Genomic DNA, 72,089 nt, shown 5'->3' with positions numbered 1-72,089 from the left:
ATCTTCTTCAGTTTGGCGTTCAGAGTCGCATCTCCAACTTGGCGTTCAGAGTCACTAGCCCTTCTCATTTATGGCGTTCAGAGCCTTCATCCTCTTTAGTTTGGCGTTCAGAGTCACTATCCCCCCTCAGTTTTGGCGGTCAAAGCTTTTATCTTCTTCAATTTGGCATTCAAAGCCACATTTTTAGTTTAGCATTCAAAGTCACCATCTCTTCACAGTTTGGCGTTCAGAGCCTTCATTTTCTTTAGTATGGCATACAGAGCCACCATTCATTCTCAATTTAGGCGTTCAGAGCCATCATCTCTTTTCAGTTTAACGTTCAGAGTCACCGTTCCTTCACAATTTGGTGCTCAGAGCCATCATCCTATCATGATTGGGCATAAGTTGCCACATTTTTGGCATTTAAGGCTACATTCCTAGCGGTCACAGTCGTCATTCACAACTTGGCATTTAGAGTAGTCATCATTTTTAGTTTGACATTCAGAGTCGTATCTTCATTTTGGCATTCAGAGCCATTGTCCTGCTTGACATTCAGTGTCGCGATCTTCCTTTAGTTTTGGGGTTCGGAGCATACTCATTTCGACGTTTTGAGTCATTTTTCTTCTTTTGGAGTTTAGAGTTGTTCTTCATCAGCCTTGCAATTCAGAGTCATAGCTCCTAAAACTCATATTCACTGGCATTGCGCATATTGCCTTGACCATTTTACATTCGTTCTCATTTTCCTCACCTCGTTTTCTTGTGCTTATCATTTGTTCATCATGCTCTTCTAGGCTTCCCCTTCCACTGCACATGATATAGTCCTTTGAGTTCATGGCACATGTTTCGGTCATGTTGTTCGACACCATACACTTAGTGTTCCCATGTAGTTCACATAGGGCAGTCCTCTTTGGGTGCATTCTTTTTTGTACTCCTAGGTGGTTCAACCGTTACTTATCTTTGACATTGATCTTTGAGTCACCTTTGGAGACATCTCAGAGGGAGCTTGGATCCATAGCATAGCTTTAAAGGAACTTTGAGACCTACCCTCCTCTTGGGATTTTAGAGCCCTTTTTGTTTCTCTGTTGGTTTGGGTGAGTTTGTGTTCTACTTATGTACCTTTAGGGGTCTTTCTTTTCTTCGGTAGAGTTCACTTTGTTATACTCATCATTCACACTCTCATTTCATTTCGATGTTCACATTCTTTATACTTGTGAACTCTATCGAAGAGGGGCATATTTATGGACCCCTTTTGCAAATGCTATTAGTTTTTTTTATTGCTTTTATTAATAGCATTAAAATGATATTTTCTCACCACTCGGAGGAGCTGGCAGCGCCTTGGACAAGTGGGGGACTGGCCTCTATGAAGCTTCATGCATAAGACGCGTAGCCTTGGATATGACTGGCCATGGGTGGTGGTTGAAGCTTCAAAAGATGATGGTTGGAGTAGGGGAACAGATGGAAGCATGAAAGAGAAGAAAGATGCGGGATAGAAGGAGTAGCCATGAGAGAAGACAAAGGAATGAGGAGTTGGGTAGAGAAAGGAATACTCAAGTAAGTTTGTCATGAACTCCTAGTTCTATTTCATATCACTTTTCTCTTACTTTCTGTGTTGTGTTTGAGCATCATTTGCTGGTTTTTGTTTGTGAGCTAGATGTCGGTTACCTATCTCTCATTTCCTTGGTTTAGTGTGAGAGTAATCTGACTCCATTTCAACTACATTACGCCTTGGAGATCGTGTTTATGTGCTTATGTATAAATCTAGTCTTAGTTACTCTTTCCCCACCATTTATAAACCCATGGATAAAACAAGGAAAATGGGTTATGCATATTTTGTGAATGTTTTATTCTCCGCTCCTATTTTCTTTTGTTCTTTCTCTACATTCCCTTGTTTCTGGTTTTTCTGGAGAAGTTTGTGATGTCACTATTAGGAGGTTTGCTCTTGTCGAGCATTAAGGTTGATCATGTTCTGGATATTTGTAAGAAAGTTACAGCGCATCACTCTTTTTGTGTTTTTTTTGTTTTTGTTTTTTTTCCGAGTATCTTAGTTTGTAAATGTGGGAAGCCTTCATGCATTTGTGAAGCTCTAGTGACTTTAATGGGTTGGAATCCATTAAGTTTGAGGTAAGACAGTTGGTTTCCTTCCATACTTATGTTTCTAGACACAACTAATGGAGAATCTCCTTTATTACGGAATACGACTCTTAGCATGAAGTTGGAAAACTAAACGAATCCATTGAGTGCGTTTGGGAAATCCTTGGTAATGAGGATGGTGAAGGTGAACAAGTGGATTATGGGTTAGATGACATAGACATGGCTGGCATTGGTGTTTGGAAAGGCTGTGAGGTGATGATTTCTTTGACTTTAATACAAAAAAAAAGAGTCCCGAGTGATGATAGAGGACATGCCATGACCTAGGCTGCAGAAGCCTATTGTGATCATGAAGCTTTGAGTGATGGGAAATGCATTAAAGGAAATGGTCTCAAGGGTTTTCTAATGGACTTTGCCACGGAAATGCATTTATTAGATATTATGGCTTTTTTGGTTCTCTAATGGGAATGGAAGCTAATTGATATCCTTTGAATTTGATGACCACAATGAAGTTGCTATTGGACCCCACTTGAAAGAGATCGCCAAATTTTCCACTCTTGGTTTACACTTGGAAATGGCCATAGAAAAAATGATTATTGTTAGGAAAACACCACCACATATTGCCCACGTATCTTTATTTATTTATTCATTTATTTATTTCATTTATTATTCTTTATCATCACGCGCCAAAGTCTTATTTTTGCAAATTCTCTTTAAAATGATTTTCAAAATTCCGATTTTTCAAATAATCTTATTTTCATTTCAATTTTTAATTTAATTTTTAAAAACTCCAATTTTTAAATTTAATTTCCAAAAAAAAAAAAAAAATTCAATTCTCAAACAATTTTTCAAAATTTCAATTTTCAAAATTTCCATTTTTAAATTTAATTCTTCAAAATTCAATTCCCGAAATAATTTTCTAAGGTTCTAATTTTAAATTTAATTTTCCAAGATTCAAAATTTTAAATTTAACTTTCCAAAAATTCAAACATTCCAAAATTTAATTTTTTTTTTAAATTCTATCTCCAAATAAATTTTTGAAACTCCAATTTATTTCAAATCTAATTTTCAAAAAATTTTATTCTCAAATAATTCTTCAAAATTCCCTTTCTTAAATTTAATTTTCAAATTTCCATTTTCAAATAATTTTTCGAAATTTTGATCCTCAAATCTAACTTTTAAAACCTCTATTTTTAAATAATTCTTCAAAATTCCAATTTCTAAATTTAATTTCCAATTTCCAAAATTCCAATTTTCACATTTATTTATTTAATCATTATATTTTAGTTATTATTATTATTCTATTTATTTATTTATTTATTTTTAAATTTTCATATTTAAATAATTCTTCAAAATTCTGATTTCTAAATTTAATTCTCAATTTCCAAAATTTCAATTTTCAATTTTATTTATTTAATCATTGTATTTTCGTTATTATTATTCTATTTATTTATTTATTTTTAAAATTCCATTTTTAAACAATTCTTCAAAATTCCTATTTCCAAATTTAATTCCCAATTTCCAAAATTCTAATTTTCACATTTATTTATTTAATCATTGTATTTTCGTTATATTATTATTCTATTTATTTATTTATTTTTAAAATCTCATCTTTAAATAATTCTTCAAAATTCTGATTTCTAAATTTAATTCCCAATTTCCAAAATTTTAATTTTCAAATTTATTTATTTAGTCATTATATTTCCGTTATTATTATTATTCTATTTATTTATTTATTTTTAAAATTCCATCTTTAAATAATTTTTCAAAATTCTAATTTTCGAATTTATTTTTCAATTTCCAAAATTTCAATTTTCACATTTGTTTATTATTATTATTATTATTATTATTATTATTATTTTATTCTATTTTTAAAATTCCATCTTCAAATAATTTCCAAGATTCCAATTTTCATAAACTTAATTTTCAAATTTCCAATTCTCAATTAATTTTCAAAACTCCAATTTCTTTCAAATTTAATTTCCAAAATTCCAATTCATAATTTAATTTTCAAAACTCCAATTCTCAAATAATTTTCAAAATTCCAATTTCTTTCAAATTTAATTCCCAAAATTCCAATTCTTAAATTTAAGTTTCAAAACTCCAATTTTCAAATAATTTTCGAGATCTCAATTTTCAAATAAATTTCAAAACTCTTGTTTTCTTTCAAATAATTTTAATTTTACTTCAGTTTTCAAATATTTTTTTAATTCTACCACTTTTCAGTATTCATTAGGATTTTAAGTCGCTAAAAATCTCGTTTTTAAATAAACTTGCTGTCTTTCCTTTTAGGTAACCCCTTTTCTCAAATGTTCTTTGATTTTAAAATAATTTTTTCGTTTTCCTTGATTTTTAATAAGCATGAATGAATTTTCGTAACTCTAGAAATAATGGAATTTATGAGATTGGTTCATGCAAAATCAATTAGGCTTTGGTGGGGGCCCCACATATGAGTTTTCTCTTTGGATTGTCAGTTGTTATGTTTAATGAATATCGCTTGATCTTTGTCTTGCTCTTTGATATGCATGTGATGATTTTATACTTGAGCTAATCTTGTTTCCATGATAGCGCACTATTAATTGTTGCTAAGGTACGATCTCATTAGTAGAGACCCGTTTTTAGGGACTTAGAGACGTGTTCACTAGTAGAGACTCGTTTTTAAGGACTTAGAGGGGTATTACGGTCTTTATTGTACTTTTTCGATAAGTAACTTGACCCCCGAGCCCTAATTTGGTTTTTCACAGACCACTTTTTTCAAAATAATGAGTCACATTTAGAGTTTTCTTTCTTATTTCGTTTACCCTTTAAAAATAAAACAAAAATTAGTAGCGATTCCAAGCCTTTTCTAAAAATCATATTTTTCATCAAATAAAAAAGCGAGTTCGCCATCGAGTGAAAGCGCATGAACAGAAATGCGAGGTCCACAATAATATAATATGGATACTCTACCTTAAAATATTATGTTAATAGAATATGTATATCCAAGGATATCATATCCCATTGTTACATCCTGTTATATGCATATCTTATCCAATGAGACATAATATCTTAAGATATACATATCCAATCCTATCATATCCTGTCAACCAAACTTAATCTTGATATATAATTTTGCATTATTAAGGATGTTGCGACTAATCCCTAATTAATTAAAAATATATGGATCACTAGACATTTAACATTATTCCAAAAAATTGTTCATATATTAATAAAGCATGTATAATAAGTGATATTAACAATTATGAACATAATTCAAAATTTATGTACTAAAAACTATTTTATTCGAATATGCATAATAAGAACAATAAATTATGCATACAAAAATAATATAATTTCAGAACATAATAATTCAAAAAAAAAATTAATTCCATAAAATAATATTTATAAGAAAAGCCAAAATTATGAATTTTTAACAACATCAAAATTTATGAATTATTTGGAATCAATTTTTTTTTTTGGATATTTTAATAAAAAATATCATAATTTTACAGATTGCTTAGGCAAGCATCTGATATCAACTGTTAAGAGTGAAAAAGGATCTAGATATGCATTAAAAGTTAAAACAAATAGCATACAAGGTCCTTTGACGTTGCTATGCAATCCGGAAATAGAGCTTGCTGTTTTGTGGAGCAGGGTGCTTCTAAAACCTTTCCAATCTCAAAAAAAGGATGGTGTAATATGATTGAAAGAGAATGAATAGCTTAGGGACCAATCATCTATATATAGGCTTTGTCCATTGTATCAAAATTCAATATGATTGAAAGAGAACAAATAGCTTAGGGACCAATCATGCTCTATATATAGACTTTATCCATTCTATCAAAATTCAGTCCCTTAGCTGCAGGCGGCTTCAGATTTTGAAAGATCTTGTTACCTCATACCTGTGAAGTAAACTCTCCTTTGACTGTTTGACAGATGTTCTAACTAGCTGAGTGGCAGAAGGTGAAAGTCGGTGGTTCACTGTTGCTATTTGTTAGTGCTCTACAGAGACTTCATAATTAAAAGCTAAGATTCCATGGCATGGTTGTTAGTGCCGCAATAATTCATAGTTTAGCTTCCGTGACAAGAGATAAGACATAAAAGTCAGTGTTGAAATCTATATATTATCACATAGTTTTACTGTTCCTGGATAAACGTGTCTCGCCTTGAAACCTCAGACAAGAAAGATTTCAGATTTGTTCGGAAAATCATTAGAAAAAGGCCAAAAAGGCAAAAATAATACAGACCATAGACTTGCTTTTAGATTACATATCTTGTCCTCTTCTAAAGACACTGGAGTTGGACTGGACATATAGATTAGTCAGTTTATTTACAGGTACGCAACTGTAAAAAGTGAATTCTATCACTCACAATGCTAGCTTCTACGTCCAATTTTATCATCGCCGTACCCAAATGTGGCTACCTTAGCTGTATTCACAACCGATCTTCTCATCAACCAAGCAGACAAAACAATCCCAATTAGACAAGCAACTACGACGCCCCAAGCCAAAGCCACTTTGGCCTTAAAACACATAGAGCCACCACCTTCAGTTATCCGAGTCCCGACATCATCTGTCCCACCACCAGACTCAGACCCACCAGCGTCTATGTATGAGAAGAACTGGTAAACTTCAAAGCGAACAACACAATTCCCAGCAACCACAGTTCCTCCGTCTTTACCGCCACAGTGCTTGTGGAGCCTCTCTACGCCTTCCGCCACACAAGCCTCGCACTCCTCTGGTGACATGAACCGGACACACTCAGCAAGCCCGTAGACTTTGCTATGATTGCCATATGTGAGCTCCCCACTCGAAAACTGGTGGTGTGTAGCAAGGTTGATTTCAGCTCTTAGCCTCAGGAACAATGTTTCCAAGGCCAGTTCAAACTGAACTTGGTCCAGTACATGAATTTGGCTTGAGCAGGAGATGTTGGTGCTAGTCACAAAATCCTCAGGAGAAAATCGGTGGTGGTACTGAAGGTAGCAACCATCAAACCAAGCTGTTCCTGAATTGGAATAGGGGCATAGGGTTGAAACGGTGCGTACAGCATTTTGGGCACAGATGGTGCATCTGGTTGGAGAGAGATCAAGCCTGCACTGCATGATGAGGCCATGGAAACCCATCATATTGGTTGAGTCTATGAACCGGGTTTTTGCTACTTGAGAGGTGAGGTTGCTAAAAAGGCTTTGGAGGGGTGGCCTTTGTAAAGACGGTGAGCTGCAATTGAGCGCGAGAAGAGATGGGGGAGATGAAGCTGCGGAGAGGCAGAAGAGAGAGAAAATGAGGAGTTGAGAAGACAGAAGAGAAGCCATGGCAAGGCAAGTCAATTGGCGGTGGCCTTTCGAGTGTTATGATGTGTCTCGTCCTATGTTATGTAGTGGAAGGTCCCCAAATGCAACCCCAGGAGAGAGATAAGACTTCCCCCTGGTTAGACAAAGCATAAATTGGGAACCGCTTTTGAAATAAAATTATGTGTTTTTTCAGTCTAGCCAGGGGTTAGACTGTCACTGCCATACTTCATACAAAGGTCAAGCATTTTGGCCCACGAGGCCCACTGGTCCAAAAACACTAACTCTTTTAAATGTCCGTACCTAAACTGGTATTTGGTAATAATTTTTGGGAAAACATACAAATTTTGAAGCGATAAAAATAATAAAAAACACTTTTTAAAATCATTATAAAAAAAATTCTTACAAACCCATATTTGATAAATATATACATAAACCCATATATTGATAAATATATACCTTTTTGCTATTATTTTAATTTTTAAATCTTTTTGAGTTTATAAACACATTCATGTTGCTAAATTTTTTTAATAATATTTTAAAAATTCAAATAAATTTTTACCTATTTTAAAATGAGCCTTAAATTATAAGGAATAAATATAAAATAAATGAATAATAATTTTTTTATAATGTAATGATAAATTTCATACATAATAAAAATATAATTTTTTTATTAAAAGATGATAATATTTAACAAAATATTATAAAAGATAAAAATTAACATTTTAATAAATTTATAAATTTTATTTATTTATTAAAAATAAATAACAATATTTTCATGAATGATAAAAATTAATAATATTTTCTTTCAAATATATACTTTAAGAAAGAAGTTTTCAATGAATAACCACCATAATATATTAACAAAAGACAAGAGAAACGAGTTTACAAATTTAAAAAGATATTACATGGGGTTAAAGTAGGCACCATGTGCTTAATATATCCGGATTAATGCTTATTTATCACAGCATGAATTTTAAAAGTATCATTTTTAAGCATCCACTTTACATTAATAAAGTCAAATTATAATGATAATATAATTGTTGTACGCTTCTATATAGATGATTTAATTTTTATAGGAAATTGTCAAAAGGTGTTTGAAGATTTTAAAAAGGTAAGGACACAATAATTTGAGATGATAGATTTGTTTTTAATATTGGATTTAATAAAAAGATGACGATATCTTCATCTTACAAAAAAAAGTATGTTATATAGACATTCTAAAGATATTCAAGGTGGAATCACAGTCATCAATTCATACAGAGTAACTAGAGACAAAAAAAAAAAAAAAAGATATTAAAAATTAGTAAATCTCACATATTTCAAGAGCATTGTAGGGAGTCTTTGAGTCTATTTGATCATGTGATTAAAAAATAATTTTTTGTTTTTATAAACAGAAAATTATTTTTAAAAATTTATAATACTTTTTAATCATTATTCTTTGTTTCCAATTTTTAAAAATAAAATGAAATGGAAAATAGTTTTTGAAGAATAAGTAATAATAAAAGGAAAATGCTAAGAATTTTTTTTAAAAAAAACCATAAAAATAAATAATATTGTTTCATTAGTTTTTAAAAGTAAAACATAGAGAAATTTTTTAAAAACCATACAAATAAATAATATTAAACATGATATTATTCTTCTTTTCTCTTCATAATCTAATGCTGATATATATATATATAAATAAATAAATCATCAAATATGATTTCCTTTAAATTAGATGTGTTTTTTTTTTATCTTTTTAATTTCAAATCATATTATACTTAATATATAAACTTTATTAATTTTTAAAAATAATACAAAACTTAGAAATTGATTTAATTAATATTAAAAAGTCATAAAACTCAACCACATTAGACCGTCATTGATCAAAATTTATTTTAAATGATTGGGTTAGTTTCTTTTTTACATATATCATATTTTTCTTCTTTATATAAATCATATTTTTATAAAAAAAATTTACAAGGGAAATAAACTTTAAATCAAGTAAGACTTAATACGATTGGATTTATTACTAGGTTTAGTAATTTTAAAAAATTACTTAAAACTCACAAATTGATCCAATTAATACAAAAAAATTGGTCTATAACAACTATATTGTTTCTCTTTTACATAGAATCATATTTTTTTCAATTTTTTTTTCACTAAGCAATAAACTCTAAATTAAAAAAAAAAAACCTGAATTTCTTGGATTCATTAACAAATTTAATAATTTTTAAAAATAATTTAAAACTCAAATAATGAACCCATTAATGCAAAAAAAAAAAAAAAGGATAAAATTTGATTCACAATGACTATTATGATCTTTTCTACACATAATTATATTTTTATAAATTTTCTCACCATAAAATTGAATTTAAAATCAAGTGACACTTTGTATTATTTATTAAATTTGTTAATGAATCCAAGACATTAGTGTGGACCAGCATTTTTCACGTTCATCCCCACTTGATTTCGAGACTCTTTTTTTATTTATTTGGTGAAAAATATGATTTAAAAAAAAAACTTTGAGTCTCAACTTATTTTTGTTTTATTTTTTTAAGGGAAAATAAAATAAGAAAGAAAACCCTAAATGTAACTCCTTATTTGAAAAAGACAGTATGTGGAAAACCAAAGTTGAGTCTGGGGGTTAGATTACCTATTGGGAAGGTACGATGGTGAGTCGTAGCACCCCTCTAAGTCTATATACGTACGACCTCTACTAAACGAATTAAAGAAATTGTGGTAATTAATTAATTAATTAATTATGGATTCCAAGAAAAATAACCAATGTACAACATGGTGAAAATCAATATACATAAAAATAATAATGAAATCTAATTACCATAATACACAAAATAAATAATAAGAGAATTATGCAAAACGATTTTTTGAACTAAATAAAAAAATATTAAAAAAATAGTTTTCTAGAAATTTCAAAGGATTTTATTAAAAATGATTTTGAAATAATGATTTTAATTTATTTATTTACAAAAAAGAGTCAATTTATTTTCTTCAAGTAAGTTGATTTAATTTTATTTGTATTCAATTTATAAAAAAAAAAGGTCATCTACACTTATTGTATCAAAAGAATTTATTACAAAATTTCAATTTGAGCAAAAAAATTATTTTTACTTGCTTTTACTAGAAAAGAATGAATTTTTATAATTTTATTTACGAAAGTATTTCAATTTGTTTTCATTTAAGAAAAGTGACTTATACAAATTATTTTAAAAAATATAACTTTATTTGCAAAATAATTTTTAATTAAAAATTAATTTTTGGGACAACTTTATTTACAAAATAATTTTTGAACAATTTTTATTAAACAAAGAAATTTTTGGACAATTATTAGTAAAAACAAATTTTCAAATTCTATTAAAAACAATTTTTTTTTGGATTTTTCTAAAAACATTTTTCTGAATTTTTATTAACAAAAAAACTTTCTTATATTAAGAAGAATATTTTAAAATTATTATTTTATTAAAGCATATTTACTGAATTATTCCTCTTATTTAAACAAAATTTCTGATTTGTTCAATAGTCAATTCTGTACACAACAAATAAACATATACAAACAAATATTTACAAAAACAAATAAAATTAAAATTAAATAAAAGTAGATAATAAAACATACTCAAACAAGCTTACAACAAATTCAATGACTTCATACAACTTTTCGATTTCAACTTTCTTCCATGAAATTTCATGCACCACGTGTCATAAATTCGTAATTAACGAATGGATTTGCAGAATGGATCCATGCAAAAATAAAAATAACCCAAAGTGTAAATATAAAAAAATATGTAGAGTCCAAAATAATTATTCAAACCCAAATTCAAACTTCAAATGTGTCCAATAGATTTTGTCAATTAAAAATGAACCCAAATTAACAAACATAACCCAATATAAATATCCTCATGTCAATAGTCATAGTGCCAATTTCCCAATTAATTACCAAAATACAAGCACAATCAACCAAATCTAAAATTGGATAAATTAAAATAAATTCTACTAGGCCTAAATTTTATATCCTATAATCCAAGCCTAATTTAATATACACTACAATTATCCTATGTCCAAATTAAATAGTTCAAATTGGTTAAGTTCATATCAAATATTTAAGTCATCTAACAAAGTTCACCCACATTGTGGGCCCAAAATTCATATCAATTAACAAGTCCATATTAATAATACACATGACCAAAGGAAATAATGTCTCAAGTCCAATCCAATAATCTCAAATAAATAACCAATAAGCAGTAGATCCAAGTCCAAATAAGATAAATAATATGCAATTGACATAATTCAAATATCCAAAATTAATTATCAAATGCAATATATCCACAAACCCAATTTATATATATATAAACAATACATTGTAGAGATCAATAATTTATTATAATAAGAAAATAAAAATATATAAATAATAAATATGGAAATGAAAAGCTACCCAAATTCAAAGAAGAGAAGAGGAGAGTAGTAGTGGAGGTGTGGAGGGGGGTTGCCGGAAGTGGCACCGACAGTTGGCCGATAATCGGCCGACAAGTGGAGCAGTATAGTGGGTTTGGGTGGAGAGAAAGAAAAATAAGAAAAATAAAATAAAAGGAAAGAAAGAAAATGGAGAAAAATGAGGGAAGAGGAGATGAAGCGTGCTGAAGATGGTGGTTGTGTTGGAAAGGAGGAAGAAAATTAAAAAAGAAAAATGGGGCGTGAGGGTGAGAGTCATTAGTGGTAGTGGAGTGTAGGTGTTGCAGTATTTGAGAATGGAGAAAATGAAGAATGAGGAAAGAAAAAATGGGGGTAGGCCACCCAAAAAAATGGGAAACAAAAAACTAAAAAAAGAAGAGAGAGGAGATGGTGCGTGCTGAAGATGGTGGTTGTGTTGGAAGGGATGAAGAAAAGAAAAAAGAAAAAATGAGGCGTGAGGGTGAGAGTCGTTAGTGTTAGGAAGTGTCCCAAATTCCTAATTAGTATAGATTCCTTTTTTGTAAAGAATATTATATAGAATATTTCTAAGTTGATATATTATTGTAATATTAGACTTCCTTATAGAATAAGGAAGGTTGTTGGAAATATCTCTATAAATATTCTAGGTCATGAGGGGAAAAAGTTATGAGATGGAGATGGGCCTGTAGAGACTATACAAGGTGGATAGAGATGTGAGGAAGAACGGGAGGTACCCAGTAGAGCGAGATGGCTCGTAGTAAGGTATGGATACAAGGAGTGAGGAAACATGAGATGTTTCGGGAACCCAATAATTGTATCTGATTCTATCCTCTGTAATATTTTCTATTGTATAGTGGAATCATTATCTCTCATCCGTGGACGTAGGCATGGTTGGCCGAACCACGTTAAAACCTCGTGTACCGTATGTGTAATTGTTTTATCTTTGTGTTCTTGAACTAACATTGTTGGCATCAAAGCTTTCGTTGGCACTACAGTTAGTGGTAGTGGAGTGTAGGTGTTGCAGTCTTTGGGAATGGAGAAAATGAAGAACGAGGAAAGAAAAAATGGGGGTAGGCCACCCAAAAAAATGGGAAGCAAAAAACTAAAAAAAGAAGAGAGAGGAGATGGTGTGTGCTGAAGATGGTGGTTGTGTTGGAAGGGATGAAGAAAATAAAAAAAGAAAAATGGGGCGTGAGGGTGAGAGTCGTTAGTGGTAGTGGAGTGTAGGTGTTGCAGTCTTTGGGAATGGAAAAAATGAAGAATGAGGAAAGAAAAAATGGGGGTAGGCCACCCAAAAAAATGGGAAGCAAAAAACTTAAAAAAGAAGAGAGAGGAGATGGTGTGTGCTGAAGATGGTGGTTGTGTTGGAAGAAAATAAAAAAAGAAAAATGAAGCAGGAGGGTGAGAGTCGTTAGTGGTAGTGGAGTGTGGGTGTTGCAGTATTTGGGAATGGAGAAAATGAAGAATGAGGAAAGAAAAAATGGGGGTAAGCCACCCAAAAAAATGGGAAGCAAAAAACTAAAAATAAAAAATAAAAAATAAAAAAAGAAGAGAAAAATGAGAAGAGAGAAAAGAGGGAGGGGGGAGGGGGGGGGAAGGGGTGAGAGAGAGAGTGTGTGTGGGTGGGTAGTGGGGAAGGTAGGAAGAGAAAATAAAGAAAAAAAAAATAATAATAAAACAAAACAATATACAAAATAATAAAAACTAAGAATTAAAAAGATAGTGGATAAAAAATATCAGGAGATTTAAAATCTAAAGACAAAATTGAGCTCAAAATTAATGTAAAAATAAAATTGAGACAAATTTTGAGATTTACAATTAGGTTTTGTTTAATTTAGAGTTTATTATTATTTATTAATAAGTTTAACAATTCTTACAAATAATTTGAAACTTTAAAATTAGATATAATTAGTATAAAAAATAATATAAAAAATTAATATATTATGAGTCTGCTTTTCATATACACACAACTATATATATAATATTTTTATCATGTAAATAAATTCTAAATCAAGTGAAATATAATTAATAGCTTTTAATTAATTTAAATTTTTTAAAGAATAATTTAGAATTACAAAAAATCAATCTAATTAATTACATATTAAATCAACACAATTCATACTATTGTATTTATAATTAATTACTAAATGTGTGCATATAATGAAAAACTTAACTTATTTACATGTTAAAAAAGTTAAAATTTATTAGTTTTTCATTGTAAATAAAATATTAGTAAAAATTATTATTATTATTATTTATTTGAAAAAATCAATTATACTTTCATGAAGGTTGTTAATATCCATACTTTTTTTAACATATAATTAAATAGTAATTTAAAAAAATATATTTATGAATTTATTATAATATTACTATTTATGTTTTACTAAAAAAAATATTTTATTTAATTTATTTATAATTACAAAAATATTTTCATCTTTAATAAGACTTTAATTAAATTGAATTAATATTGTATAAATTGAATTTATAATGTTTTTACAAAATCAAAATAGAAATTATTTTTAAAAATAACCTATCCAAAAAACTTTTTTTTTTTTGTTTTTAAAAATAGTTTACCAAACACTCTTATTTTCATAAAATACAAAATATAAACACTAAGAATTAAAAAGATAGTGGATAAAAAATATAAGGAGATTTAAAATCTAAAGACAAAATTGAGCTCAAAATTAATGTAAAAATAAAATTGAGACAAATTTTGAGATTTACAATTAGGTTTTGTTTAATTTAGAGTTTATTATTATTTAATAATAAGTTTAACAATTCTTACAAATAATTTGAAACTTTAAAATTAGATAATTAGTACAAAAAATAATATAAAAAATTGATATATTATGAGTCTGCTTTTCATATACACACAACTATATATATAATATTTTTATCATGTAAATAAATTCTAAATCAAGTGAAATATAATTAATAGCTTTTAATTAATTTAAAATTTTTAAAGAATAATTTAGAATTAAAAAAAAATCAATCTAATTAATTACATATTAAATCAACACAATTCATACTATTGTATTTATAATTAATTACTAAATGTGTGCATATAATGAAAAACTTAACTTATTTACATGTTAAAAAAGTTAAAATTTATTAGTTTTTCATTGTAAATAAAATATTAGTAAAAATTATTATTATTATTATTTATTTGAAAAAATCAATTATACTTTCATGAAGGTTGTTAATATCCATACTTTTTTAACATATAATTAAATAGTAATTTAAAAAATATATATTTATGAATTTATTATAATATTACTATTTATGTTTTACTAAAAAAAAATATTTTATTTAATTTATTTATAATTACAAAAATATTTTCATCTTTAATAAGACTTTAATTAAATTGAATTAATATTGTATAAATTGAATTTATAATGTTTTTACAAAATCAAAATAGAAATTATTTTTAAAAATAACCTATCCAAAAAACATTTTTTTTTGTTTTTAAAAATAGTTTACCAAACACTCTTATTTTCATAAAATACAAAATAATTTTTTTTTTTTAGTTCTTTAACTTAAAAACAAGTATGGTAAAATATACCCAAGCCGGTCCTTAGTTATTTAACTTATACTAAACTAGATATTGTTTATGGAATGAGAATTGTTAGTTATGGAAAAACCATATCATTCACACTCGGTACACTCACAAGCAACTTGTAATCATATAATTTTTTACTCATATTCAAACAACTTTAGTTTAATGAGTTTACACAAATAGTGACTAAGAAGGTGACATTGAGAATATAAAGAGTACTGTTATGCAGGTTTTTTTTTTTTTTTTTTTAATCATCTTGGAATATAAACATTTTTATAGTCATAAAAAAAAACACACAAGTTTTAGCATTATCAATTGTAAAAATGAAAACATGATAGTTAATCCGAAATGTATCAAGTAGCTTGTCTTTGCAATATAGTTAGTAAATTGAAGTATGAACAAAAAGATTTTACAAATATTTTGTGTGATAATAAATTTGTTATTACATTGACAAAGAATTTGATATTTTAGAATAAAAGCAAAACATATAAGCATAAAGTTTTATTATATCAGGAAACTTGTCAAAATGATGAGATCAAATTAGAAGAATTTTAGGAATTTGAGAAATATTGAAAATTTTTATTTACTTAGTTTTTTTATATTAATTAGGACCGCTAGTTTAATTATAACTTGGAGTCATAGTATAAATATAATTAATTAATTATAAATGTAAGCATGTTATGACGTTGAAAAGAGAAAGAATAAAATACAATATAATATTATTTAAGCAAAAATATTATTAATGTCTAAACGTGTGGATTGCAAAATGTAGGTAGGGATCAAATTCATAGAGAAAATGGAGGTAGCGATCAACATCCTTCGCAAAAGAGAGATTATTTATTTGGGGAATCTAATATATTATTTATGTTAAATTTGTTAGACGTAATTGCAAGTGGAATTCACGGAGTGTATTGGCTTTTAGTTTTTAATTTTAATTTTGCCTAGTGTGAATAATATTTTTTATATTTAGGTAAATGTGAATAAATTACAAATTTTAGATGAATATATGAACGCAGCGTTATGAATATTATTTGATTTTTTAATGTTAATTTTAATATTTATATTATTTTATTTTATAATTGTTTTATATAATTTTATGTGTATATAATATTTTTAACATAAATGTTTAACAAAAAAATTTATTATTTAAAATTAAAGAGAATTAATATTAATTAAAATTAATGAAAGTAATTTGATAATTTAAAAACAATTTTATATTAAATTTAGGGCTATAACAGATTTATGACTAACCTAAACTTAACCCGAATGATATGAAACAATTAACTTGAATTGAACTCAACCAAATCTCTAACTTGAGGTACTCAATGAAAATATAATTTAATTAATTAGATTGATCATGTTACATAATTCTTAAAAAAAAAAATTGATATAATGTGATTTAATATATATATATAAAGAATAATATAAAGTATAAAAATATTAAATCGGTTTGGTTATACTTAAATTGTTTGAACTTTAGCGCAAATTCAAATTGAGTTTGAATTTAAAAAACTTAACAAGATATTGAAAAATGATTATTCAAACCCACCAAAATGTCGGATTGGATCAAACTAATCCTTCCAAGTTTCACTTCTAATTAAATTTATTGATAACCTTAATAAGTAAAAATTACTTAATTTATTAAATATATTAAAACAAGTTATATTATAATTAAAAATTAAAAATTAGTTAAATGAAGACAGTTTGGATATGGATAAAACCTTTTTGTCCTCTCCAAAATTCTGCTCTACAGTACAGGGAGCATTTTGGTTTAAAAAAAAACTTGAAGGTTTTGCAGAAATATAAAAAAAAGAGCAAAAATGACGGAAACAACCGAGCCCGTATCGGCGTATCCGAACGGCACTGGGTGGGCTGGCGGGTTGGGACACGGTGTCACTCACCGCCGATATAGGATCTCCAAACATTCACCACCACTGCCAGTCTGCAGCTACAACTGCAACTTTTGGGTTCTCAGATCTTCATTTACTTAGGTAAGCCTCCATACATGCCTTCATCAATGCCGTTCCCGCATGGAATTGGTTGATTTCCCATCTGACTTTTGTGTTTTTGGGTACCCTTGGCTTGATTTCATCTATTGGCATTGTTAATTTGTGTTGGAAATCAAATCGACTGCGGCTGTGTCTAGGGTATTTTTCTTTCTATGTAGAGTGAATGCTGGTTAATGTTGCATGTATCAGAGATTTTTCTTGCAAAATAAAGGATCAAATTAATGATCTAAGGTCATGGCCTAAATTCCTGAATTATATGTGGAGAACTTAGTGTGTAAGAAGACAATTGCTTTTTTAACACCGAGTGACCTCTGAATTTTGATTTTTAGGTGTGTGTCTGTCTGATCTGCGTCTACATAAGCTAAGTATATATGCAGCATTCAGATTTAGTTTAGTTTGTCTTTTTTATTTTATTTATTAATTAGTTTGTTGTTTCCTGTTCCTAAAAAATTTCATTGATATGTTTTCCTTCTCCTCTGGAATTATGATATAGATGAACTGGTTTGCAACTGGGTTTGGGAAGCTATGCTATGATGGCTCTCTTCAGGCACAGTGCTGAATTGTTACCAGAGAGAAAGGATAATGTTGTTATAGAGTTTAAATCTCTCAATAGAAATGAGCACAGGATTCGTCGTGGGAGGAAATTTGGTCGCATAACTAAACAAAGATTCTCAGTTTGGCTGACTGTGCTTGCAGTGCTCTTTCTGATCTATTTGATATTTTTTAGCATAAAAATGCTCTTTCATGGTGAGATTCAGAGATCTTTCTTGTCTTTATCAGTATTCTAAGTCAAAAGTTGCATATACTCTCTATCTATCTCATTAATCAAATTTTATTTTCATCTATGGTGCCAATATTAACAACTGTCTTGCTACTCCTCTGAGTTTGAATTTGGCATAGAAAGACTTGTTGCTCACTTGATAACCTGAACAAATTTTCTCTTTCTAATTACCATTCTTAAACTCAGAGTTTGAGGTAATGTTTTTGATGCACATAACTGAGGGGGCCTTGGATGTGGTTTACCATTATAATGATTATAATAGGCCCCCAAATTCTTTAATTTTTTCATGGGAGCCTTTTGAAACAAATATTGACTTTGGCTTCATAAGAAACTAGGTCTTGTGGGGACTTAGATTACCTTGAAAGCATACCTCCCTCTAGGCTTGTGTTAAAGTGTTATTTATTTTTGTTGATTTGCCTTGGTTACTCTTGTGCAAATTTATGCATGATATCATCATTTTCAGGTAAAATGGAAGGTGGCATTTCAACTTCGATACAAGTACAAGAAGAAATTATGGGAGTAGATGAATTAGATGTTTTAAGGCAAGCAAAAAGCAAGCACCGTAAGAAATGTAAGTGTAGTTTTATTCTATTACTGTCCTATGGTTTGTGACCTTTCACACTCTCATTTTAAACATTTTAATTTTGAATTCTTTAACATTGATAAGCAGTTTATTTCTCTTACATGTGACTGTTAGAAGATTTGGAACAGTTTGTCAGCCCCAGATAACAGTTTTGAATTGTTAAATACTTCAAGAAAAACCAATAACTTTGGACAAACTTATTTTAGTAGCATAAGTTTTTTCATTGAGAAAATGGTGTGCCCTTCCATTTGACAGTGTGAATTAGACCCATCAGAGAAACAAAATATGACATTTTACCTTTTTGGTCTTCATAGAAATTTCCAAGAATTTACCATGCTGTTGCATTGCCTAAAAGCAACATATTGGTTGCACCATGCACTGACCATTACTATAGTTTCTATCTAACTTCTAACTCTTAAGCAAAATGGAAGAGCCCTGATTTGGGTCCAGAATTTTTTCCTTTTTTTTTTTTATAGTTATATCATTAGATATGATGGTGGAGGTATTGCATGTGTATACACAATATTGTATAAATATAATTAGAATTTGTGTAAAGATGCAATGCAATGAAATAGAAGAAAATAAAAAATAAAAAGCTTAAATTTTGAGTTTAATTTTATCATATTTATTTTTAAATGAACAAACCTTTAATAAGTGTATAAAGAAATTGAACCGTATTCATATATTGATTTAATTAGTGCTACAATACAATCTTGATGCAATAAAAAAGTTAAGGTTTCTGTTTTTCAGAAAATGGTAGGGTTTGGAAAACTTGAGAGATATAGGATTTCTATTTTGAAGAACATGAGCGGCAGGTATTCTCATTCTAATTGAAATATTTTTCTGTTAGAACTCTAGAAACAGGGAGATGTAGAAAGGAGAAGTTGGGAGAAACAATGCATGATGCAATATTTTTCTGGAAAAAGGGGTGTAATTTTTTTCTTGTAGAACTTGCGGGAAATAGAGATGAAATTACAGTTTCGTTTTCTGAAAACAAGAGGAAGTAGACTTGGTTTTGTTTTACCAGATGAAGGAAGTTGAGATACAAGGAATTGGAGAAGTAGGGCTAGAGTCGGTTAATTTTTTTGTTATGGAAAATGACATTTTTGTTTATACTTCATTTGTAGTTTTAAATTGCATAGAATAGGTATTTTACAGATTTGGTGTACAAAACAGTTAGGAGAGACAGGAAGCATAAAAATGACTCAACACTTTATGTGTGCTAATTTGAAATGAATCATCACATTAAAGTGTAATTTTTTTTTTAATGCAATCTGCTAACTTAGAATTAATAACTTGCTAGGATGTTGCTCTTTTTGTGTTAATGCATTGGTTTCTTTAAACAGTGAATATATATTGACTGGATTATAGTTGATTAATTTTAAGCTCAGATTACTTATATCATCTCATTAGTTAATTCTTAAACCTCATCCAAATATTTTGCAAATGAGTTCCTCTGTTTGAACATCCTTTTGCCTTTTTGTTCTCTATATATCTTTCAGATCCTCCCTGTGAGGTTGGGCTTTCAGATTCTGTTGATCATCTTGTTGATGCCAAGGATTTTGTGAACTTCACACAATTTTCACTAGATTATATTGACAAAGAAGAGAAACCTTTTGACAAGAGTCTATCCAGATTTGGAGGACAACAGAGCCTTGAAGAAAGGGAGAAGTCCTTCTATGCAAGGAATCAAACACTTCATTGTGGCTTTGTGAAAGGACCAGAAGGCTCTCCAAGCACTGGATTTGATCTGGATGCAAATGATAAAACATACATGAATACATGTAAAGTTGTGGTATCTTCTTGCATTTTTGGGAACTCTGACTTTTTGAGAAGGCCGACTAGCAAACGGGTAAATGGGCTCTTACATCAACACACATATTTTCATGTTCATAGACATGATAATCTACAGCTTTAGTAAAAAGTTTTTTTATACTGTCAGTTGTAATTCCTGGATGCTGCTTCTTCCATTTGCTATTTTATTGAGAAAAGAACTATTACTTTCTTTTTAAATTTTTACATACTTCTCTACATTATATAGGAGATAGAAGGATGAAAAGAGTTAATTATGATTAGTCATAAGAGAGATCTCCAGGATCCAGTTGTTTAAGGATGAAAAGAGTTAAATATGAGTAGTCATAAGAGAGATCTTCTCCAGGATCCAGTTGTCAGTATATTTAACCGTCTAGATAAAGGTTAAGCAGTTGAAAAGCAATAGGCTGGATATAAAAGAGGAGACAACTCATGCAATATATATAGAAATGGAAATTTTTACCTATCAAAAAATATATATAAATATATAGAAATGGAAATTCCATCTCACTTGAGATTCACATTAGTGAAAGATTTCTTTCCATATACAATGAGTATATATGGAATTTGATTTATAATTTGCTTGAGGTCTCTGATCATGCTAAGTGTTAGGGGTGCAACTTGGTCAAACCTGAATCCAACCTAACCTTCAGCCAAATTTTTGCGAAGGACAAGTTTAGGTTGAGCTTAGGCCAAAAGAACCCAATTTAATATTTTTCTATTTATTATTTATATCATATATAACTTAATATCTAATTTATATATTTTTAAATATTTCTGAAGAAAAAAAGGCTGACTTGTTGTTTTATTATGTATTATTACACTCTGCTAGAAAATTAAATAAGTTCATTTTTCCATCTTGTTATTGACTTGCAGAATGTTATTTCATTATCATTTAAAGTTTTCTATAATATAACAATGAGGAAAAAAATAAAATAGAAGGGAATATTTATAGGACTGGGTCAATCCAACCCATCCAACCTGAGCCCAATGGAAAGATGAATTTGAGTTAAGCATTTGAGGTTAGAAGCTAGACTGGATCAAGCGCCAAGTTGAGTTCTCTTAAGTTAGTGTTGGGCTTGGGCTAGCTGCCCACCATCAATACCCACTGAGTTGCAGGCTAATTCTATTCCCAATGTTACGAGCTTTAAGTATAATTATACAATATATTTGGTATGGTTTCTTGTATATAAAAAATTGGTATTTTTGTATAAACAAACATATTTTCTAGAATCTTGAAACTATGTGCTAAGAATTGCTTTGTCTTAGAATCTACTCTTTTGATCCACTTGTAAAGTTAGGATTCTTGTTTCTACTCAATTTAGTTGTGTATAATTTTTATGTAAGTTTTCCATTTCATGAGTCCTTCAAACTGTCTAACTCTTTATACATTTAAAAAAAAAATATTAATCGGCAAACAATGCTTTATTTCTTTGTAATAAGAATATGCAAGTGGATTAATAATCATGTTGGTTTTGAGACTGCAGTATGTATTGCTTTAATATGTGCACGTTAGATTTAGGATATTATACATGGTTCTTATCCTTTAAATGACATCTATTTCTTGTTTGTTGCAGATAAGTGAATATTCTAAGAAAAACGTTTGTTTTGTCATGTTTGTGGACGAGCAAACACTGTCAAAATTGTCATCGGAGGGAAATTTTCCAAATGATGGAGGGTACATTGGTTTATGGAAAATAGTTGTTGTGAGGAACTTACCTTACAAGGACATGCGGAGAACTGGAAAAGTGCCAAAATTTTTGTCGCACCGCCTTTTCCCTTCTTCCATGTAATTCTCACACCATGTTCAAAGATATCTGGTGTATAGGCCCTATATCTTGGACCTTCTAACATTGACAAGCAACTTCTTAAATATTTCTGCTTATTTCAGAGTTTGTTTTCAGGTATTCTATTTGGCTTGACAGCAAAATGAGGCTCAATACTGATCCAATGCTGATTCTTGAGTACTTTTTGTGGCGGATGAGGTCAGAGTATGCTATTTCAAACCATTATGATCGCCACTGTGTCTGGGAGGAGGTACTTCAAAATAAGCGTCTAAATAAGTACAATCACTCGGCCATCGATGAGCAGTTTAATTTTTACCAGTCTGATGGTCTCACGAAGTTTGACCCTTCAGACCCAAATAATCCTATTCCAAGTTGTGCGTGTCATTGATGTCCTTTCTTTTATCACTTTATTTTTTACCTTGTGTTTTTATTTTATCTGATGTATATGTTCCACTGAATGCCACATGTTAATTCTGTTGTGTTCTTTGCAGATGTACCTGAAGGCTCCTTTATTGTGCGGGCCCATACACCAATGTCAAATTTATTTTCATGCCTTTGGTTCAATGAAGTTGACCGATTTACTTCACGTGATCAACTAAGCTTTGCATATACTTACTTGAAACTGAGGAGGATGAATCCAGATAGACCTTTTTTCCTAAATATGTTCAAGGTAATGTACATGTTCCAAGGAATCTCTGTATAACTTTGGTGACCACTTTATAGGTGTGAGTATTTGTTTCTTGCAATAGGCAACCTCTGGATAAGCACTACTGGAGATTTGTCTTTTTTTTTTTCCTGGCTTTTTGTTTCCATAACATAATATGTTTGAATCGTGTTGCTAATTAAGCTCAGTTCCTGTTTATGATGTCGTTCCTGCATATTTGCCCTAACATGGTTTCAAGCTGCTTAAACAAGGACTCCTAATTACCAAAACTGATATCTTGTACAATGCCTTTTTTTATTCCTTTCTTTCTTTTTCTTTTTCTTTTTCTTTTTCCTTTTAAGAGAGAAAAGAAGTTCATAGATCTGTTTTTTTCCCTTTATGATCATCAAGCTTCTCTTAAAAAAGTGAGTGGTGCCTGCTTCTTTTCAGTAAACTCTATGCAAATTGCATGTTGAATTACCTAGTAAATTGCATGATGATTATTTGTTTTTTTTTTAATCATTTTTCATTTCTGTGTTGAAGTTACTCGCAAATAGGCCCTCAGAGTATTGATGGAAGTAGAAAATTATTACTTTAATGTTGCTAAACCTATTTTTTGAAATGTATAAATATATGGGACCTAGCTTGGTATATGGGTTAGAAATTCTTCTGCTGGACTTGCAACAATGTGAAAGGCTGTTGTTCAGCCCCACAAACTAATATCACTATTGTGGCATTAAAAGTAGAAGACATTGTTTTCTATTTTACGGATTTTTTATTTTAGGCCTTCCACATAGACATGTATGGATTTTGGGCACTTATACTGGGGCAGCTCATTTATTTTTGAGGTTGCAGTCTTATGCTGACATCCAGTCCAAACTATTAGTATCATCGATATACAGAATAAATAAATGGTGTATACATAAATTCAAGTGGTTTATTAAACTTTTTTTGTGGATTGTTAATTTTATGCAGGATTGTGAGCGCAGAGCGCTAGCAAAGCTATTTCGGCACAAGGCGGTGCCTTCACCTCCACCTGCTCCTTGATCCATTGAAATTCTTTTGGCGTAAGCCTGGTAAGTGCTTTGTTATTTTTCAAATGCCTTGGGAAGTAATGTGTGATGAGTTTATTTCTATTAGGCTATGTTTGGTTCCCATAAAATTTGGGAGAAAATGTGAGGGAAATATAAAATAGAGAGGAAAAATAGAAAGAAAGAAAAAGTGAAGGAAAATAAAAAATAAATTTAAAGTCAATAAATTATTTTTATATGTTAGTTGAAACTCATTTAACTTATTTTAACTCTTCAATAAAAAGATTAAATAATTTGAAAATACATAAGTTTCTAATTAATTTTAATTATATTTGACTTTTTTTATTTTTTTATTTTTTAATTTTTCATAGGACAATTAAACATGAAACAATCATTTTCCTTAACATTGTTTTCTTTCTTAGTACTTTCTGGGAACCAAATATAACTTTAGTGTCCAATCATTCCCATGTAATTGAACCATATTTGATTCCAGCTTTGAAAATAGCAGGCTTCCTTTGCTAGTCTTGCAGTCTGATTCTAGTTGTGATATGTAACTGTATATTCCACCTAGATCTATTTGGCCAGATATTAACCTAAGCTAAAACCATACTGGTCACCATCACAACTCAGAATGGAATTGAACAAATTTTAATTAGCATTCACTCGTGTTAATCCCATTGAGGGTCTCTTTGTTGGGACTCTTTGATGTGCAAGTACGGCCCCTTGTATTCACATTTGGGTTCTGTATCAGTTGATCGTAGATTGTTTGGGCAGCAGCTTCTGAATTATAATGTATTCAATGTGTGTTTTTGTGCAGTAAAATTAAGGGATGGCGTGATTCTGGGCATCCTATCCAAGAACTCATACGTGTGCTCACCTGGTTACTCATGTATCTATGGTGTATTTTCTTCTTGTTTTCCAATTTTGCCTAATGAGAGGTTACCTGTTATAGCTTTCTTGGTTATCATTCAGAAACTGATCATGTGTAAAAAACCAAAACGGTGATTAGATACTTGTACAGAAGTGGAAGTAGTTATAAAGTTCAACTACACAACTGTGGATTTTTTGTATGCCTGAATATGTGCATAATCTTCCCTGACATTGATAAGCTGGCCATGATGGTGTTTATGTAGCTGGTTTTTTTTCATCAAGCAGAGAACAAGAACCAATGTCCTACATGGAAGGGCTCAGCTTCAAAATATTTCCAGGAGAGTAGTAGAGACAACATGGATGATATTACAAGAGACAAAATCTGATCATCATTTCGGGCCAACTCAAATTTGATTAAATGCATACCAAAATTCACACAAAAAAAAAAAAAAAAAAAAAAATTCCTTTGCAAGCTTTTAACTAAAGTCATTCCATCCGCTATTTGGCCTAGTTTTGGGCACAAGCAAATTTTCCGTGTGATGGATAAAAAGGACAAAGAAGAAAAATCGAGTTAGCTGCAAGGTAGCCCACAAGAAATTGAATGCCGAAGGTGGGCTTAATCTTTGACCACATGATCAAAGAATGTGAAAGTTGTTGCTGTTTGTGAGTGACCATGCGAGAGACATTGTTGTTCATGAAATGCATGTGACTCTACTCATTATAAATAGTAGCTCAATGCCCCTCAACAAAATCAGACCAAGAACAATGTGTTATGGTTGTCAATGTCGAATGTGAGAATTGGAGGAAACTAAATAGATTGCTAATCCCATTATTCTGGTTTAAGCAATAAGCACTTCCTATTTAGTTTCCTCCAATATCTCATCTCTGGCTTTCACTGTTGTATCCTGATTGTCACTTGTCATCAGTGCAATCCTGTTCAGTTTTCTCCAATATCCCGTTTCCGACCTTGAAATGCTCGTTTTCTCTCTCAGCAATGAAATTTTGTTATGGTTGGCGCTTTTCACTTTCATAAGCTGATATTGTCTTCCATTATCAACTCTCTTTTCTGGTTATTTTTATTTATTTATTTATTATTTATTTGTTATAATATTATTTCAAATGAATAATTTATAATAGTGATATTCATTTAGGAAAAAATAAAATAAAATTCTGAGATGGTTTACAATTGTTTATAATATCTATTATCTACACATTTATCATTATTTAACAAGTCGTTAGCAGAACATTTAAAACCTTATTTAATATATATCTACAAAGAGAATTAGCTATTAATGTTATTGGATCGAAGTAGAGATAATGGGCTGGAGATGATGGTGGGCTTTGTATATTTGAATATGAAAGGCGGCCCATGATGTTACACTCTTGAGCAGCAAGCAGTTTGTTTGGTGTCCGAGAAAATCAAAGCATGGAGGCTTGTGTAGCTAGATGTTCGGATGGCGTGTTCTTCAGATGCCTTAATCGTTTCAATTTTAGGCGTTCTTTCAAGCCAATGGCGTCCATCCATGCAGCCTCAGGTTCTTTATCTCCTTCATCCCTTTCAGAGAAAATCTTAGGGAATTCACTTCAAATTTTTAAGACTCTAATTTCATGTCTTTTTGATAGCCGAAAAGCAATGTTACGCTTCTTTCCTTTTTCTTTTTGTTTTGCCTGATTGGAATTACTTCGTGCTGCTGCCATGTTGGTGTACAATTTCGGAACGCTAACATGAGCTGAATTGAGGAGGGGTTTATCGCCACTAACGTGCGCCTGGGAACTGGGGTGTTTCTTTTCCTGGTAAAGTTGAGCAGGAGGATGTTTAGGATAATTGTGAGTAAATTCTGTTGCCTTGTGTTGAAATTGTAGATGGAGGAAGGTGGTTTAACAGAGCATACGATGGATTGTTGTTGGATGCTGGGGGTACACTCCTGCAGTTGGCAAAGCCTGTCGAAAGCACTTATGCCGATATTGGCAGGAAATACGGTTAGCTTTAAGATTTTTATTATTCATTTGGTTATTGGAATGCTGAGACTTTTGCATTCTACCTAATTTACATGGAAAGCTAAACTTGCCATACCTGTGACTGTGTTGTTCTTTTGAACCTAGAACTGTACAAATTGAATAAATCGTTGCATTTACACTTCCAAAATGAGAGCAAAATCCCCACTTCACAGGAAATTAAAACTGGCGCCAACTGTTATTTTCCCCTATATTTTCAAATTAGCCTGTCTCCCCATGTCGGATTTGTGAGTTTGGTGAGTGGGATATTTTGTGAACAATGGCATTTTCCATATGATATTTATGAGTGTACAGATTTTATTATTCTTGGGTTCCACCATCTTTTGAGACTCTCAGGGTGCAATTTCAAATCACTGAGAGCCACATTTACTTGTGCATTGGTCTTCTCAAACAAGTTAAGATATTTTATCTGCAATTAAGCATTGATTATTTGCCCTGTTGCACAGCTAGTTCCTGATGATATTAGTAGTTAGAGTTGTTCAATTGAGATGATTTTTGGGCTTTCAACCTTGTAAGAACTACACAAATGATTAGATGATTAGATCATTCAGTGCTGAGAAGGGGGTTTGTTCCCTATGTTCTTTCTTCAAATTTGTTGCCACTTTTCTGCTGTTCTATCAAATTTGTGCTGGTCAAACCTAGTGTTTTCTATTTAGTTTAGATTCTGTTCTTTCCTTCCTTATAATTAGTAGTTTCTAACATTTATTTTTTTATTTTTTTATTTTTTGATAGGTAAATTCTTTGTCCCCATTGGGACTTGAACCTGGAACCTCCCTCAAACCCTCCCCATCCCTTTAGCACTTGAACCAGGCCTCAAGGGCATTATTAGTAGTTTCTAACATGATCTTCCTAAGCGTAAATATGGTTCCACTGATCATAATAAGCTACCTTACCTAGTTTATATGTATACAGTATATTAACCTATAATTCTGAAATCCTTACAGGTTTGACTGCAAGCTCAGCAGAAATAAAGCAAGGATTTAGGAGAGCTTTTGCTGCTCCATGGCCTGAAAAGCTTCGCTACCAGGTCTATGCTCCTATCTGTTTCATTGCTTTCCTGGACCAATTATGTTGGTAAACTATGTGTTTGTGTGCTGTGAAGTTTGGATTTTGATATTTTATTTATTATTACTTTAGATATATATTTATTTCGCTGCTATATATAGCCTCTTAAATCATTTCGAATGATTTCACATCTTTTGTATGATTGAGTATCCTTTGCATGGCCTCATATGGTTCCCATATGAAAAAGTTAGTTTTTTCCTGATGCACTGTTCTGAGTACAATTTTTCACAAGCCATGAAAAGTTAAAATATTTATTCACAACACAGTCCCTACTCAAAGAAAATGGTTGATACTTGAACTGCCTGTAGGACCATGGTATATCTTTCACCTTAAGAAAATGAATGTAAAATGCTAATCTGAAAGAATTCAAGTTCTACTAAGTCATCCTTCATTTTACCATCCTCCAAAGCCTTAGGGCAGAGAGAGGTTTATCTAAGTAACTAAAGAAAGAGAGCAAAGAAAACTTGAGGTAAGCACATATATGGTGTGTGCTCCTCTCTAGGTTCATATTATGATAGGTCCTTCATTCTAAAGACAATATTCATCATGCTTAGCCTTTCTTGGGCACAACTTGTTTTTTGATAACATATTTTAATTATTTTCAGTTGTTTTCTAGTGACTGTTTGATGTAGGACAACCCTAGGATGGTTGCCTACACTCAAGGGTAGGTGGGCTAGGGTTTTATTTTTAGGGTGTAAGGAGAGGAACAAGGAATAAACTTTATGGTAGAGAAAATTATAAGATAAGAAATAGAGAGAAAGAAGAAACAATGAAGAAAAGATGGAAAACCTTAGAGTCTCACTAAGGCCTTCTAGGAGTCTCACCTAGAAGAAAATCAATGGAGTCTCACCATTGAGGGTTGCAACCTTGCAATGAAAGAAAGTATAATATTATTCATCAAAATTCATTCCTTTGATTTACATTGATTAGCCTATTTATAGGCTTCTCTAAGAAATCCAAAGTCTACTAGGACTCTAATAACCTATTCTACTAGGACTCTAATAACCAATCCTACTAGGACTCTAATAACCTATCATGACTCAAATTCTAATTATATTATAACTCAACTAGCTAATCCTAATTAGACTCCAACAAATACCAATCCTAATTTAATTCCAAGTAATAATAATCCTACTTTAATTACAATTAATACTAATTCCCTTTCTTGATATATATCTTGAATATTCATCCTCATCAATTCCCCTTGACTTGAAAAAAACTCGACCTCGAGTTTTAGTGATTTTCCACGATCAATTGAAATTCCGAGCAATGCCTTCCACCCTTTCTTTCTTCGTCGTCTCTTTCCCATGGTAAGACAAGATCTCAAGATCTCTTGAACTTTTTCAATTTCATGCAAGACAAATACTGGACTTCGAAAAACTTTTTGATGTTGTACAACAAGTTGATAATTCTCGAAATAATTATGTGTCTTCAACAAACTTGTGGGAAGTTGTTTCCCACACTCTTCTTGTAAATTGTTTTGTGGAAGAATAAGATTCTTGAATTCCCTATATTCAAAAGAAATTTCAGCAGATTCTTCATGTTTGCCACCACTCACGATAATGTTTGGCCTTGGGAAGTCAAATATCGATTCTTCTGAAACTTCTTCAACTTCTTTGAGCTCTTCTATTGGTTGATCTAAGATTAGTTTCATCACCTCTTGCTTTCTAGATTCATCATTGATGATTTCTTCGTCCTTTCTAGTAACTTCGACTTGCTTTTTAATAAGAATATTTGATGGCTCTTCTAGTTTCAAAGGTGCTACTTTTTCCTCTGGTTGCTTATGTGGTGGAATTTCCTTCATTGGACGAAGGATCTTCTTTCGCCCATTGCGCACAAGTGTGTAAGTGTTCTCATAGCCATCATGTTGGACCCTTTCATCAAAAAGCCATGGTCTTCCAAGCATAATATGGGCAACTTTCATCGGCAAAACATCACACCATGCTGATAACTCAAAATTATTACTGAAATTAAACGTCACTAGACAACGAGAACTCACCAAAATAGATGCGTCATTTACCCATGCTATTTGATAGGGATTTGGATGATCTTCTGTCTTTAGATTAAGCTTCTCAACAAGCTCCTGTGAAGCTAGATTGGAACAACTACCTCCATCAATAATCAAAGTACATAGTCTCCCTTGACAAGCAACACGAGTTTGGAAGATGCTAGTACGTCGCCAATCCTCCTCTTCATTTAGCCTTGGTATGTTCACCAATGGCTGCATAAAAAAGTTGTAGCCTTCAACCATGTTTGCATACGTTGCTCCACTCCTCAATTACATATGCCTTCATGCCAAGAATTTTCGCTCTGATACCAAAATTGATGTAGGACAACCCTAGGATGGTTGCCTACACTCAAGGGTAGGTGGGCTAGGGTTTTATTTTTAGGGTGTAAGGAGAGGAACAAGGAATAAACTTTATGGTAGAGAAAATTATAAGATAAGAAATAGAGAGAAAGAAGAAACAATGAAGAAAAGATGGAAAACCTTAGAGTCTCACTAAGGCCTTCTAGGAGTCTCACCTAGAAGAAAATCAATGGAGTCTCACCATTGAGGGTTGCAACCTTGCAATGAAAGAAAGTATAATATTATTCATCAAAATTCATTCCTTTGATTTACATTGATTAGCCTATTTATAGGCTTCTCTAAGAAATCCAAAGTCTACTAGGACTCTAATAACCTATTCTACTAGGACTCTAATAACCAATTCTACTAGGACTCTAATAACCTATCATGACTCAAATTCTAATTATATTATAACTCAACTAGCTAATCCTAATTAGACTCCAACAAATACCAATCCTAATTTAATTCCAAGTAATAATAATCCTACTTTAATTACAATTAATACTAATTCCCTTTCTTGATATATATCTTGAATATTCATCCTCATCACTGTTCTAAAAACTAATTATACAAATGTGGAGAATAATTAAAATAAAGCATTACAAATGAAAGTTATCTTTAAGAAAACATTTGAAAACACAGAAAATAAGTTGAGAACATTCTGAGTTTCGAAATAGACTTTTGTTCTAGAAAACCTTGGAAAACTGTTTTTGAAAGCAGTTTTCAAAAAATAGTTTTTGAAAATAGTACTCATTTGTTTGGGAATTCAAATATGGAAAACAATTTTCTCGGCTTATTCTTTATGAAGGTACTGTATACTTATATACAATGCAAAAGCCTGTAAAGTATTCTCCAACTGTCAATTGTTGCTCATGACACTCTACAAAAGGTAATTGAAAACACCTCAAAATTTGTAAACAATTTGTTTTCAGCATAAGTTCTGACAAGACCATTTTCTGTTAAAAGTTTGTCAATGTTAGAGAACTGTTTTTTTTTTTTTTTTCTAAAGAACAAAATATTGTTTTCAAGAACAATTACCAAACAGGCCCTTAGTTAATCTTCAGACAAATTTGGTGGAAAGCTGGCTTCTGACTACTCCATTGGTTTCAATTGAAGTTATTCCAAAACAGAATATTCCTCAGCCATTAGCTCTTCAATGAATCTGCTTTAAAGCCAATGTGATGACCTCGAAAATCTTTTTAATAAGAAATTATGATCTTTTTTGTAGTTACTTTTATCATTCCTTAGTAAAGATCTGCATCATGCTAAACTTCAACTTATTGCTCCTTTTCATTTGTCCTTAACTGTCTACCCCACCCCCCTAAACAAAAAAAAAAAAAATAAATAAAAATTACTGGCTATCTAAACAGTGAAACCAGTCCTTATCCACAGAGCTTTAACTGGACTAACCCTATGGTTATCTTTTGATTATTGATAGGGTGATGGGCGACCATTTTGGAAACTTGTCGTTTCTGAAGCCACTGGTTGTGCAAATAATGATTATTTTGAAGAAGTATATGAGGTAATGTTTCTTGATACCAAACTGTTAAAAAATGCTTGTTTTCATCAGTCAATTATGATGGCACTTTAATTAACAGATAAAAAAAGCAGCACTTAGATGTGAGTGCTGGATTGATTGATCTAACCATGAATTTGTTTTGAACCATTCTTTCTGAAGTCCTAATTGTTGCTTTTATTAGTACTATGCAAATGGTGATGCGTGGCATCTTCCAACTGGAGCTTCTGAAACAATGTTCCTTCTCAAAGATGCTGGAGGTCATATTCATCAAGTATTCTCCTTTATCTGTTATGGTGTTTCTAGTGATAATTCTGAAATCCAATGCTTGGGAATAGTTTGTATGTGGCTGTTTTTTTATTTCTAACATCGTGAATAGTTGCACAGTTAAGTTAGCCGTTGTATCCAACTTTGACACCCGCTTAAGGAAGCTATTGAAGGACCTCAATATTTTAGATCTGTAAGCATCTGTGCCTTCTGCTTTTTGTCTCTTACTTTCAGTAACATGGGATAACTAGGTCTGGCCTTCTGGAAGGCTAAGGATTCCTTTCTTTAAGAAGTGGAATTTTAATGTTTCTTCTGCTAGTTGAGCTGTTGGATCTTCCTGCACAGTAGACCAAAGGTGAACTGCCTGAATCATCAGTCAGACCACCTAAACTGGCAGACCTGTTGATTCTTCAAAAACTGGACAACCTTTTGTTTTTTTCCTTTATCTAGCATGCAAAACATATACAGCAGCCACTAGGCTGGTTGTTGCTTTTAATATTATAGTGATGTTGTATTATTTTGAATTGAATACTTGTATGTTAAGATTTATAATAATTAAATATACTATTTTAAAACTTTTAAATAAATATAGATATTTATCTAGTAAAAAAAAAAAACTTAATTGTTTTTAAGGTCATAGAATGATATAGCATATCAAATAAAATTAAATAATAAAATTTTATTTCAGTCTGGTATAGTAAATCATAAATGCTATATACTTATACTGTTTAATAAACTTAGAAATTTTAGTACATGTGCATTTTATCCCTACCATGATTTAATCTATTAATATTAAAGCTAGAAATATGAATTTTTTTTTAACTCTTATCTATTTATTTATTTATATTTTGAACTTCTTAAAATCATTTTTAATTTGTATAATATATGAATTCTACATTTATCATATCATAGTAACATCACGATTTGATTACAGTAGAATCACTAGTCTGACCAATGAACCGGGAATTAGTAACTTTTCTGGTTTAGTAACCGGTCCAGTTTTGAAAAACATTGGGATGTGTCTCCTTATCCACATAAATTAGTTCTTTTTTTCTTTTCCTTTTATCTCTTTTTCTCTTTTCTTCACTCTTATTTCTATCAAAGTCTATATGCCTGAAAGAGCACCTTCTTTGGAAGTGTATACCATATTTTTTTTTTAAAAAAAAACAAACAATTCATGTGCTTGTATAGAAAGGACAGTGCTGCCAGCTTGTGTGCTTGTAACCTAAGGACAGTACTGCCAGCTCTTGTGCTTGTACCATTAGGACAGTGGTGATAACAGTCCATGCATGTTTTAGTTTAAGATATAAAGGATTTCTCTTGATCTTGGTGTAGGTTTGATGCTGTTATCATATCTTCAGAGGTTGGATATGAGAAACCAGATGCAAAAATATTTAAAGCTGCTTTGGGTATGAGTTTTAATGCCAAATTCTTTTCCTACAAACAAATACAGAGGATATTTACATTTTTTTTTTATGATATTCAGTATTCACCTTAAATTTCCCTTTCATGACTGGTTTGGCTGACCATTTGTGCATGTGTCCTTTCTAAAACTTTTGAGGAATGGGTCCAAACTTTTGTTTCTTTTGATGTTGCTCTTTTATTTATTTGCGAGAGGTTTGGACGGTATAATAAAATGTGTTCTTATGGAGTTTAGTTTTGACACTAATGCATGCTTCTAGTTCTAATGCATATTCTTTTGCATCAAACTAATAACCTCATTCCAACAAAAATGAAAAAGCCTGCCACCCATGTTTGTGCATGCCCACCGATATACAAACATTTTTTTTGTGATAACCCATGGAGAACTTTTCCTTTTGTTAACTATCAAAAGTTATATTCTGAATAATCTACAAGCTTGAAACACTCAATTCTGCAATGTAATGCTGTCATCCCAGCAACTTGTGTAAAAAGAACTAATTCTAAGATAAAACACCAAGAATATGTTTTCCTTTTAATGTTTGGGAATGTTGTAGATCAAATTGGAGTAGAGGCAGGGAAAGCAGTTCATGTTGGAGATGATCAAGAGGCTGATAAGGTGGGGGCTAGTGCTGTTGGGATTGATTGCTGGTGAGTTTATAGCATTTATCTTCACGTTGATGTAATTATGCCCCCTGTATTTTAACTAAAAGTGCAATCACTAGTCATAATAGAAACATGCATATTAGGGAGCCTCATTTTCAGCAAATGAGTTGACCTACATAGTCTCCTTTCTTGTTATGTGTCAAACCAGTGAAGACAATAAGACTTACTATTCATGTACACAAGCAGGTTATGGGGAACTGATGTAAAGACATTCTCAGACATACAAAAGCAAATCCTCATTTCAGAGCATTAGCTTCTAAAGAATTAGGTACTTGCTGTATTTATAGTTTACACTAGTTGGTTTTTGATCTTTGTTACACACTGCATACACCACCCCCCTGCCCATCCAGGTACACTTTAAAATTGGCTTTGATCAACTTCTTTGATGTAAAAAACACTCTGGTCTGACTTTTGCAATTATTAATATGCAATGCAGGATTGGTGGTTTAAGTGATTGCTTGAAATAAGTATTTAAGGGACTGAAAGGGTGCAATTTATTGGCACGGTAAACTACTTTCCAAATAGTGGAGGACTTTCACGGGTACATGTAATGGAGTTTTTCAATTTTAGTTTGAATTCTGGATCTGACAGCATGAGTTCAATCACCCTGGTGCAATAAGAATTGTTAAAAAGGCTGGAATTTTATTTTGGATCATTGTGAATGCAATGCACTGCTGAAAATCAATCAAATAATTGATGCTTCCTGAATTATGTAATTCTTCGGATGCTTCCTGGTTTATGTAATTCGAAAGTTATTAAAAAAAAAAAAATGTAATTCGAAAGTCACGTCTTGATAGTTTCCATGTTCCATTGCAGGACCATGGTAGATTAGACATGTTTTCGCACCCAACATGTCGTAAGCTGGACAAGCCTACACAATTATATGGAACAGACGGCTTAGACTAGTCTATGCCATGATATAAAGTGAAACGGGATATTGGTCTTCCTTACCATTGCCTTGATTTGTTTTAGGTTTACTCTTAGGATTAGAGAGATACTAAACCATTCAATTATTTAGAAGCATTTTAGGGCATTCCATAAAAATTAGATGGCTTTATTTTAATTGGCATAGCACTAGAAGCCATAAGCTGCCACTCAAAATTGGCCCGTCTGAAGTCACTTTTCCCTCACCTGGAGTAATGCCAACATTAAGACTGCCAAAAACCATCATGACAGTTGGATTGTGGGATTAAATGGAGTTGTAACCATTCTCTGATCTAGCAGATAAATCTCATCCTCTAAACAATAAAAAATTCTGAAGAATAGATTACTTTCAAATTTTTGTAATTCTCCACATTTCTATAGAGGTGAGGATATCCATTATGACCCTAAAAAAGGCATGTTATTTCTATCAGGAAAGCCAATTTCATTAGCAAAAACTGTTGTTGTTTCTATCAGTGAAGGCAATTACATGAGCAGATGAAGTTTAAACGGGACTTGTAGATAAAAGGCGGACAGTTAATATTTAACCCATGATTGTGTTCAGATTACCCATGCTTTTGATAGCAAATAAGGCTTTTTTTATCTCTCTTTCTCTCTCTCTCTCTCTCTCTCTCTCTCTCTCTCTCATCAATTTGATATCAAAGTTCATACAGACATTGCTGGAAGCTGTTGGAGTTTTGAAAATTGACCAGTGATGATGGTGAAACAATTAGTATTCAGCAAAAATAGCTTAATAATTTTACTATTTTATATTAAACTCTAAAACTAAAAAATTCAAGATGTGTAATAGCTTGCAAATTGGAAAGAAAGGAGGCTTATTATGATTTAAATTAGTTTTTCTTTTTTATGTTAGATAGCATGAGCTTTGGGAAAAATTGCTTAAAATAGAGCAATAGATGAGGGTTCTATAAGTGGCTTCAAGGTAGGAGAAAGAGGTGGAGATCAGATTTGAATCTCTCACATTTTGTTCTCTAGGGCTATATGACTTAAGCCAGTTAGGTTGGGTTTGCAGGTAACCCAAGTCCTTTCCCAAATTAAAAAAAATACTCAATCCCAAACTTCATCCAACCCAACTTTTAAATTAAAGTGTTGAATTAGAGTCTATCCAAACTCATTTTTCTAAGTTTAACATGGATTCAAGTAGGCTCAGGTTGATCAAGTTGTACAATCCAAATTCAAATTGTGTAGTTCACCGGTCTAATGTTTTTTTAACATTACTTTTTATGCATTTTTGATGAAATTTAACTAGTAAATGATATAACATTTAAAGCAATAGGAAAATTGAAAAATAAATTTATATATGTGTCATCAAATCAGTCTAAAATCCCTATAGCATAGGGAGTCAAAGGTTGTCTGATTGCTTATTTTCAAATTTAGGAAATTATTTATTTTTTCATGTCATTTTGATTCATTGATTTGAGGATAGATATTTTAGGCAATTAATGTTTTTTTTTTCTATTGTATATAGATGCCTATAAGATTATACATATTCATTATTTGAAATACAATAGAACATATATTTTCAACTTCATTATATCAAAGCTTTAGGCTCTTTCATTCTCTTCTTATTTCTCGATTTCAAAGAGTTCTACAATTTTCAGCCTTCATTATAGAACAAAGAGCCATCATTGTTTATATATATATATATATACATATACTATTTTGTGTGGTTATGGATTTATCTTTTATTGAACAAACCATGTCGGAAATCTTTGAAATAAACAATTAAGTTGTAACTTTTTGATAGCCTACTGGCAAGTATCATAATCCTAAAGCATCCTACCAACTGAATTGAAGGAGTAATCTCATTTACTCACAATCGGTTCAAACCTTCTTGAAAGGTAAAGGAAAGTTAAGTCATGTGATTGGTTTAGAGTCTAGTTGTGATGATCCTAAGTTCAATGTTTGAGATGAAGAAGATTCGATGGTTATATCTTGACTACCAATTCTATGCAGCCTGAGATTAGTAGCACTTGTATGTTTTTGACTACAATGAAGGAAATCATGAAAGCTGTGACAAACATACTCTAAGGTCTAAGATAATAAATTTATACATCAAGACAAAAGAATGGCTACCATACAAAGTATCATGTCTATCGTAGAGTACTATTATACAATGAAAAGACTATGGATAGAGTGAGACTATTACTAGAATTTCAAAATGAAATGTAGTGAAGATGTTGCTATGTTATAGAAATATGTAGAAAGAGAAAATCTTTGACATCTTAGCTAGCCTTTATGTGGAATATGACTAGGTTTGTATTTAAGTCCTAGGAAAAGAGTCTTTGCCACCCTTGAGTGAACTTTTCCCAATAATAAGTATTTAGAAAGGACGCCAAACAATAATGCTTGATAAGCAATCCATTGAAAGTTCAACACTTGTTACAACCAAATTATACAATAGAGAGTCAATTATAAATCAAATATTACATGATAACAATAACAAACTTACCCTAGAATCTAAGATAATAGAAGCAAACAAATCAACTAGTAGTAAAGATGGCTTGTGGTGCAACTACTATAAAAAATCAAGGCACAACAAGGAAAACTGTTGGAAGCTTTATGGAAAACTATAGTCATTCATCCAAACTAATGACAACCAAAGAGCATGAAGTGAATAGTGAGGAGGATAAGCATATGTTGCTCATTCTAAAAAGACTAACCAAGAGAATGCAATGAACAATTCTAAAATTAGAGGGTTCAATAAGAGGAAATTAAACAACTTAGAAATATTCTCTCATTACTAAAAAGACCTAAGTAGTTCACGCTCTTTGGCTTGCTTAGGTAAGTATTTTTATCCCATGCTCTTAGTGCCTTAAAAGATTGTTTCTCAAGTTCACGGGTCATGGACTTAGGTGCTATTGACCATAAGACAAATTCTTTACATTGTTCTCTACATATAGTTCATTTCTTAAAAATAAGAAGATTAAAATAGCTAATGGTACTTTAGTTATGGTAGCTAGTCAAGGTACAATAAATTTGTTACCATCTTTATCCTTGAAGTTAGTGTTATTTGTGTCAAAGTTGTTTGTTAATCTTTTATCAATATGTCATTTAGTAAAGATTTAAATTGACAAAATAACATTTTCCCCTTTTCATTATGAAATTCAAGAGCGAGTTACAAGAAAGGCAATTGACCATGCTAAATAATAAGGATGACTCTATTTTCTTAAAGCTAGTAGTAGAACCAATGACAAAATACATTCTCTTATCTTTTATAAAAACTCTCATCCAACAAAGACCTGATTTGGCTACATTGTCCAGTATTAGTTTAGCGACCTACTCTAAACTATGTAGATATTGTCCACTTAAGGATCAAGAGGTATTCATGACTTTAAAATGTGTATACAAAGTTAAGAGGGGTCTATACATATATAACATCGAAAACTTTTCCCTATATCTGATGTGGGATATCACAATTGGGACATCTACTATTTTTTGAGAAAAAAATGTTTCCTTTATTATTCAAAAATTTAGATATCAATGTATTCCATTGCAAAGTATATGAATTTTCTAAATATCATAGGGTCTCTTTTCCATTGAAAAATCATCACATCCATTTACTTCGATATGGATGTGTGGGGATCTTCTTTTATTCCAAATGTTTCTAGATTTGGTGGTTTATGTCTTTCATTGAAGATCGCACAAGGTTTACTTGGTTGTATTAGTTGAAAAATAACTCTGATGTGAGTGATATGTTTTTTATATTGCACAAATGATTCACAACCAATTTGAGGTTCAAATAAAAGATGTGAGCTTTGATAATGGGAGAAAAATACTTTAAATCAGGTTTTATCACAACTTTTCCAAAAAAAAAAAAATATATCATTTGTCAATCTTCTTGTAATGATTCTTTTATAACAGAGGGGGATGTAAAGAGAAAAGATTGGCATCTTTTAGTAATTACAAGAGCCTTATCATTTCAAAATAATGTGCTTAAGGGAGAAATAGTTTTAACAAATGCATACCTAAAAAATAAAATGCCCTCTAGAGTCTTGGATTATTGATCTTAAATAATGGTTGTTTTCTAAAAGAATTTCCTTAATTTTGACGATTTAGTTAACTCATTTGTGGACCTGCATTTTTCATGTAATGCATCCCCACTTGAAACAATGAGGCTTGTTTTTTATTTGTGAAAAAATGATTTTTAGAAAAAGGTTTTGGAGTTGCCATTTATTTTTGTTAGAAATTTGAGGCCAATCCAACCTATGGTAATCACCTTAGGGGGGGGTGGGGTGAATAGGGTGATGGTCTCTTTTCGCAAATATAAACTATGTGAATGAAGAGACAATTATATGCAAGTATATAATAAGCAATATAAAGACAATTGCATATAAATTAAAGAGTAGGGAAGAGAGAAAGCAAACACAAGAGTTTATAGTGGTTCGGCACAACTCGGCCTACATCCACTCTCCTCTAGCTTCAATCCCGAGCTTGAGGCTCCACTAATCCAAGGCTTCCAAACTAAGCCTTCAAGCAATACAATTGGATTATGGTTCCAATTCACCTTCTTGGACTTTTGACTCCAAACACCCTTTACACTTCTCAAGAGATATCCCTCTCTTGAACAATCCCTCAAGTGATACCTCACACTTGAGAAACTTCCTTTCAAAGGTTTACAAATAAAATGATATCTCAAAAATCCTAGCACAAGAACTTTAAGCTCAAATGATACAAAAGAAACTAGGATTGAATGGTGCACTAAAGATATGCAAGTTTTGGAATAATGGTGCACTAAAAAATAATCTTCCAAGGTTCAAATATAATCAAGAAAGATTTGGGAAGGTTAAACTTATGAAACAATGAAGATTGGAGTATTTTTATAGAAGAAAAAAGTCAAACTAGCCGTTGGGGGTTTGACCGGTTGACTAGCCGTTAGGGAAAGTGGCCGTTGGGCCTCAACCGGACCTCAACCGGTTGAGGTTCAACCTTGACCGGGAAGAGAAGGCCACTGGGAGAGAGAAAAACTTTTTGACTTTCTTCAACCAGTCCTCGACCGGACGAGCACAATCGGTCGACCGGTTGAACCGGTTGAGCCATTTTTTTGGCTCAACACTCAACCCTTTTCAACTTAAAACCTTTTAACACAAGTTTGAAAATCATTTAACATAAGGTTTTAGTTGAAAACATGAAATCATCCAATTCTTAAGATATTTAAAACAATATTACTCTTGGATGATTTTGGTGCATAAATAAAGAATGAAATGCATGAAAGTCCTAGTGCATTAACAACCTTACAAAGAGATCTTAAGAAGCTTTGGTCTTGAAAAACTCTTCTCTTTGAGGTGGTCTTCTTCTTCATGATTTCTCCTTGGCTTGATTAATCTTTGGATTGCCACTTTGGAAGTCGTCTTGCCTAATCACACTTGAAATATGATCATTAGTTCTAAACTTTGTTTTGTTATCATCAAAATCAAGATTAACCAAACCTTGGTTTCACAATTTTTATTTATTTTTAAAGGAAAATAAAAATAAAAAAGAAAACCCTAAGTGTGACTTCTTTTAAATGAAAAACATATCTTCGAAAAAACGAGTCTAGGTTTGAGGGTCGGGTTACTCGTTTGAAATGTACCATAAGATAGCATCTTTCTAAGTCCTAAAGAATAGATCTCTACTAATCAAGTTGAGGTAACTATAACAATTAGTCAGTAAACCAATGGATACTAAGAATTAAGGAATGTACAATAAAGCATTGAAGTTAACTAATAAAAACATAACAACCAACTAATCTAAACAAAGCATTTGCATCAATTGAAACAAATGAATAGGATACGGTGGAAGCATAACTTGACAATAAGCAAAGTGCTTTCATGGGACATAAGGTTAGTTCATAAGTTGAATAATGAATGTAGGATCTCATTCATATCTCAAGTTACTAAGCCAAACAATGTCAATTAGAGCTAAACAAGTGCAATATTAAAAAATTGGTTGCAAGAGATATATTTAGAAAGACATAGATGTAGTGTTCCACCAATACCCACATTAATATACGTGAATAATCTTTAACTCTTACCTTTTGATGATCATAAAGGGAAGCTCATAAAATGATAGAGAGTATTCCATTGTTTTGGAATTATAAGATTTATTCATGTGATTAAAATTGAGAAAGTTGAAAATCCAAAAAATCAAAGAGAACTAGGAAGAGTGAATGCCAAAAGGAAAACAACAACAACTAGTATTTAAAATAGAAATTTATTAACTTAAAATGTATGTGAAGAAATTTTAAAAAAATAAGGAATTATTTCAACTAAAAATTGAATTGAAAACCAAGTAAAGTCATGTCTTTATATAAAAAAAGAGATAGGTTGCGCACTTGGGAAATGAGAGAAGTGTGTTGCAGGGAAAATGGTGGAAAGATTATGCATGCAAAAGTTTACGTACTGAAAGACACCAAACGCACACAGGAGTGCGCACCAAAAGAAGAGCATAAGGAATATATTACACAATGACATGAGTATGGAAAGTGCACTAAATGATTAAGCATTGAAGGAAGAGGATTGTGCACTTGAGCGGGCATAAGGAAATGGGTGTGCAATAGCGCATCAAAGGGGATTGCATACCAATGTAGCTAAGAAAGTGAATAGTGCACATAAGAAATGGGCACTTAAAGTAGAAAGATTGTGCCTAAGGGTTGCACACTGAGGGAGAAGAGGAATTGTGCTCAAAATAGCATACTGAAAAAGAAATTGTGTATTAAAATTGTGCTCTTAGAAAAGGGAAGTAGCGCACTGAAAAACATAGGTGCACACTGAATTATGCACTTGGATGAGGATCAACAATGTGCACACAAGATTGGGCACTGATGAGGGAAAGAAACCGCACTTAAGATTGTGCACTGGAAGAGGATGATCAAAGGTTGCACACTGATGAGAGAGAGAGAGAGAGAGAGAGAGAGAGAGAAAAGCGTTGGAGATAACACGTTAAAAAGAGTTGCGCACTAAGGTTAGAATTGTGTATTAGAGAGGACACTAGCACATGCAAAGTGATGCGACTCTTGGTAGCTTAGCTTTAAAGGCGTATCAACAAAATTTATACCTTAAATACTATTACTAAAGTAGCCAAGCTACTATAGCATAGTGGTTCTAGGATCGTTCACTGGGAAGGGTTTTCGCAAACACAAGTGATATTCAAATTAGGAAAATAGGTGATTTTCTTATGGATGTTAGCTTTAAAAGAAGATGTAAATGTTTTAAAAAGATTTAAACTAATTTAAGCTAATATTAAAGACTAAAATGAAAGGGTGTAAAAATAAGTTTCTCAAAGATAGGATAGCTATGCTCTGGCTCTTATGCAATTTGGAAATCTCAGGATAGGCTCCTCCCATTGGGGTTGCAACTATGGTGATGCTTGCTTCCCGAACCGGTATGAATTTAGCAAATCAAGTTTTAATCCTTTAAAATGACAAAACAGATGGTAGTGAATTTCATCAATGGTTATTCACCTTAGACTTCCTTTGAATGGCTCGTAAGAGATAACTAATGGTCTAAAGCCAAAAGCTTACCAAATATTGGCAACTCAAAGTCATTCCAGGTGATAAACTCACATTTCAATGGCCATTGAAATTGGTTCTAACGGATTAATGCAAAACTTGGAATTGGAAACCTCACCTTCCAATAACTCGTAGGAGATAACTAATGGATGGAAATCCAAAAGCTTATCAAGTATTGGCCGTTGGAAGTTGTCCAAAGGAAATAAAAACCAAACTTTGCATTAATAAACCATTAATGAAAAACGACTACCTTACCTTCCAGGTGCGAGAAATTTCCATGGGATTGCATCCAAGCCATCACATAACATCCATACTTTGAGAAACTTAAAAGTTTTAGCCAACCATCCTCTGAGGAAAAGTCCTCAGAGGCTGTTTGGCTACTAAGAAAATAGAAATGGGTAAGAACAGGAGAAGAGAGAAAAACAGAGCTTTATATATTTCTAAGTTAATGTATAGAGGATCGATCCCCCAAATTCTTTTTTTTTTTCTGGAGGCATTGTGCACCTCTATATGTAGCAAAATTACAAGATAAAGCCTTATGTCGGCTGAATACAAGGTTACAAAAGGAATTTACACGAGAAAATATCAAGCTAAAAATATCTGGGAAGTCGGTGGTGCGTGCGTGGAGAAACAGAGGATTTCAAAGGCATTTTCGCAAGGTGCCTAAATCCTCGGGAAATTTCGCAAGGTGGTTTCTTCATGGTGCGAAATGGCAAAATTTCGCACCATGAGGAAAATCCCCTTGCGAAATTTTGCAAGGAGAAATTCACCTTGCGAAATTTTCGCAAGGTTTGATGTAGTTGTCTTCCGAAGGCCATATCTTCCTCATTTCAGCTTCAAATTGTACATGGTTTGAAGCGTTGGATTCTTGACTTCCTGAGCTTTGAAATGGTATATAGTATGTAGAAAATGGACTTCGAGAAGTGCCCCAAAAGTGCGAAAGAAGACTGCAACTGCTGTCCTCTGTTCTCCTCTTCTCCATTGTTCTTGTTTATGCTCGTGTTTCCACTTGAAATTCAAGCCTATAAACTTCCAAAATCCTTCCTTTAACTTGTCCAAGTAGCTCCTCCATCATTTGGCATGCTTGAATTGATTCATAAGTTGATAAAAACATGTAAACTTGCCACAAAATGGTTAAAACCAATTACTAAGGACCTTAATGAATTAATTGGGTTAAATGAATATGATTACTACACAAAGGTGCTTAAAACCATTATAATTAGGTCTACAAAATAGCACTTTTTGGTAGTAATCACAAAGGTTGCACAATAAAAGGTTGACATAAGAATTGTGCACTTAAAGGAGAAACTAGTGTGTGCAACAAAAGACTATGCATTGAAAGGGAGAAGGGGTAATCAAATTATACATAAAGGGCATGTGCAAATAAGAGAAATGCACGAAAAATGTGTGCAGAACAAAGATAAAGTGCTATAGAAAAAAAAAAACTCACACTAGAAGTGCAAACACTAAACAAGTATCAACAAAAAAACACGCAACTTAGTGCACAAGACGTAGCTGACCAGTTGAAACAGACATGTGCAAGACCTAGTTGACTAGATGAAATAGACATGCACGAGATATTGTGCATTGAAGAGGATGCCAAGCAAAGTGCATATAACGATCTCACCTTAACAAAAACACACATGTAATGTGTGAATGGAGAGACAACGCACACACAGAGTACACAAGACGACATGCAACATAGACAAAACCTTAGCAAAGCAAACTATGTAGAACTTAGTATAGAAAGAACATAAAATAGAGGCTTAGAAATGCACAAAACTTGATGCACAAATACAACAAAACAAAGCTTGAGATGTGTAGTCCTAATGCGCAATCTCAAGCTCCACTTGAGGACCTGTTGCAAAACGAGTAGCTATAGGAAATTGGCTGCAAATGAGCGACTATATAATGGATGCTAACTTATATGCAAATGGACCACAAACAAAAGAAAAATAAAGAATTGAACAAACAAACAATAAGCAAAGCCTTATATCATGCATTATCAATGGGCTTGAAAGTAGGGAGTTAACTAAAGAGCTTTAAAACCAAAACTAAAACAAGATTTTGAAATGCCAACAATAGGGACAAAATAGATTTAGATTCATTCTTAAACAAAACGAAGAAAACAATAAATGAACCGAACAACAAGTCTACAAACAACTTAAAAATCAAAAGAATCAAACATGTGACCTTCGATATCCACACCCAAACCAATAAGAAACTTTCAATAATGACAGGCAAGAGAGAAAGAAAAGTAGAACCAAATATGGGTAATAGTGAAGAGCTTACCTCAGAGAATTGTGTTAATCAATACCCTATTCTCTTCCTCTGGTTCTTTGCTATTTTCTTCTCCTTGTCAGAAAACCCATCAAGTTATCTCATTCTCCACTCCCCCCTCCCTCCTCCTCTTTTTTTTTTTTTTTCTTCCTCCCCAAGCTTTCTTTCTTTAATTAAGAAATTCCCAATGTTTAGGTTAGCCCAAGGGTTCTCTTTATCGGGTTTTGATGATAACAAACCATGGTTAAGTGACTAATTGATTTGAATGGTAAAAAATCTCAAGTATAAATTCAGAAATTCATCAAATGACCAAATTGATACAAGATCGAGACTTTTAGAAGACTTTTGATCATAGGAAACAAATGAAAAATGAATGCATGGGTGCACTAAGGATTTTCATACTGTTTCATGCATCTTAGAAAACTCGGTTTATCCTTTAAAACTTTGATTTCATTAAAACCCGAGTTTTATCAAGTGTACCTTAGGAAAAATATTTTAAAATTGACATATTAATTCACCTAAAGACCTTGCCTAAGTGTTAGAAAAGAAATGAATTGAAAAAGATAGGTTTTTGGGGCCAAAAGGCTGAACCGATCGAGGCTCTAGCCAACCGGCTATTGATAAGTTACCATTGTCTGGTTGAGGTTCGGTTGACCTCCGATCGAGGCAATGGTAACCTGCCAAAGCATTAAATGCTCTAACAGCTAGTGAACCGGTCGACCAATCGAGGCTACCTTTTGCTGTTATTGGTTCTTGCAATCAATTGTCTACCTACCTGTTCTTGGCCTAAAAGCTCTCATTTCTTTCTTAGTGCATTAAATCATCACTTTCATATCCTTTAGTACACCCTTGTGAGTCATCCTAGCTTTGTTTGGTATTTGAGCTATCTTTGAGCTAGGTTGAGGGATTTATTCTTGTAAAAACTGAGTGTTAAAGCTTTCAAGAGGTTTGAATCTTGAAGAGATTGTGTAAGAGCCCATTAGAACCGAAATCCAAATGTAAGAAGATTGGAAGCTTGGTTGAAACTTCAAGTTAGTGGAACCCTCACTCGGTTAGGAGATTGAGGAGAGTGGACGTAGGCAAGGAAGTGTTGAACCATTATAAAACCCGAGTTTGAATTCTCTAACTCTATCTCTTTATTTTTGTTTATATTGTGTTTGAACTTGTTGTATTGAAAAAGTTTTTTTAAAAAACCCAATTCACCCCCCTCCCTTTAGGGTGTTTTTCTTAATTAAGCATAACCTTTATTTTCTCAATTGGTATCAGAGCTAGACTTCTTGCTTAAGACTTACTCGTCTAAGAGAAAATGACTATACCATCAAGCTCATCTCAAACTGAAAATTTTTGAAAACATAGAGCTCCATTTTTTATGGGAACCGACTATCCCTATTGGAAAGCTAGAATGACTTGGTATTTATAATCAACCGATTTAGACTTATGGGACGTCATTGAAGATGGCCCAACTTTTCCAACTAAACTAGTTGATGGAGTCTTGGTTCCAAAACCCAAGCAAGAATAGAATGAGCTTGATAGAAGAAATTTTTAATTAAATGCTAAAGCTGTTTTTACTTTGCAATGTGCTATGGATAGAAATGAATATAATAGAATATGTCAATGCAAATCAACCAAAGAAATTTGGAGATTACTTGAGATAACTCATGAAGGAACAAATCAAGTGAAAGAGTAAAAAATTAATTTACTTGTTCATAACTATGAATTGTTTTCAATGAAAGAAAATGAGACTATTGTTGAGATGATTACTAGGTTCACCGACATTGTCAATGGTCTTGAAGTTTTGGGAAAAACCTATAAGGAATCCGAGAAGGTGATGAAGATATTGAGGTCACTCCCATCAAAGTGGCATACTAAGGTCACCGCAATTCAAGAAGCAAAAGACTTGACTAAGCTACTTATGGAAGATCTCATAGGGTCATTGATGACATATGAGATTAACTTGGCAAAGAAGTTACAAGAGGGTGAAGACAAAAAGAAGAAGAGTATAGCTCTCAAAGCTATAACCAAGGAAGAAGAAGATGTTGAAGAAGAAAAACTAAGTGAAAAAGATGATGATTTACCCCTCATCACAAGAAAGCTTAATGAATACATGAGGAGTGAAAGGTTTAGAGGAAGAAAGTTCACCTCTAGAAAAGACCTTTCTAGAAAGGAATCCTCATCTCATGGTGACAAGGAGAAATGGGAAGGGAAAAGAGATTTGGTGTGTTTTAAATGCAAAAAATCAGGACACATCAAATATGATTGTCCTTTCTACAAAAGTGAAGCCAAGAGAAGAATGAAAAAGGCAATGATGGCCACTTGGAGTGAAAGTGAAGAATCTTCCGAAGAAGAAAATGAGAAAGAAGTGGCAAACATGTGCTTCATGGCAATAAATGATCTTAATGAGGTAAATTCTAACTTTAGTGATGAAGGTATGCATGATGTTTTTGAAGAATTATATGAGGATTTTGAAAAACTTAGTTTGAAAAATAATTCTCTTAAAAATAAAATTCAAGAACTAGAAAAAGAACTTGAAGAAGTGAAAGAAAAATTTTCAATTGTTGAAATATCTAAAACTCATCTTGAAAAAGAAAATGAGATTTTGAGAAGTGAAAATGAAATTTTGAAAAAGAAAAATGAATGGTTGACTTCCTCTCTTTCAATTTTTTCTTGTAGACAAAAATATTTTGAAATGACCTTAACTAGCAAAAAATGTGTTTTTGACAAACAAGGGCTAGGATTCAAATCCTAAAAAAATCAAAAGTATTTTAAAACTATTTTGTAAAAGAATCCTCAAGTGCAAGTCCTTCTACTACTTGCAACTTTTGTGGAAGAAGATGACATATTAGTAGCACATGTCCCTTAAGAAATGGTTCTCAAAAGAATTCAAATGTTAAAGTTAAAAAGGTTTGGATTGAGAAATCTAAGGTTACTAACCCTCAAGAACCCAAAAAGATATGGGTACCTAAATCAACTTGAATTTTATTTTGTAGGGTTCAAAGAAGGATAAGTGGTTCTTGGATGGTGGATGCTCAAGACACATGATTAGGAATGAATCCAAGTTTGTTTTCCTTACAAAGAGAAATGGAGGATACGTTGCCTTTGGAGACAATGCAAAATGAAGGATCATTGGTCAAGGCAACATTGGTAATGACACATCCTCTCTTATTGAAAGTGTTTTATTAGTGGATGGTTTATAACATAATCTTTTAAGCATTAATCAACTTTGTGATAAAGGTTTTAAAGTCATTTTTGAAGCATCTCATTGTATCATCAAAGATATTCAAAATGATAAAAGCATCTTCATGGGCCATAGATGTGATAATGTTTATATTATAAATATTTCAAAATATGATGGCCGTGATAGATGTTTTTCAAGCATGCGTGATCAAAGTTGGTTGTGGCATAGAAGGTTGGGACATGCTAACATGGACCTCATTTCCCAACTCAACAAAGACGAACTTGTTAGAGGCTTTCCCAAAATAAATTTTCAAAAAGACAAAGTTTATGAAGCTTGTCAAATGGGAAAGAAAATAAAAAATTCTTTTAAAAACAAAAATTTCATTTCAACAACTAGGCCTCTTGAGTTGTTGCATATGGATTTATTTGGTCTCTCTAGGATACCAAGTCTTGGAGGAAAATCTTATGCATATGTTATTGTGGATGACTTCTCTAGATACACTTGGGTCTTGTTTTTAAGTCAAAAGAATGAAGCATTTTATGAGTTTTCAAAGTTTTGTAACAAGGCTCAAAATGAAAAAGGTTTTACAATTACTTGTATAAGAAGTGATCATGGGAGAGAATTTGAAAATATTGATTTTGAAGACTATTGCAATGAGCATGGTATTAACCACAATTTTTCAGCTCCTAGAACTCCTAAACAAAATGAGGTAGTTGAAAGGAAAAATAGAATTCTTCAAGAAATGGCTAGAACCATGCTAAATGAAAACAATTTACCACAATATTTTTAGGCTGAAGCGGTTAACATCTCTTGTTAAGTTTTAAATAGAATATTATTGAGGCCTATTCTTAAGAAAACTCCCTATGAGCTTTGGAAAAACAAGAAACCCAACATTAGCTATTTCAAAGTCTTTGGGTGCAAATGCTTTATATTAAACACCAAAGACAATCTTGGAAAATTTGATGCAAAATTGGATGTTGGAATTTTTCCTGGTTACTCAACTTCAAGTAAATCCTTTAGAGTTTTTAACAAAAGAACCATGGTTGTAGAGGAGTCCATCCATGTTATTTTTTATGAATCTAACAATTATCTCTAAGAAAGAGAGAGTTTTGGTGATGATTTAGGCTTGGAGACCTCCATGGAAAAATTACAAATTGAAGATAGAAGGCAACAAGAAGAAATTGGAGAGGATCCCAAGAAAGAAGAATCACCATTGGCACTACTCCCTCCTCAACAAGTGCAAGGTGAATCAAACTAAGACCTTCCTAAAGATTGGAAGTTTGTCATCAACCACCCACAAGATCAAATTATAGGTAATCCATCTAGTGGGGTAAGAACTAGATCATCTCTTAGAAATATTTACAATAATCTTGCTTTTATCTCTTAAATTGAACCTAAAAATATAAATGATGCTCTAGTTGATGAAAATTGAATTATTGCTATGCAAGAAGAGTTAAATCAATTTGAAAGAAGTGAAGTATGAGAATTAGTGCCAATACCTTCAAATCAAAGTGTTATTGGAACTAAATGGGTCTTTAGAAATAAAATTGATGAAAATGGCATAATCATTAGAAATAAAGCAAGATTGGTAGCCCAAGGTTTTAATAAAGAAAAATGGATAGATTATGAAGAAACATTTGCTCCCATAGCTAGATTGGAAGCCATTAGGATGCTACTTGCCTTTGCATGTTTTAAAGACTTTGTTTTATATCAAATGGATGTCAAAAGCACTTTCTTAAATGAATTTATAAATGAAGAAGTATATGTTGAACAACCACCCGGTTTTCAAAGTTTTAACTTTCCTAATCATGTTTTTAAACTTAAAAAGACACTTTATGGTTTGAAGCAAACACCTAGAGCATGGTATGAAAGATTGAGTAAATTTCTTTTGAAAAGAGGTTTTAAAATGGAAAAAATTGACACAACTCTTTTCATAAAGACCAAAGAAAATGATATGCTCTTTGTGCAAATATATGTTGATGATATCATCTTTGAAGCTACTAATGTCTCTCTTTGTGAAGAATTTTCTAAATGCATGCATAGTGAGTTCGAAATGAGTATGATGGGGGAACTCAACTTCTTCCTTGGACTTCAAATCAAGCAATTAAAGGAATGAACCTTCATCAATCAGGCAAAGTATATAAGCGATCTTCTCAACAGGTTCAACATGGAAGAAGCCAAAACAATGAAGACTCCAATGAGCTCATCCATCAAGCTTGATAAAGATGAGAAAGATAAATCTATTGACTCAACTATGTATAGAGGCATGATAGGTTCTTTGTTATATTTGACCGCTAGTAGACCCGACATCATGTATAGTGTATGCTTATGTGATAGATTTCAATCTTGTCCTAAAGAATCTCACTTAAGTGTTGTAAAACGAATTCTTAGATATTTGAAAGGGACAATGGACATAGGCCTATGGTATCCTAAGGGTGATAACTTTGAATTAATTGGATTCTCGAATGTCGACTTTGCTGGTTGTAAAGTTGAAAGGAAAAACACTAGTGGTACTTGTCATTTCCTAGGACACTCACTTGTTTCATGGCATAGTAAGAAGCAAAATTTGGTAGCTTCATCAACGGTGGAAGCCAAATACATAGCAATTGGTTTGTGTTATGCACAAATTCTTTGGATGAAACAAACACTTAGTGGATTTAATTTGTCTTTTAAGCATGTTCCTATTAAATGTGATAGCACTAGTGCCATAAACATTTCAAAAAATCCTGTGCAACACTCTTACATAGCAGCCGGTTTGTGTTATGCACAAATTCTTTGGATGAAATAAACACTTAGTGATTTTAATTTGTCTTTTGAGCATGTTCTTATTAAATGTGATAACACTAGTGCCATAAACATTTCAAAAAATCCCGTGTAACACTCTAGGACTAAGCATATAGAGATTAGACACTATTTTCTTAGAGACCATGCATAAAAGGGTGACATTACACTTGAATTTGTAAGTACAAAATATCAACTTGTCGATATATTACAAAACCTCTAAGTGAAGAACAATTTGTTGATATTAGAAGACAACTAGGGGTGATTTCTTTATGATCAAATGATTGCTTGATGAATTCTTGTTGAATATACATTATGATTGCATGAATTTCATATCATATGCATCATATAGAAATACACTTAGGAAAATGGTCAAATTTGGACCAAAAATCAAAATTCCCTTGGCATTGGACATAAAAAATTGGGGATTTCAACTGAAAATGGTAGGGGCGAGGATCATGAGACGAGAAAATGCACAAAAATCGAAACATTGATCGCGTTGACCATTGACCAAGCGGTCGACTGGTTAGGGAGCCGATCGACCGGTTCATCGGGGTGTCGTTTTCAAAATCCCTTCCGCGCCTCATTTTTTCACTTGTTCCCTCTGGTTCTTCAAGGTTTGTGCCGTTTCAGCTGCCCAAAAGTGATTTTTGACACCATTGCAACTTTTTAAGGGTTTCAGATTGATTTTTGGAGGCTAGGGATTTGGATTTGGGACCTAGGGCTTCAGATTTGGGACGAGCTCTCTGGTATCTGCGTGCCTTAGCCAACTTCAGCTCCATTTTCGCGCACTTAGGGCTTTTGTCTGGGTTCATTTTCTCTTGGTTGTGTTCTCTTCTCTCTCTACCAGCCTTGTCTCTTTTTCTTCTGTTATTTTGCTGGCTCCTAGGAGGGAGACGACAACCTCTAGGGCGCAGGGCAAGCGCCCCGCCAAGTCATCTCAGCCTGATCAGATGGAGGCTTGCTAAAAGGCGAGGTATGACACTACATTCTTCAGTTTAGTAGAGGACTATTAGAGATACAAGTAAAAGTTTGCTTAGAGGAAAGTAGTTCCAAGGAGAAGTATCAATTTCTCCCAATTTCAGTATTTCAGGTTTGAGGGACTCTTTGGACGGATGGGATGGTTGCCAGTAGTGACGATTTTTGAGCCAATTTTCCCGACTCTGGTGTGTGCATTCTATTCACGAGTGACATATGGACTTGGTGGATCGATCACTTCGATCATTAGAAGTGTTGAGATTAGGTTGAGCCCGGAGAGCATTTGTCGCATTTTCGACATCCCTTCAGTTGGACTCAGGGTGTATGAATCCAAGGTTTGGCCCACGGTGTCGGGTTTCGAGCCTAGAGAGGCTATTTAGAAGATGTGCGGTCTTACAGACGCCCAGGGGATGGCCAAACCATCGGCACATAGTCTGACCGTGATTAGCCGAGTCCTTCATCACATGATCTGCTCCATCCTATTGCCACGAGGAGGACACCGAGATGAGGCCTCGTATCTTGAGGCATTCCTCATAGACTTGATTATAAGGGGGAGACGAATTCAAGTGGAGTATCTGATGATGATGCACATGATATCATGATACGAGAGCATAACCCGAGTATTCCCCTACGACCACTTCCTTACTAGAGTATTCAAGGATGTCAAGGTTGATTCGAGCAGAGAGACGGACTTCAAGGCCCCTACCATTTATGACACTTATGATGAGTAATCCCTGGGGCGGATGAAGTTTGAGAAGGCCCCCGATAGTTCCTGGATTAGGAGAGCTGAGCGACCACCAGCACAAGCCCGGGGACAGGGACAAATGCATCCCGGAGTAGAGGAAAAGGCCGAGATCAGAGAGATGGAGGGTGGGTTAGACCCTCAGAGAGACTTTGAGCAGAGAGGGCCCGAGCTTGATATTCCTCCTCTACCCAAGTCAGAGGGTATTCAGTTTGAGGCCACATTCTCTAAGCCTATGTTGTTTGAGCCTATGACGTTTGAGCCGACTTACACAGCGGGACCATCCTCTCAACCATCATTTACTTAGCTTCCTCACACAGAGATACCATTTCAGGCACCTCACACTCCTGATCATGCGCCTTAGACAGATTTATCTACTCAGATCAGTTCACTTGGCACTCGTATGGAGGAGCTTGTAGTAGTCAGTGATACTCGATTCTGTTTTATGGAGGATCGCATGGATTAGTATCAAACAGGCTTCACCTCCAAGTTTAAGCATCTGCAGTAGAGATTTGAGCGTATAGAGGAGCATATGGATCAGCAGTAGGCTACATTTAAGCATCTCCAGCAAAGTATTGAGAGTCGCTAGGAGAGTCAACATGAGGAGATGATGGCTTACCTCCACTTCGTGTTTTCACCTCTTCAGCCTTGATTTCATCGAGACCCCCTTCATTTCTTTTTTATGTTGCCAAAGGGGAAAAGATATTTAGGATCTAGGAGACCTATACATGCATGTCATTATCATAGATTAGCTTTGTTTCGTGTACATTTGACTTTACTATATATGATATGCTATTTTCATGATTTGCATTGTTTCCTATTGAAAATTCGTATGTCCTGATTATCTTGGTTTTAAATTCATAAATTTCAAATCGATTGATCCATGATGGGTTTGAGGGTGAGATTTCTTTTTCTCCTAGATAATCGAGGTTTGTCATCATAAAAAATGGGGAGATTGTTAGCCCAAGGGTTATCCTAATCGGGTTTTGATGATAACAAACCATGGTTAAGTGACTAATTGATTTGAATGGTAAAGAATCTCAGGTATAAATTCAAAAATTCATCAAAGGACCAAATGGATACAAGATCGAGACTTTTGGAAGACTTTTGATCATAGGAAACAAATGTAAGATGAATGCATAGGTGCACTAAGGATTTTCATACTGTTTCATGCATTTTAGAAAACTCGGTTTATCCTTTAAAACTTTGATTTCATTAAAACCTGAGTTTGATCAAATGTACCTTAGGTAAAACGTTTTAAAATTGGCATATTAATTCACCGAAAGACCTTGCATAAGTGTTAGAAAAGAAAGGAATTGAAAAAGAAAGGTTTTTTAGGCCAAAAGGCTTAACCTGTTGAGGCTCTAACGAACCGGTCGACCAGTTACCCTTGTTCGGTCGAGGTCCGGTCAAGGAGTGCCAAAAACACTCTCTCATCTAATAGATTTCTCTTCCCGGTTGAGGTTCACCCCTTCCTAGTCGAGATTCGGTCGACCTTCGATCGAGGCAACGGTAACTTGCCAAAGCATTAAATGCTCCAACGACTAGTGAACCGGTCGACCCCTAGCTCGATCGGTCGAGGCTACCTGTTGCTGTTTTTGGCTCCCGAGCTTAGAAACCTATAAATTGAGAGCTCCACTTCATCTATTACATAGAGAACACTTGCAATCAATTGTCTACCTACCTGTTCTTAGCCTAAAAGCTCTCATTTCTTTCATAGTGCATTAAATCATCACTTATATATCCTTTAGTGCACCCTTGTGAGTCATCCTAGCTATGTTTTGTATTTGAGCTATCTTTGAGCTAGGTTGAGGGATTCATTCTTGTAAAAACTAAGTGTTAAAGCCTTCAAGAGGTTTGAATCTTGAAGAGATTGTGTAAGAGCCCATTGGAACCGGAATCCAAGTGTAAGAAGATTGGAAGCTTGGTTGAAGCTTTAAGTTAGTGGAACCCTCACTCGGTTAGGAGATTGAGAAGAGTGGATGTAGGTAAGGAAGTGTCGAACCACTATAAAACCCGAGTTTGAATTCTCTAACTCTATCTCTTTATTTTTGTTTATATTGTGCTTGAACTTGTTGTGTTGAAAAAGTTTTTTTAAAAAACCCAATTCACCCCCCCTCCCCCCCACTTTTGGGTGTTTTTCTTAATTAAGCATAACCTTTATTTTCTCAGTCTAAAATATTTTCTCTACCTCTCTTTCTCACCCAAAATGCAGAACGAGCTTTCACCTCCAAAGAAAAAAGAAAAATCCCCCACAAAAGAACAAAATGGCCTTTTTAAAAGGCCAATGAACAAATAAACAAAACTAGACTAAACCTAAGGGCCACTAAAAGTCATATCAGGATCTACAAAAACTCTCTCTAATGGTCTCCATAAAATGGCTCAAAAATCAATGACAAGTCGAGTAATAGTGGACCACTAAGGGATGTAACAAATGGCTAAATAAAAAGGGATCTTAAGCACATACTACAAGCGAGCACAAAGTGAAAGAAAAATAAATAAGAGATGATACGTACTATATTACTGTTTTGAAGTGAATAAGGGTACATATCTTTTTAATGAGGGACGAATAAAAATCTAAACTATTATTTTGGATTTATTTTGGACAAAATAGTATTACTACTATTTTGGAAGGTGTCGACTCAATTGGCATTTGGTTAATACCAACTTCCATGTACAAGGAAGTTGTTTAAAGTAACACTTTACATGATACTTTAATAAAAATCACCTAAACTTAAGATAAAATAAAGTTTTCTTGAACAAATAACTTTGATATATGAGAAAGTTGTCTTTTAAAGTAATGCTTTTAATTAAAAAGACTATATATCTTGAGTAAAAATTATGTCTTGATAAGAAAATTAAATAAAAATAATTTTAAAATGGTCAATGTTAATAAAAATAAAATAAAATCAATGTTTAAGGAAATTGTCTAAGAAAGTAACACCCGTTAATGAAATTTGAGTATTTATAAATAATTAAGTCTTCAACAAAGTTTGTTTTTAAAAACAAATTTAATGTAAATTATTTATATTTTAATATTTACTATTTTATTTTTAATAAAAAAAATCAATTTACACCTAAGTTGGTTTTTAAAATGACAACCTTCATTAAAAAAAAAAAAAAAGCCATTATTTTCTTTAAAAAAAAGAAAAGAAAAGAAAAGAAAACATTGAAATTGTATTTATATATATATATATATATATATATATATATATATTATGAAAAGTAATTACAAAAGTATTTTTTTCAAAAGATATTTTTAAGTATAAATCTAATTTTTTATTTCAATATATGGTGATTGATATGAAAATTATCAAAGTCGTCTCTTCAATAATAACTTTCAAGTGGCCAAAAACTGTAATAGATTCCTCAATACCTTTACTTCCCTCTCTTTCGTCACACGCCTTTTTTCATCAGCTTTTATAAGTAAGGTCGCTTTAAGAGTGATTGTCATGGTCTTGTTGTGAGATGGCATGGGCGGCATACCCTTATCAGAGGTCACCTCAGGTGTGACGTCACCTCCATTGCAGCAGGCATGGGAGATCATTAAGGTGCTCCCTAGGTCGTTTGTGTTGGATTGGAAATGCTTACGCTTGGGTTGTTGCAACTTGCAAGAGGTTGCACCTTCAGCATAATCGTGATCACAGGCAAGCGAATTGTGTTTGATAGGTTCCAAATGCCTCCAGGCTCCAGGCTCCAGCCCTTGCTATTGCCTTGATTTCTCAAGGCCTGCTCATCTTCGCACCTTAACACAAAACACCAAAAAGGCTCAAAAGATGTGATCAAAACCATGCTTCTTACCCATGCTCTTCTTGACCCCCATTGCGCATTTGTCTTCTACCTATATTTGATTGGTTGGAGAGGACTGTAGGATAAGATACTTCTACTTGTATTTGATATGTAAAATAAATAATAAATAAAAATATATATATTTTTTTAATTTTTAATATCTATTTAAACTGAAAATTATATTAAAAATATATAAAACCTCTCACATGTTTTATATTATTTGAAAATACTTTTACAATTTATCTTTAATAAGTAATTTTTTATTTCTTTGTTAGTAATACTCATAATTGTATATTTATAATTTATATATAAAAACTAATATATTATGACAAAACCATTTGTGTATATTAAATTATATATATATATATATATATGGTGTGTTTTATACTTATTTTCTTAGTGTTTTTTTTTCTTTTCTTTTGAACTACAAATTTAGTTTTTTTAATCAATTTATTTGTTTTATAAAATAAGTAGTATAAAAAATGTGAAAAAAAAATTAATAAAAAGAATAAATTGATGATTCATATGACACATATATGTCATATATTAACTCACAATTACTATATCTCATGCATATTAACTTAGGATTATTATATCAGTGTCCTAAACGAGATTGTAGGTGGGTTCTCTAGCCCAAAATCAATCTATTTAGGGCCTATCTGTAGTCAGAAGCCTCTCAATGATGGACTTGATAAATAATTGCCACTGGGAGGGTGAGTCATCGTGGGAAAGTATGGAAATATAGCAGGGCGTTGGGGTAGAAAGGCGGTATTGTATCAAATGGTGGAGGATTGTGATGCATCATGCGGGATTGAAATTCTCGGAATCCCGAATATTCGACTGGGATATAAGAGAATGCAAGAACAATGAAAATGGAAGGTTTATTCTATTTCACTGTAAACGAGTCCTCTTTTGGTATCTGGTTTCTTTGAACAATCTATGAAAAATAATCCTCATTGTTTAATCTTAACCGTTTAAAAAGAAAGAAAATGGTAGAACCTTTGAAGGGCTGCACATTTCAATCAAGATTTCTTGAACTCTTAGCCATCCGGATCTCGGCAGTAGCTCTAACTGGAAGAGTTTGTTCTTATAGGTGAGGCAATTACTGAAAAGCAAACAGATGGGAAGCCAACATCTCTAAAGGGAGCAGAAATAAACGGATATGATTCATTGAAACCAATTGGAGCTTGCAGAAATTAAAGAACAATTTTTCACTAACCAAATAAGGTACAAACCAGTTGTCAAAGCTACCTTTCCAACAAGAGCCGAACAATCTGCTCGAGCTGCTTCATCAGGCAAGATATCATTACAACTTCCTAGCTGTTTCTTCAGGCAAGGTATCGGTACAACTTCCTATCCACATTGTCTCTCTCCAAGAAATCACGTTCAATAAGGGACTCGATCCGTTTTTTAATTTCTACAGGATTGGCCAGGAACCGAGACTGCAACTGCTTTGTCACCTCAGCAATAAGATTGTTATGATCCAGTACCCTCCTCGATTTCATGATCCTCACTATGGCAGCCTCAATCTGTGGCTTCCTATCCTCCTCTACTCTTTGCCTCGTTTCCTGTTTTTCAGGCTCTGTTTCCTTTTGTGCAACTACAGTTCCTATCTTCACCTTATAGAGTTTATTAGTGAATTTGTCATTAACGAAAAATACATCATCTTCACCAATATCTTTGCTCATGGGCTCTTTCCGAAGAACATTTTTACCTTTTACACAAGCCATGGATTGCATGCACCTCTTCAAATCTGAAGCAGGGATCTCTGTTGCCTGCTCAATCTCCTTGTAGCTTAGCCGATCAGCATTGTTAAACAGCATAAGAACACACATTTGGTAAGTGGACACGTGTAGCTCATGCTTCTGGCCCTTAGCAAAAGTTGCTTTTATATCAGCTGTTCCCATGTTAGTTTGCCAGGTCAATCTCCGACCAGTATGGGTCCCAAGGTAATATGACCGGAACTTCTCACAGAGAGCCAACATTTCAGTAGGCAGGTTGCAGGTGACGCTGGGCTGAGTAGGCCAAGACCCTGTTGTCAAAACGGTGACAGCCAGCGTAGGGCCATCTCCTAAGTCAGCACCATGGGCTGAATTAAATCCTTGCATGGTATCCTGAGAGGTTTTCATGTCGGTAAACATGCCTTCTAATTTGCAAGTAAATTGGTACCCACACTCTGTCTTGAGCTTAACTATCAGACTTCTCTCTGCATCATCAGAAACAGTTTTTCCAGACAGGAGTCGTTTTGCTAAATGCTGTTTATAATACTTCTCAAATACGTCTTTCTCCTGCAAGTAGCGGAACAGCATCATCACCTTATCAAGGATAATCTCCACATCCTCCTCACTAACCCCCTTCAGGCCTTTGCGGAGTTTGTCATCCACAAATAATGAAATGAACTCAGGAGAACGAGGGTTCAAATTAATGAAGTATTCAAAAGAGGAAGTCAAAGCATTCTGGAATGTTTTGTCATTGTTAAATGATGAGCCTATGATTTTATCGTACTTATCTTTTTCATCCAAGAGGCGTTGAACAAATTCTACAGGATCCCTCAACCTTTCAGGATCAGTAACAAGATGCTTACCAGTGTCCCTGATATGAGAGGTCATCACCTCTCGTATTGTTGAAAGGCCATTTGGAACACGGCGGAACAAGTTGTACATTCTTCCTAGGTCATCATATTTATCATCAAGAAGCATGTTTACCAAACCTGAGTTCTCCATATGAACTAGCCTCAGCATGTGGTTTGCAATCATCTCCTTCTCCACCACATTAGTGATCTTGACTTCACTCTTGGCATCCAAGTACTGGGATACCCTTTCCATTTCTTCGTTTAGCCGTCTCTCAGCTTTCTTCAGGTAGTCTGCACAATCACAGCACTCAATAAACTTCTGAGACTCAACCCTGTAGAAATCAGCTGAAACCTCAAGGAAAGGCTTTTCAAAGTCTTCCTGATAGACAGAAGAACCCAAATCCATTAGCATTTTAATTATATTCCTCATCAGTCCACGGTTTATGACTTCACCATTACGTTCTCTGAGTACTAGTTCAAGGAGTGTATTTAGTAGCCTTGTTTGGATTTTGCTGGAGTGGATAATGTTGTCCCTCCACAGATTCAGCCCAAGCTCATGAACAGGGGTTTTATGAGTACTTGGTATGAAAGTCCTGTCCATGTACATTAGTATGTCTCGTATCATTTGCAATGCCTTGTTATGATCTGCCCACTTTCTATTCAGCTCCTCCAGAAACAAACCTCCCTGAGCAGCCTCTATAAACTTTGATATGTCTTTGAGATGTGAAGTCATAGTTGAAACCAGCCCTGAGTACAGCTTCTCACCAAATTTGTGCAGTACCATATTGTAAGCATTCCTGAAACATACCGAAGTTAAAACATCAGGTAAAAAAGATTCAAAATTAGGATATCAAAAACAAAATCCTGAACAAAGAGAAGAGAGTGAAAGAGACAGTATGATGAAATTTAAAAGTTATTTGCAGCAAATAATCACCAAACATGGAGTGTTATAAATGTCAAAAAACCCATGAAAAGTCTACATGATATTCAGACAATCTGGTACATGGAAGAGCCAATGAACTTGATTAGCCAGGGAATTTGCGAGCATCGATGGTGTGCATGAAACTATAAATCTTTGAAAGGAGCAAAATAAATCAAGAAAAGTTCTCGATAACTGCTTTTTTTCCCTTTTCATAATGCAGAAGGGGAATCCATGTGAATAGAAAGGCATTTATCCAGACAGCCAGCGAAGTAAAAATTGGCTGATATGGATCTGCCCTCTATCATACATTACTTGAATACCAGGGAGGCTTGAAGTCTGAACCTCTGGTTCATTGCCAGAGAACACTGCTGCGAAACCACAGATCGACAGCAGCAGAAGTTCTCAATAATAACCGAATAGCTACAGCCAGGCATAAATTGAAGTAAGAAGTAAAAAAAGTCATTAGTTATATTATTTAAAAAGCTGAGACCTAAGGGCATCATGGTTAGTTACATTAGTAGTTAATTAGTAATTATATCATGTATTGTTTTCAAATTTCTCTAATCACATGTCATATCCGGTCAGCTGCATCCTGCATCATATTAGTCAATGCTAGCATTTATGGTAAGTTTCAAATATTAGAAGTTAAAAAGAAAAAAATAAAGAAATGTATGCGCAAGAATGCACCATGTGTATGCATTACCATTATCCAAAAGTTCCAAGTTCCTGACCAATATTTCAAACAAAAGAAAAGGAATTATGAGCATGTACAAACAATCAATATATTTGTATGGACATATATGCCTATATGGCATGTTTGAAGCTCCAACTACCAAGTTCATCATTAACCCCACCAATGGGTCCCATTTCTCAAAAGGAAGAAAAAGATCTTTAATTTAAAAACATGAGAAAAAATAGAGTAAAATTTACATCAAAACTTAATTGCCACAAGGAAGGAAAATCTTTTATAATGGATGGAGGGAAAGCAAACAAACAGAGTTTCTAAAGTTTAAATTTTTTAACTTTAAAGTGCCTTCTGCACAACATTATAAAGAAAAGAAAAGAAAAATTACCAATAATGTATTTATATACAACAATATAGTCTATAAAAAAAAAGACAATAGTATAAAGGCAAAAAAAAGGTTAAAACTTTGTCTCTTAAAAACTATTTAAAAGAATGTCAAATGCACACATATCATATATATTGTTTATCACATGTCTAGTAAAATACACTTAAAATCATTCCACATTTAAAAAATGTATTGTACGATATCATCTACATTAAGTTTTCACAATTTTAGCAATATATCATCTTAAAAATTCAATATTACTGCCAAGCTTCATTTCCTAATGGCCCACTTAAGAAACAAAAAAACCTAGAAAGGGAATTGTTTTATAAAACTCTATTGAAAATGACTAGAAAAATGGTAGTATTGTAAACTTTAAGTACTGGAAATGAAGTTGTGAAAAGCTGGAAGTGAGATCTAACATTCTAGTACTGAATCCAATTGAGCAGTTTGAAATGAACAAAAAAAAAAAAAAATCCAAGATTTAGAACTATGAACTTTAAAAATTGCCATTTCAGAATTAAACAAAAGCATTGGGTCAAACCATCTTGTAAGTCCTATTCATTAAAATGGCATTTTTTGAAAAATTAATGGATTTCTTTTTATTATAGACAAGGAAAAATATATAAAAGGGCAGACCTAATAAAAGGGGGCACAAACCAAGTACACAGAAAGCATACATAGAGCACAAAAGGCAAAGAGGAAAAAGAACAGTAAAGAAAAAAAAACAAGGGCTACACGCCCCAAGCCTAACTCAACCATCAATGAAATCCAAGAGAGAAAGATCAAGCCCCCATGGAATCCTAGCTCAGTCAAAGAAAGTTTTAAGCTTGAATGTTCACCATCTGATTTTTCCTGCCAATAAAAGCATTTTCATTACTTTAATGAAAAAATTTGAAAGTATCTTCATCAACCTCTACATTATCAACAACAGGAAATATATAATAAAAATAGGATTGCCTACAAATTTACTAATGAAATCAACAACTCGATATGAATGGAAACATGTGTTCTGAAACCACACAGTTCCTGAAATTGAAGACACTCACTTTACTATCTACAGCTTTAGTTAGTAGATTATCCTCAGCACTTAACAAAATCAACTCCTCAATAAAAATGAAGGTATATGTTGTGATTCCACAAGATCCCCAAAATCACAGAGACTTGTTTTAGCATATTATCCATACCATTTCCTAATTCTTGGGACATATTAACTCTTCGCAGAATGAAATTTCATAATTGGTGAGCATTTGTTCACATAGGGATACATGAGGACTCAGGTGTGCACAGGATGACTTAGGCTGCTAGGCAACTGAGATTGAGTCCTAAACTTTACTGTGCATAAAAAATTGAAAGATAAGAAAAATGAAAATGTATATTAAAACAGATAAATGCAGATAGTGTACTGGTTAAATTAAAAGATAGCACTTTCATGTTAGTTTATTACAATACAAATTGAATTTTGAATATAAATAGTTGTCACTATCCCCAGAGAGTTCATAATTAAGATATTAACTAAAAATCCATCATCAAGTGTCACTGATTTTCCATTTAATTTTTGTAAGGGCAATAGAATCATACTTGATAGCCAAATGTTCTATTGCATCACACATCAGTAATATGCATTGCAACACGTCAAAGCAACATCAGATATTTGAGACAACTCATGCCAAGATATTGCTTCACTTGATTTGGGTATAAAAGCATATAAATACAAATCAGCCCATTCCACCATCAATATGCGTTGTGCAACAGGTCTCAGTTATGATGAATACCTAAATCAAGTAGCAAACCAGTGTAGGGCACTTCTACTAGCCCTCCACCATAAATATGCACCATAAATATGACCCTCTTACCTTACTATTGGGTAAAAGTAATTTCCGACATTCCCTTAACAATAGAAGTGTCACTACATCACATGGTCTCAAACCTTACATTTCTGGGCTCAAAAGACTAGACACAGGCACCAAGTTCTGATCCTAACAATATTACTAACTAATGAAACACGATTAAGATAGAAATAATGTGCTATTGCGTAGCATAAATGCAATTCAACACATAACCATTGCTGTCACAATAATAGTGGATTTAAAACAATCTGCCAAAATAAAAAAATGGAAATAATAACTTCATCAGTGTATATGCAGAGGAAAACTCCAATCATTAAGGGCGTGTATGACACTCCACTGATGATCCCACATGCTAAAAAAAAACCACCAAAACAGATTCCCAGGGAACAAAGCAAAAGCAAACGATTCCACCCACTTCTTGTACGCTTTAATTGAACTAAAGCACCCCTAGGTTTAGGGTTAAAATCTACAACAATTTCCACCAAACATATACGACTCGATGAAAATCCAGAACATCACTACCTTAATCGCCAAACAAATAAATAATTAATTTCAAACAGCAAAGAGAAATATGGATCGATTATGGAACAATTATGAAAAAAAAAAATCATAGAAAAATATGAATTGAATTGACTTGGAACAAGCAATTAAAAAACAAAACCAAACCTATAAAGCTCTTCAAAACTAAGACCACTAGCGTTGTGATTATATATCTCATGGATTGCATGCTCCAATATCTTCCAAGTCTTGTCGGCGTACTTGGGATCCACCACCACCCGATGCTTGAACGCCTCTATTTGAAAATTCCTCTTCTTCTGACTGCCCATTTCCAGCAAAACCCTGATCTCTCCACCGATTCCCCAATCCAAAACAAGCGATCGGAAATCCAACGGCGAAGCAGCCTCCGATCCAATAATAAAAAATTACTCGCAGAAATGGAACAATCTGATGCGAGTTGAAACCAGACAAACCGCAAAGAGTGCTTTAGCTGAGGTCTTTTATACAGATTATCTTGGAATCTTGGGGCTAGGGTTAGAAATGGATGATGACTGGTGGAATTAGGGTTGGTTTCTGGGACAAGAAATATGGAAGGTTTTAGAAGGGACGCGCGATATAACAGGTGAACGAAGCAAAAGGTTTCTTTCTATTATAAGATTTGGGGGAAGATGGAGGGAGGTATGGTTTCGGCTTTTCCTCCGATACGTTTCTTTCACTCGCCGCACGTTTCGAGGTTAAACGTTTTGAGCGCCCCTCACGAGCTCCAGGTAATTGCTAACACGGGAAAAAAGATGACCTCCTTCCATATGAAATTTTTAATCTTAAGTATCTTAGCGTAAGTAAACTTGTCATTCATGGATTTTTTCCATTACTATAATTGCTTTATTTTTTACAGGATTTTTACACCATCCCCCTACAATATCAAATGAGGGATTTTTTTATACAATATATATAAGTAATAAATAATTTCTCAATTGAGTTTCTTGTTTTTCTCTATTATTATTATTATTATTATTTGATTTTAAGTGAGAATGTCTCACTTTTGTGGTGTGGAAATATATATTTGTTAGAATAAAATGCTTAGCTAATTCCATGCGTCTAACCAAAAAATCCTTTCTTCTTCCAATTTTTCGATCTTCCCATTCATTACCTGTGGGCCCTTCTTCCCCTAATTCTTTCCATTCTACCAATGAATAATCTATAATAATTCGCAAATCCAGATCGTCTAATTGTTCTCGTATAGCACCGGCTCCGATAGAGATTTCTCGATTTCGAAATGTATCAAAACTTTGGGTACTAAAAAAAAGTGGGATGCCCCCCTTCAAAATCAGATGTGAAAGTTTCCTCTCTCTGGCTCAAGTAGTTACACCAAATAAAGATAAGTCTTTTTTTTTTTAAGGGAGAATTTCTCTTTCTCTCTCTCTCTCTCTCACACACACATATATAGTGGACATCTCCTCTTTAACAGACGATTTCTCACTTGGTTTTATTTTTATTATTATTATTATTTTTTGAAATTGTCTCTTTAAGAGATGATTTTTTTTGTTGTTAAAATCATATTTTGAAGAGATTATTTCTCACTTCTTAAATTTTTTATTTTTGTTTTCTCTCTCTCTCTCTCTCACACACACACATATATAGTGGACATCGTCTCTTTAACAGACGATTTCTCACTTGGTTTTATTTTTATTATTATTATTATTATTTGAAATTGTCTCTTCAAGAAATGATTTTTTTTTTTTGGTTAAAATCATCTTTTGAAGAGATTATTTCTCACTTCTTAATTTTTTTTTTTTGTGAAAATCATCTCTTCAAAAGACGATTTCTCATTTCTTAAATTTTTTTGAAATCGTCTCTTTAAAAGATGATTTATCATATAAAAAGTGGAATTTTAGAAATCTGTGTCTTGAAAATATGATTTTTTTTATAATTTTTTTTAAAGTTTATAAATTGTCTTTTGAAGAAACGATTTTTTACTTATAATTTATTTTTTTCCTATATTTGGAATTATTTTTCCTACTACGGTAATTTAGGAATTATTTTTTAAAACTGTTCGTATTCTTATAAAAAATCCATCAAATGAGTATCTATTTAAAAAGTAACCAGTCGTGACATATGATGTGTCTAATTTGATCACCCCCTTGTGTCTCATTTATACCTTAATATTATTACTTTGATACTATTTATTTTGTACATAATCTTATTTCTCATATATTCATCTTACATATTTATGTCATTATCAAATGTCTTTAATGTTATTATATACTTTTCACGATCAAGATTGTAATTTTAGAAAGAATTGAATCAATATCTTAATATTTTTTTTAATATTTAAAGAATTAACTAAATTCAGATTTAGTAGGGAATTTAATAATTCTTTTAGTGAAAATATTGATGAATAAATTTTTATACAATCGTATCAAATTCAAAATATTATGAGAAATTGGGTTATATCATGTTAACGCTTTCATCATTATTTGCCTAAGAGATGATTTTCTTGTAACTTTTATCACTTCAATTTGTGTAAGAATTTTGACAAAAGAAATTGTGGAGGGTGACAAAGTTGACAGCGTCAAACATTTTTGTTTCATTACTTGAATGAGATTTTTGAAGAGGAAATTATAAATTATTATTATTTTAAAAGAAGTTTCAAATGATATTCAAAATTTCAAAAGGATTTGAGGACAATTTAAAGATTGCCGAATGGAATAGTATAATTAATCTTATCCATAAATTATTGATCTTTTAGCTAAATAAAATTATTTTACAACAAAATAGTATTAAAGTTAATCAAATAATAATATATAATATATCAAAAGATATGAATAAATTTAGGAAGTTTGAGTTAACTAGAAATAAAACAAATATGTAATTAGGGATGACAATTGGGTGGATGTTTGGAGCAACTCATATCCTTTCACTTTGTTAAGATTAAAGATAGTAATAAGATGAGTTCAAGACAAATTACCTCATTCCAACTATGTCCCATTTATTAAATCAATTTCTATTCCCACTAACAAAAAAAAAATTAAACAAGGTAAAACGAGTATAGAAAATTCTCATATCTACCCACCTCTCTCCTCATTTTATGTTTTCATTTTTTTCATTTTTTTATTTTTAAAATATTAAATTATGTTAAAAATAAACATAATTTATAATAAATAAATATTATAAATACTTATAATTTATTTCTATGAAAAATAATATATATATATATTAAAAAAAGTTGAAAATGAAAAACATCAATTAAAATAAATTTTTATTTAATATTATTTATAATTGGGACAAGATGGGTTGAGACAAAGTCATATTCAAACCTGCCTCAAATTCATTTATATTTATCCCAATCTCGTCCCATTAAGGGTGAGGTGAAGTAAGTATTCGAAAAAAATATATCCTATTGTCATCTAAAGTTATGATGAGTTTGAACGATGTATAAATGAAATTGAGGCAAGTTTGAACGAAAATGGTGTGATTAAAATGAGAATTTTGATAAATTTAAAAAATTATGGGTAAAAAGCTATGGTTTCAAAACTATTTTATAAAATTATGGCATTTTATGCCGCATGAGCTTCGTCAAAAACCCTCCATCACAACTTTTCTTAAAGTCACATGTTTCATTCTAAAATCATGTCTTGAAGAATAAAGTTCAATATATTATTATGAATTTGTATGTTCAAGACACGATTTGAGCTGATTTTTTGTTTCCCTCTTTTATACATTTTTCTTCTAATATATATTTTTATGTACATTAATTAATTAATTTTTATTTCTTTTTCATGTTTTTCTATTTTATTTTTTTCTGTGTTTTTCAGTTTAAAAAAAAAATGTAACTTTTTTTATAATTATTTTATATACAAGTAGTATAAATGTTACAATTGGTTTTTTTTTTTTTTTTTTGTAGAGGTTTATTTTAGGAGAATGTGAATAAAAAAACAATTGAAAAATAAATAGACATAAAAAATTAAAAATAAATAAATTTATTGTATTTCATATGTCAATTGTTTAGTGGTATTTTTTTTTTATTAAATAGAAAAAATCAAAATATTTGACTTTTTCTATTTAAGTAAAAGTAACTTGTTGATATTAATCAACATAATTAAACTGAAATTCCTAATAATAAATTCACTTGGGCATGTGGGTTGATACCAATAGATTACTTTTAGCTTAATAATATATATATATTGACTTTTTCTATTTAATAAAAAAACAAACACTACCTAAGTTTTATTATGGATTAGAGAATGTATCATGGATATCTATACATATTCTTATGCATGGAGGGAAAAAGCAATGGGATGAGGGTTGGTGCCATGATGGATTTACATTATCAATTCATGTTATCTTATTAATTATTGTTATTTTTTTTTTATCACTTATTGGCTTAATATATTAACTACTACGATTATGGATGGCAACGCGGATTCGAGGTGAGTCAGCCCCATCCCAACCCTACGCCGTTTATTCAAAATATTTCTCATACCTGCCCCACCATACCAATTTAACATTTTTTTTTTTTGAAATTTTTAATTTTTTTTAAGTTTCATATTTACATTAAAATAAATATATTTTATAAATAATTAAAACCTTATAATTTTTTATAACTTATTTTCAAAGTATTTATTATTATTATTATTATTATTATTATTATATTAACATAGAAAAATAAAAATTAAATTAAATTAATTTTTGAAATTAAAATTTATATATAATCGAAGTAGGGTAGGGCGGGACAAAACAAGTTTTGTTTTGTCCCAAGTTAAAAAAAAAAAAAAAAAAAATTCCAAACCTGTTTATTTAAATTTCAAACTCACCCCATTAGGGGTAGAGTGAGATAGGTATTTGAAAAAACTCACTTCATTGTTATCTCTAAGATCAAAGAATTTCATATTGATGACTTACCAAAAACTCACTTCATTTTTTTGAAATTTTTAATTTTTTTTAAAGTTTCATATTTACATTAAAATAAATATATTTTATAAATAATTAAAACCTTATAATTTTTTATAACTTATTTTCAAAGTATTTATTATTATTATTATTATATTAACATAGAAAAATAAAAATTAAATTAAATTAATTTTTGAAATTAAAATTTATATATAATCAGAGTAGGTTAGGGCGGGACAAAATAATACTTGAACTTGTTTTGTCCCGAGTTTAAAAAAAAAATTTCAAACCTGTTTATTTAAATTTCAAACTCACCCCATTAGGGGTAGAGTGAGATAGGTATTTGAAAAAACTCACTTCATTGTTATCTCTAAGATCAAAGAATTTCATATCGATGACTTACCAAAAACTCAATGTTAGGATATCATGGCAAATATATATATTCAATTAATTTATTAATTAAGGTATTATTATTATTTCCCAAAATTTATGTATTTTATGATTATTATTATTATTATTATTATTATTATTATTTATTTCAATGTATTTGACTAAAATCATATCTTCATAATATGATTCAATATTTAACATTGAAATCATGTCTTGAAGATATGATTTTAGCAAAATGCATTAAAATTTATATAGTGACTTATTCTTATAAAGTGCTATAGATTTAAAAATATTTTTAGAATTGTTGTTTCTTTAAATAATTATTGTATATTTGTTTAAAGCCACTAGTTCATGTCGAACATGGTGTTATTTTACTATCTTATCTATAGTTTTTAAATTCCAATACCTACCTTTTCCCACCCCATTTATTTATTTATTTTCAATTTTTTGTTTTTCAAATTTAAATCTTATTAAAAATAAATATGATTTATAAATAAATAAATATTAAAAATATTTATAATTTATTTTTATGATTATTTATGTTGAAAAAAGTAAAAAAAAAAATCAACTAAAATAATTTTTTATTTAAAATTATATATAATCGATGCAGGACGGGACAAAGTCATACCCAAACCTACCCTGATTTTGTTCTAGGTTTTTAAAAACTTCCAAAACCTACTTTAAACTTGTTTATCTTTATCTTGAACCCTTTTTATGAAGGGTGGGGTGGATCAGGTACCAAAATACCTCATACCATTACCATTCCTAATAATCACCTAGATAGACTACCTTTTTTCCCTTCTTTCTTGTAGTCATTGCAATCCTAGAATGTTTTACAAACTTTGTACTTGTATTGCTAAACTAAGGATAATGTAGGATCATACAAGTATCCAAAACATAGAATTGGTAGCATAAGAAAGAGCAAAACAACTATAAATAGGAGTCTATTTAATTAGCAAAGTTTTATAAAGACTGAATAAGAGGAATTTAATGTAGTCTTTCAAATTACAAGATACCAATTCAAATGGGTACCTTTTGTCAACTAACATAATTGCAACATTTTCACAAATTGTTACAATCTTTCAATCCTACATGAAACAAATTTAGTAACATATATATTTTGTTCAATAATATATCCTATTCTAATATTTATGTTATTTTTTAATCATAAACTTGTTATGATAACTTATCTTGTGGTTTATTAGCTTACTAAGGTAAATTTTAATTTCACCATTTCCAAAGTTCTTTTTTACAATCCTTTATTCATGAGGTTAACTATCATGTTTTTCGAGAGAATACATAACTTCCATGCTTTCAAAGTTTTTCGATATCTCTCACAATGGTAACTGACATTTGTTAGAGAAACTTCAAATTCAACTTCACCATCAAACTCGGTCAATACAACTTCTTCATCAACTCTACACAATCTGACCATCAATTAGTTGTAACAATTATTTTAAAATTCAAATATTTGTTTAAGATCTCTTGTATATACAGTCTACAGTTTTTATTATCATGTATATATGTATTCTCAATGTCCAACAAAGAAAATAAGAAATCATAGTATTCATTTCATCAAACCTGTTATGGTATCAGAGTTCTTACTCTAATGAGTGTGTTTTTTTTTTTTTCTTATCACAATGGCTTCTGATTCTTCTGGTAATCTTACTCAACCCTTTGTTCTCATCCCACTGAACCCTGCTCACAATTTCATTACCATTAATGTTATAACCCAATTACCTCTCTTAATTATTTCTCTTAGACAGCTTAGTGCATGTTAGGATTTTTTGCTCTATTATTTATTATCTAACATCTCCTTGTCCTGCGGAAGCATGCTATGAGTTATATATGCTATTCAGGTACGTTCCCTAATACCCACTTTCTAAACCCTATGAATATGATTGTTGTTGCGTACTATGCCCATGCTTGCTATCCTGTTTCATTGCCTTGATATATATTTAATGTTTGTTTGATTATCTTTGATAAAATGCATGTTGGGTGATATATTATCTAAACTAACCATTGATGTTTTATGATAGCGTTTGAGAAGCAGTCCAGGTATGCACCCTAACTCCCATTTATTGTAATTTGATCATATTTGGCATGTTATTTTTTGAAATCACCTTAGTCTATCTAGGTATCCCCAATTAATCAATTAATTGCCACATTTCCCCCAATTTAGTCAGTAGAGACCTCTTTAGGGCTTAGAGGGGTGCTACCTCCTAGAGTTACATTCCCAATAAGTAACCTGATCCCTGGACCTAGACTCGGGTTTCTCAAAGACATGCTTTTTCCATAACTATGGAGTCATTTTTTAGGGTTTTTATTTCTTCTTTTATTTTCCCTTTAAAATAAAAATAAAATAAGTGGTGACTCCAATTTTTCTAAAATTAATTTTTCACAAATATAAAACGGGTCTCGTCAATCTAGTGGGGACGCACATGAAAAATACGGGCCCACAAATTGGCGACTCCGTTGGGGATTTTGAGGATCAAGCTTGAACACTAGTTGAGGAAAATGTGGTGTTTAATTGGTCGATTAGTGGGTACCTCTTTTTTTTTAGGCAAGATGATTCGATTTGCTTGCTTGTTTGGTTTGCTATCCTAACATGTTTGATTACCTTGAATGATTACTTGATTGTTTTGCTCACTTCATCATGATTCACTCTCGCATATGCTAGATAGGACCTTGTTTGTATGATACATATCCGCTTCGCATGAATATTTGTTGCATGACAACCCTTTTCTCTTGCATGATTGTATGATTGCTTGTCTTTGTTCACTATCTCACTTTAGATCTTAGGTTTTTCGGATGCACCCACATCCTTCACTGTGCACTTTAGATTATCCTTGAGTATTGAGATATGAGAGAGCCTTCATCGTTAGGAAACCCCCTGGGAAAGCGATGAAGTGCATGTGGGGAGGTGATGACCACCTTGCATGGAAGTACCCTGTCTCTTTGGAGGCGTGCAGAGGGTTGCGTATCGCCGGAGGGTATGATCGCTTCTTCTAGGGATCCTTTAACCCACCCATTTCATCCTATAGAACTACTTTAACCTTGTAGGTTAGCGTAGACCCAATTAAGATTTCATTCCTACACATGGGTGCATCTGTGGACTTTCAGAGCCACCTTGGTCATAATTGGGTTCAGTTATCCTCTTCATGGTCTCCTTTTGGTGTGCTCAGAGATTGGTACATGTTTAAATTTTAGTTAGGCCACCTTTCTGCATTGTGATTAGTACGTTTCCACCTCTTTTGAGCTTCCTTCATGTCATTTCTCTTTTCGTGCCTTTGTATCTTATAAGAGTGTTATTTGCTTCAGTTTGGATTCGACTTCTTAAATTAGAGTTGGAGATAGATTGATCAGGGTTTCAGAGCAGCTAGGTTTGGATCCTCAGTATATTATAGTTGATTGACTTACTATCACCATGACTTTATTCAGAAGACACTAGCAGGTTTGAGCCAAAGGATTGATGGACAGTGAGATAGATAGCATCCAGTTTAGGATGAGATGTCCTGTGATTTGTTGCCTACCCACCCTCACTACCCAGTTAGCTAGTGACATTGTTGAGGGTGACATCGTACATATGATGAGT

General features: G+C 32.3%; 4 protein-coding genes across 9 annotated transcripts; 2 read left to right on the top strand and 2 right to left on the bottom strand.

Moving 5' to 3' along the window:
* Positions 1–6,421: 6,421 nt before the first annotated feature.
* LOC117920276 (cysteine-rich repeat secretory protein 38-like) lies at positions 6,422–7,357 on the bottom strand. Its single transcript, XM_034837711.1, has one exon. It carries the CDS (start codon positions 7,355–7,357, stop codon positions 6,422–6,424), a length of 936 nt encoding a protein of 311 aa, XP_034693602.1.
* A 9,774-nt stretch (positions 7,358–17,131) lies between these two features.
* On the top strand, positions 17,132–25,037 carry LOC117925900. Of its 5 annotated transcripts, XM_034845025.1 has the most exons (10): positions 17,135–17,308; positions 17,656–17,691; positions 17,820–18,073; positions 18,571–18,678; positions 20,193–20,542; positions 22,080–22,291; positions 22,407–22,663; positions 22,781–22,959; positions 23,908–24,008; positions 24,781–25,037. In XM_034845025.1, the coding sequence occupies exons 3-9, from the start codon at positions 17,857–17,859 to the stop codon at positions 23,977–23,979; spliced, it is 1,395 nt and encodes a 464-aa protein (XP_034700916.1). In that variant the 5' UTR covers positions 17,135–17,308; positions 17,656–17,691; positions 17,820–17,856; the 3' UTR covers positions 23,980–24,008; positions 24,781–25,037. The 5 variants fall into 5 exon arrangements, 4 of the variants coding, with proteins under 4 accessions (XP_034700916.1, XP_034700903.1, XP_034700910.1 ...); XM_034845012.1 differs by having other exon boundaries at positions 17,656–18,073; XM_034845019.1 differs by lacking the exon at positions 17,656–17,691 and having other exon boundaries at positions 17,136–17,308.
* Positions 25,038–26,220: 1,183 nt separating this feature from the next.
* LOC117918798 (haloacid dehalogenase-like hydrolase domain-containing protein 3) lies at positions 26,221–34,837 on the top strand. Of its 2 annotated transcripts, none has more exons than XM_034835726.1 (10): positions 26,221–26,368; positions 26,697–26,813; positions 27,794–27,876; positions 31,700–31,783; positions 31,962–32,037; positions 32,165–32,237; positions 33,380–33,453; positions 34,021–34,114; positions 34,313–34,397; positions 34,566–34,837. In XM_034835726.1, exons 1-9 carry the CDS (start codon positions 26,260–26,262, stop codon positions 34,380–34,382), a joined length of 780 nt encoding a protein of 259 aa, XP_034691617.1. In that variant the 5' UTR covers positions 26,221–26,259; the 3' UTR covers positions 34,383–34,397; positions 34,566–34,837. The 2 variants fall into 2 exon arrangements, with proteins under 2 accessions (XP_034691617.1, XP_034691704.1); XM_034835813.1 differs by having other exon boundaries at positions 26,224–26,368; positions 34,316–34,397.
* Positions 34,838–57,428: 22,591 nt separating this feature from the next.
* Positions 57,429–63,983, bottom strand: LOC117916460 (cullin-3A). The gene is made up of 2 exons (XM_034832518.1): positions 63,383–63,983; positions 57,429–59,674 (listed from the first exon to the last, which is right to left on the bottom strand). The coding sequence occupies exons 1-2, from the start codon at positions 63,541–63,543 to the stop codon at positions 57,634–57,636; spliced, it is 2,202 nt and encodes a 733-aa protein (XP_034688409.1). The 5' UTR covers positions 63,544–63,983; the 3' UTR covers positions 57,429–57,633.
* Positions 63,984–72,089: the final 8,106 nt, after the last annotated feature.

Source organism: Vitis riparia, chromosome 1, assembly GCF_004353265.1.
Source record: "Vitis riparia cultivar Riparia Gloire de Montpellier isolate 1030 chromosome 1, EGFV_Vit.rip_1.0, whole genome shotgun sequence".
NCBI classification, from domain to species: Eukaryota; Viridiplantae; Streptophyta; class Magnoliopsida; order Vitales; family Vitaceae; genus Vitis; species Vitis riparia.
The sequence above is the reverse complement of the archived record's forward strand: the minus strand, read 5'-3'. Positions and strand labels throughout refer to the sequence as shown.

Coding starts and splice junctions, on each gene's coding strand:
- LOC117918798 (XM_034835726.1), top strand. CDS start 26,260: ATGGAGGCTTGTGTAGCTAGATGTTCGGATGGCGTGTTCTTCAGATGC. Junction 27,877..31,699: donor CTGAAAAGCTTCGCTACCAG/GTCTATGCTCCT, acceptor GATTATTGATAG/GGTGATGGGCGACCATTTTG. Junction 32,038..32,164: donor CCTTCTCAAAGATGCTGGAG/GTCATATTCATC, acceptor ATAGTTGCACAG/TTAAGTTAGCCGTTGTATCC.
- LOC117916460 (XM_034832518.1), bottom strand. CDS start 63,543: ATGGGCAGTCAGAAGAAGAGGAATTTTCAAATAGAGGCGTTCAAGCAT. Junction 59,675..63,382: donor AGTTTTGAAGAGCTTTATAG/GTTTGGTTTTGT, acceptor GGTATGTTTCAG/GAATGCTTACAATATGGTAC.
- LOC117925900 (XM_034845025.1), top strand. CDS start 17,857: ATGATGGCTCTCTTCAGGCACAGTGCTGAATTGTTACCAGAGAGAAAG. Junction 18,074..18,570: donor CATAAAAATGCTCTTTCATG/GTGAGATTCAGA, acceptor CATCATTTTCAG/GTAAAATGGAAGGTGGCATT. Junction 18,679..20,192: donor AAGCAAGCACCGTAAGAAAT/GTAAGTGTAGTT, acceptor TATATCTTTCAG/ATCCTCCCTGTGAGGTTGGG.
- LOC117920276 (XM_034837711.1), bottom strand. CDS start 7,357: ATGGCTTCTCTTCTGTCTTCTCAACTCCTCATTTTCTCTCTCTTCTGC.